Raw genomic sequence first — 72,089 nt, 5'->3', positions numbered from 1 at the left:
TATGCTCTGACGATCAACATCGAGAACAATGTTTTGCGGAAGTTCCACATTCTAATAACCTACTTCATACCTCTAATTGCCACCATCATCTGTTACGTCTTCATCTACGTGAAGGTCAGTAGTTTAGAGCTATTTAAAGATGAAAGCACAGTATAATAAAAGTGAATTGTTGCAACAGAGGTCTTGTGATGCCATATTTCCTCCTAGTATTTAGCCTCCAGAAGTTAGACTAAGCCCTGGGACTATCTCTTATACCAGGGGGTTCTTAAGCTATGGGAGTGGGGGTATACCCATATTCTTTGAGGGTATTGTAACCAAATAATGAGGGCTTGGGACACGATCTCTGAGCAATTTAGGAAAGTTGTTAGATTAGAATTACCTGTCACCGTAACGGTGCCTCGATTCCACCTTTGTAACTCCATAAAGAGATCATCAAGACTCTCACCAGTTACCTGTAGTGTGCACTCAGGTGGTTTTTTGTTTTTGCATATATATAAAATACTTATACTTTTCTTTCAGCTGTTCTGTTCCTAGCTATCCACAAGTAAAGGAAAATAAAGCTATTAACAGCTTTTGAAGACGTGTGACAATGAAGATTTTTACAGATTTGTGAAGGAAGTGTCGAAACATATTGGGCTCTGTAATCGTAAAATAAGTTAAGAATCCCTGTCTTGTACTGAAGTCCCTCGTCTCCATAATCTGTTCTCCTCCTAGCTGGCCTCCTCTCATGTCTTATGGTGACCAAACCACACATAATAAGATGAAGGAATGTTTCGGTCCATCCTGGACCATTATCAAGTGGTGTGTTTATGTCAACATCAACACACTACGTGATGATGGTCCAGGACGGACCGAAACGTCGTCGTTGTGGTCTGGTCATCATATCGTCAGCCACGTTACTGTGACTCGTCTGCGTAATGTCTTCTGTTTCCGTCTGTATCTGCATTTATACTGCCTGTACTTGACGAAAATTTATTCTTATGTAAATATCTTTATACATCTATATAATGTGTTGTGTTTGGTTAATGTTGACTATTTTGATGTATTATCAGCTGCGCCAGAGAAGGACAGGCATGAGTGAACTGCAGACTAGAGAAGGGAACATGGCATCTGCCTCAGGCGAGGCGTCTGCCTCAGGCGAGGCGTCTGCCTCAGGCGAGGCGTCTGCCTCAGGCGAGGGGACTCTCTCAGCAAGCGAGGCCGCCACAGCTGAGACGGTGGGATCCTGTCGCAGATGGGAAGAAGAAGCCTCCAGGAGCGTCTTCATCATCTTTATCATTTTAGTTGTGTGCAGTTTGCCACACACCATCATCCACTTCGTCTGTTATTGTGTTCAGCCAATGAGCTGTGATCAACAATTCTATGATTGTCTAGACGCCTGGCTCCTCATTCACACTCTACAATGGCTCCAATTCTGCCTGGATCCGATAGTGTTTGTTGTGGTTAGCGCGGAGTACCGCAAGGCCGTTCTTCAGTGCCTCCGGCGTTTGTCCCGAACTCTCACCTTCCGCAGTGACCAAATGAGACACCAATAACCCAACTGGTTCATAAATACCCAGCCAAATGAGGCGAATTTACTCTCCTACCTCATTCGTCTACGGTAAGAACTAGGGTAAGGACCGGTCCATGGATGCATTCACTCCTCGACACTTATGACCCTTGAACTATGAGAGGTCAAACTCAACCTTGCTGGGCAACTATCCTGAACAAGATACAGAAATAAGACACAATTAGGCGGCTGAAACCAACCAACACCCAGACGAAGAGGAAAGATATTGACGATGTTTTGCCTTTATCAAGTCGCAACTAGGATGAGAGGGACAGTACTAGGATGAGAGGGACAGAACTAGGATGAGAGGGACAGAACTAGGAGGAGAGGGACAGAATTAGGATGAGAGGGACAGAACTAGGATGAGAGGGGACAGTACTAGGATGAGAGGGACAGAACTAGGATGAGAGGGACAGAACTAGTATGAGAGGGACAGAACTAGGATGAGAGGGACAGAACTAGGATGAGAGGAACAGAACTAGGATGAGAGGGACAGAACTAGGATGAGAGGGACAGAACTAGGATGAGAGGGACAGAACTAGTATGAGAGGGACAGAACTAGGATGAGAGGGACAGAACTAGGATGAGAGGAACAGAACTAGGATGAGAGGGACAGAACTAGGATGAGAGGGACAGAACTAGGATGAGAGGGACAGAACTAGTATGAGAGGGACAGAACAAGGATGAGAGGGACAGAACTAGGATGAGAGGAACAGAACTAGGATGAGAGGGACAGAACTAGGATGAGAGGAACAGAACTAGGATGAGAGGGGACAGTACTAGGATGAGAGGGACAGAACTAGGATGAGAGGGACAGAACTAGTATGAGAGGGACAGAACTAGGATGAGAGGGACAGAACTAGGATGAGAGGAACAGAACTAGGATGAGAGGGACAGAACTAGGATGAGAGGGACAGAACTAGGATGAGAGGGACAGAACTAGTATGAGAGGGACAGAACTAGGATGAGAGGGACAGAACTAGGATGAGAGGAACAGAACTAGGATGAGAGGGACAGAACTAGGATGAGAGGGACAGAACTAGGATGAGAGGGACAGAACTAGTATGAGAGGGACAGAACTAGGATGAGAGGGACAGAACTAGGATGAGAGGAACAGAACTAGGATGAGAGGGACAGAACTAGGATGAGAGGGACAGAACTAGGATGAGAGGGACAGAACTAGTATGAGAGGGACAGAACTAGGATGAGAGGGACAGAGCTAGGATGAGAGGGACAGTACTAGGATGAGAGGGACAGAACTAGGATGAGAGGGACAGAACTAGGATGAGAGGGACAGAGCTAGGATGAGAGGCACAGAAAGAGTTACTCAAGATTTTGTGAAATGTAAAATGTCTTGAAGATCGTGTATAAGTTTGTATAAAAACACAACAACTCCAGAACTTAGACCATTATGCTATCTACTCGAGGTCTTTCTCAGAGTACGAGTGATTTATATTCATTAATCAAAGGCATATTTCATGAATAATAATTATGATTAATTTATACCTTGCTAATCACTAGTCCTACCACTTGGGCTGGATGGTAGAGCGACGGTTTCACTTCATGCAGGTCGGCGTTCAATCCCAGACCGTCCAAGTGGTTGGGCACCATTCCTTTTCCCCGTCCCATCCCAAATTCTAATCCTGACCCGTTCCAAGTGCTATATAGTCGTAATGGCTTGGCGCTTTCTCAATGATACTTCATTCATTCCTTCCTTCCTTGCTAATCACTACCCAGTCTTGATAAGGCCGGTTGTATTGCTGATAATAAACCCGTGTTGTATTTGCTGTATTAAAATTGTATCTATTTTAAAATGTGTTTTTGAGTGATTATAAATATGTTCATATTTAGCATAGAATTAATTACATCATAATTAATATGTAAAACCTTTTCTCTTAAAATGCAAATTAATATTTCGTGAGCCAAATCACAAATCACAAATTCACGAAAGGCCATTTCGTGAAGTCAAATCAAAGCAAATCACAAATTTCGTGAAGCCAGAGCAACACACATACGAACAACACATTCGGACTCTATTGTCTTGTGTTGATGTTCCTTTGTGTTTCAGTGTGATTGTACTCTAGGGAACAATTGCTTAAGCTGATGCATTGTAATAAACTGTGTATTGTTTGGGTTTGGTGTTGGGCTTAAGGCCTATCAACCTCTGGTGGGTTATTAAGGCCTATCAACCTCTGGTGGGTTATTAAGACCTATCAACCTCTGGTGGGTTATTAAGGCCTATCAGTCTCCGGTGGGTTATTAAGGCCTATCAACCTCTGGTGGGTTATTAAGGCCTATCAACCTCTGGTGGGTTATTAAGGCCTATCAACCTCTGGTGGGTTATTAAGGCCTATCAACTTATGATGGGTTATTAAGGCCTATCAACCTATGGCGGATTATTAAGGCCTATCAATCTATGGTGGGTTATTAAGGCCTATCAATCTATGGTGGGTTATTAAGGCCTATCAACCTCTGGCGGATTATTAAGGCCTATCAATCTATGGTGGGTCATTAAGGACTATAAAATTCTGAAGGGCGATTAAGGTAATTACAAGAACTTACTAACCAAACCAGCAAGTATGCCTTAGTCCCGATCACACTTAGTATGACACTGAAGTAAACTCTGTGACCATACACAGAAAATTCGGGTATACCTCTCGGTCAAAACCCGAGAGGTATACCTTATACCGCTACACAACTATACACCTTGGTCGTGTATTCTTTTTAGGATGATTAAAAGTTATGTAATACCCTGTCAAGGGGACCGGGTATTCTTGCCTTGTATGAGTTTACCTGGTATCCGTATACCTTAAGAGGCTCCCAATAGAAATAAAAGCGCTTGGCCCACACACACAGACGAAGATAACATCTTAAATTATTAAACCAACATGAAGATGAGAGCAAAAAAGATCTTTTGTAGTGTGTTACTTTTATGCAGGAAAATGATACGTGGACGCCAACAAAAGGGAGAGTAAGCTTATATGGATGTACAAATTCCCGCCAAAAAGTAATTAGATATTCCTGGTATATATATATATATATATATATATATATATATATATATATATATATATATATATATATATATATATATATATATATATATATATATATATATATATATATATATGTCGTACCTAGTAGCCAGAACGCACTTCTCAGCCTACAATGCAAGGCCCGATTTGCCTAATAAGCCAAGTTTTCATGAATTAATTATTTTTCGACTACCTAACCTACCTAACCTAACCTAACTTTTTCGGCTACCTAACCTAACCTAACCTATAAAGATAGGTTAGGTTAGGTTAGGTAGGGTTGGTTAGGTTCGGTCATATATCTACGTTAATTTTAACTCCAATAAAAAAAATTGATCTCATACATAATGAAATGGGTAGCTTTATCATTTCATAAGAAAAAAACTTGAGAAAATATATTAATTCAGGGAAACTTGGCGTATTAGGCAAATCGGGCCTTGCATAGTAGGCTGAGAAGTGCGTTCTGGCTACTAGGTACGACATATATATATATATATATATATATATATATATATATATATATATATATATATATATATATGTCGTACCTAATAGCCAGAACGCACTTCTCAGCCTACTATGCAAGGCCCGATTTGCCTAACAAGCCAAGTTTTCATGAATTAATATATTTTCTCTAATTTTTTTCCTATGAAATGATAAAGCTACCCATTTCATTATGTATGAGGTCAATTTTTTTTATTGGAGTTAAAATTAACGTAGATATATGACCAAACCTAACCAACCCTACCTAACCTAACCTAACCTATCTTTATAGGTTAGGTTAGGTTAAGTAGCCGAAAGTTAGATTAGGTTAAGTTAGGAAGGTTTGGTAGTCGAAAAAAGATTAATTCATTAAAACTTGGCTTATTAGGCAAATCGGGCCTTGCATAGTAGGCTGAGAAGTGCGTTCTGGCTGCTAGGTACGACATATATATATATATATATATATATATATATATATATATATATATATATATATATATATATATATATATATATACATATATATATATATATATATGTGTATATATATATATATATATATATATGTGTATATATATATATATATATATATATATATATATATATATATATATATATATATATATATATATATATATGACAACTGAAAACTCACATCCCAGAACTAGGATGGAACTCAGGAACTGACCAGGAACTCAGTCGCATATAGTCCTGGGGACCATTCAGGCTTGTTCGCATATATATATATATATATATATATATATATATATATATATATATATATATATATATATATATATATAGGTGTTGTGTTAGTTGTATCTTCAGAGGTTGCATGGTGTTTCACTTTCCTTCTTGCAACCTCTGAAGAGACAACTAACACAACACCTGTAGCCCCTATTAGACTATTTTACAGGAACTTCTTTTCCACAGCTCATAAAACGGAGGAAAGGGTCCTGAAAGATATTGTTAATAGAAACGTTATCCCTACAGACAAAAATCAGAAGATACAACTGACGATTTACTATAAAACCAAGAAAACGGCCAGCCTACTCATGAGAAACTCTCCAGACACAAAGCAGAACGCTTTAAAAGAGACCACCGTCGTCTATGCCTTCAAATGCCCTCTTGGGGACTGTAAGCCTCAAAAAACTCAGTATATAGGCAAGACAACATCTCTTTCCAGGCGTTTAACGAAGTATATAGGCAAGACAACAACATCTCTTTCCAGGCGTTTAACGATGCATAAGCAGCAGGGCTCCATTAAGGAACATATAATCTCTTCCCACAACCAAACCATCACCAGAGAAATCTTAGCAAACAACACAGAAATCATCGATAGATACAGCGATAGCAGGCGGCTTGACATCTGCGAGGCACTACACATCAAGAAGTCAACACCAGCAATCAACAGCCAATTAATGCACAACTATATTCTACCCACTTCAAGACTCCGCTCCAATATAGAAGCATCAAGAAATATGGGCCAATAGGCCCTCTGCAATTACTTCCATTCAATACCCATTGTTTCGTGTTCTGGCTTGTGCTGAAAGTTTGTTTTCACCTCATCCAAAACTGTTGTAACATATCACCTCACCCAAATGCAGATATAAAAAAATCAAAGATGTTTAAGCTCTATTCAGTTATAGTTGTGTGTGTGTGTAAACTAAAGTCTTTGAAAATGTAATAAGTTTTACGAAACGCGCTCAAGTGTCGCGTCAGACTAGAAATAAAAATGAATTTTGGAGAATTGATTTTTCAATTACCATCAACAGTGAAAAGAAACATAAGAATGATCGAGAAAATTCTTGTTAGAATTATTAATCTTACTTTTTCGGTCATATTTAATAATATATGTCTACAGGAAAGAAGGAAAGAATGCTACCAAAATATACTAATATATATATATATATATATATATATATATATATATATATATATATATATATATATATATATATATATATATATATATATATATAGAAGGGGTACCACCTCTGGTGCAAGTGTAGGGACCCATAGCCTCTGAGAAGAAAATAAAGAGTACTCAGAGAAGACCTTGTGGATCCTCACTGAACACTTTGATATTTTCTTCTCCTACCACCCCTATTCTTTTGTTAAGTGTGTATATTTATCTAACTTTATTTGAAAATGTCATTACACAAAAAAAGTTACAATATTGATTACATGCAGGGTACAAGGCTGCTTGTCACAAGTTGAAAAGCTCCTCCAGCTCCTCAGATGGCGGGCAGGAACCGTGGATGCAGTGAGCATTTCCTCTCTGGATGGCCACACTAAGGCGCTGAAAAAGAAAACTGGCAGCTCTAGGGTCTCTAGTTGTTTCGATTAGCTTAGACCCCAACTCCTTCAAAAAGCTAGCAGCACTTTTACCCCAGGCACCAAGTGTCTCTGAGGCGATGGGGACAAAATTGTAGTGGTGCTCAAGGTCTCTGTATTTGCGTGACTTGGCCGCTTCCCGGTGATTGGCAGCTCCTCCTGCTTGTGTAGCACTGAAGTCAACATAGGTATTGGCTAAAGTTGAAACGCAAGTGTAGTCCCACACCAACTGTCTACCATTCTTCCAGGGGTTCACCGTGATTCCGTCTGGGCGACCGACAGGCTCATCAGAGTTGCGGGACATTAGGTAACGGGGCTCTCTCTCTGCTGGACAACCGGCTGTGGTAAGGCTTCTCTTAATAATGTCATTAACCTCGCCGTGTCTTGCATGCCATCCTCCCGTCCTTTGGCAAAGAAGGCCATGCCGTCCATATCTGTCGGCCTCTGCCTCGCCGCAAATACACCTGTATTCGGTGTGGATTGGGGCAGCTAGGCGGAGAGCCACGGCAATTCGGAGGGCCTGCGGTGTGAGACGGGTGCCGGTTGCTGACATTGGGGTTGCTAATAGGAAATCACCTGCATGGGGAGCTGCTACAGCTCTAAGTCGGGCAGTGTCATGTGGTGTTGTCGCAGCTTCTAGTAAAGTTGCAGCTTCTTGGTCGGCAATGGGGCGATCCCAGCTGGATTGCTTATGGGCTTCAGAAGGCGGTGGTTGGGGTGCTGGTCCTGCGAGAGAGACCCATTTGGTTGTGCAGTCTGTGAAGCTGGGATCATGCACCCCTGCCTGTTGAACTAGGTGCTCAGGTAGGATTTCCTTCACCAAGTTGTCAGACCCCACTGAAGAGGACAGGAACGCTGGTACAGCAATTTGTGTTGCTGTGCGCACGCCAAGGCCCCCGAGTCTGACAGGAAGGGAGGCCTGTTTCCACTGTGAGTCGCTGAGGGAAAGATTGAGGGCTTTTTCTAGTGTTGATTTCAGCAAGCTGTCATACTCTTCTAATTTAATATAACCTATACCTATATATATATATATATATATATATATATATATATATATATATATTGTTGATTGCTGGCGTTGACTTTTTGATGTGCAATCAACAGCCAATTAATGCACAACTATATTCTACCCACTACAAAACTCCGAACCAATATAGAAGCATCAAGAGGAAGTGTTGATTCTATGGGCCAATAGGCCTTCTGCAGTTACTTCCATTCTTATGTTTATACCAATTGGTTTGTGTTCTATATTGTGTAAATGTCAATCACCTCACCCAAAACTTTTGTACCATATCACCTCACCCAAATGCGTGTATAAGTATGGATGTGTGGTTTACAGGTTACACTTACGGGCTCACCATAGCCCGTGCTACATGGACACTTCATTCTGAGTAGCTAAATCTAAAACAACAACAACATTACAGGTTACAGTTGTGTGTGTGCAAACTAAAGTCACCGGACACCGTCATCCCGCCGGAAAACACAGCCAGAAAACGCTCAAACTCTACCAAGAATCCCGTTACTCAGGGCGATATGTGCGCCAGGCGTCGCAACAATCCCGGCCGTTGCATAGAGACGCCAAACGACTGTATCATAATCCAATACCGCGAAACAGAACGTGATCCGGCGGCCCCCCAGGCGGAGGAGGAAGCCCGTCCTCCAAACAAAGACCCAAAAGTGATTCCATACACCCGCCAAACCCCCTGTTTATGAATGAAAAACGGTTTACACACGACTCACAACTGATGACGTTCGAATACTTCCGGAACAAGTGCTTCACTGACGAATTTTGTTCCATTCACAACGCTGCAAATGCTTCACCCACGTACTACAAATACAAATAATCGCCAACAGAACCTAAACACCTAACCTAACCTATGCCTATATATGCACAATTTGCTAATATAATATTAATTTATATTTGAGAAAATTCCCGTTCTGAATGAACAGCATATAAACATTTCTGAATGCGTCTGTGGGGTCGACCGCTGGATGTAATGGACTTGAGTCGAGGACGGGTTGGAGGAGGTGTACCGACATCCGCTCGTCGTCAAGGTTGAACCAGGAGTCGTCATCCGTGAACACTCACTCGAATGAGTGAACATTCCGCCATAGCAGCTTAAGGGCCTGACGGCTGAGTGCACAGCGCTCGGTGTTCGTAGTTCTAAGGCTCTGGGTTCGATCCCCGGCGGTGGCGGAAACAAATGGGCAGAGTTTCTTTCACCCTGATGCTCCTGTGCACCTAGCAGTAAATAGGTACCTGGAAGTTAGACAGCTGCTCTGTGCTGCTTCCCGGTGATGTGTGTGTGTGTGAAAATTAAGATTAAGGACCTGCCCTAAACGCTATGGGTGCTGGTGGCTGTACAAGAATGTAAAAACTCTTGAATATATAAATAAATAAATTTACAAAATAAATAATAAAAACAATAAATAATATTTTTGAAGGATCATTTACTCTGAAAACATTCACGTTTTTTCTTGCCTGGAGAAAGGAAATCCAAAATCTATTCTGAGGCCTGCAGTCAATTCCTAATTTGACTAAGAGCAACCGTGGGCTGGAGGTAAACACCGGAGGCGTCACCCCGGACGCCATGTTTTTTGTCAAGCACAACAAAGAAAATTTTGGCAACAAAGAAAACGTCAATAAATAGAAAACGCGACTGAAAGGGGAGACTGTCGATGACGGCAGCTGGTGAAATATTACTCGAGCCTCCTGTTCACAAGGTGTCTTCTACCAGGAATAATTTTTAGTTATATTTTATCATTGGAATTTGTTCTTTTTTGGAGGACGTAGAGGCGCATTATTATGGTGCCAAGTGTTGCCATTAGTGGCTGGTGTAGACGTCTGGAAAATTGAGGTTTGCAATAAATGTCTTGTACAATTGTGGCTAGGGGCTTGACAGCTGAGTGGACACGCTTCGGATTTTTAGTCTTGAGGTTCTGGGTTCGATCCCCGCTGGGGGCAGAAACAAATGGGCAGAATTTCTTTCACCCTGATTGCTCCTCTTCACCTAGCAGTAAATAGGCACCTGGGAGTTAGACAGCTGCTGCGGGCTGCTTCCTGGGGATGTGTAACAAAAAGGAGGCCTGGTCGAGGACCGGGCCGCGAGGACGCTAAGCCCCGAAATCATCTCAAGATAACCTCAAGAATAGTATTTTTTTCGCGTTTTCCTGCGATCAGCGGTACCCCCCCCCCCTCCCCCAGTCAGGTTCAGGTATCTGATAAGCTTATCGAGGTCAGCTTAGACCAACTATTGACCTTCCCCAGGATGCAACCCACAACAGTTACCTAATTCACTAGTAACTTATTTACTGCTAGGTGTACAGAGGCATCAGGTGCTTGAAAGATTAAGTGTTGCTTTTCCATGCACAGCTCTGTGTGTGTGTGTGTGCGTACGTGCGCGTGCGTGCGTGAGGGGGAAGTATTTTCAGCCTTACGCAGCCTTTACTTACCTATCACTGCCTACGGGGGGACTGAGGCTTAACACTTTATGCCCCCCGCCTACCATCTTTGGTGTACCTGTTGCGTTATAACTGAACTATTCTGGCATTAGAATTCTTTATCGAAAATGGTCTTATAGTTATTGATGGAGGTGGCTTCCACAACTTCTTCTTTCAGTGCGTTCCACCTGTTGACTACTCGAGAACTTCCTCACATTTATCAAGTAGTCTGGGATGCTCTTGGACGCAGGTTCGAATCCTCGTCACGGCCCTTGTGGATTTGTTCCTCATATTTGTTCGAATCATTTGCATTTCCGGCTTTCATTTGTGTTCTCTTGTCCTTCTTTCTTTCACTTTAAAGAGGCTCTCATTGTCTGTTTTGTAACTTACCCCTCAGTATCTTGTACATTATGATCATGTGTCCTCTGTTTCTTCTGTCCTCCATGGTTGTGAGGTCCAGTTTCTTCAACCAATCCTCAGAGCTTAACCCTTTGAGCTCTGCCACTAATCTTGTTGTAAACCTCGATCTTTATTATATTTTAGTTATAGTTTTATGTTTAACAAGTCATGGATTCCAGACCGGTGACGCATATTCTAGCACTGGTCTAACAAACGGTGTGTAGATGTCCTTGAAAGAGTACTGATTTAGCTTCCTAAACGTTCTTTCTTTGCTAGTGTGCCATATGCCGCCGATGTCATCCTGTCTATGTGGCTTTTCCCTTATGGAGTAGACACCTTTTGGCCTTCGTTTTCACTCCCTATCCTCATTACCTTACGTTTATTAGGATTGAACTCTAGCGACCATTTGCTTTCCTACTCCTGGAGTTTGTCAAGATCTTCCTGTAACTTTCTACAGCCCTCCTCTGTTTTTACATTTCTCATTAGCTTTGCGTCGCCTGTAAAACATTGACTTGTACAAGCTCACTTCCTCGTGTAGACCATTCTTATGAATTAAGAAGAGTAGTAGCCTCAAGGCCAAGCTTTGAGAGACACAAATTCTTTTATTCCTCGGGCTCGAGACCTCATCTATGACTGTGACGTTTTGTCTTCTGCCCTTCAGGTACTCCTTTATGTTACTCAGTGCCTCCTTAATTACCCCCATCTTGCTTCTCCATCTTATATGGCAGTCTTTTGTGAGAGACAGTATCAAAGGCTTTTTAATAGTCTAGGTAAATATAATCTACCCAGCCTTCTCTTTCTTGTCGTATTTTAGTAACTTTGTCTTGGAACTCGATCATGTTTGTCAGACACGACTTTCCTCTTCTAAATCCACGCTTCCCATTTGTCACAAAGTTTATCCTCTTCAGGTGCTCCACTAGTCTTGACCTGATTACTCTCTCCGCCATTTTACGTCAAATACTTGTCAATGTCATTGGTCTGTAATTTAGTGCTTCCTATCTGTCCCCCTTTATGGATATTGGGGGACATTCGTTTGCCTTTTTTCCAGAATTCGGAGAGATTTCCTGTCTCGAATGTTTTGTTGAAAACATTAGTTAGCGGATGACAAAGTATTCCTGCAGGTTCCTTCAGCAGCCACGGTGATATTATGTCTGGCTCTATTCATTTTGTCGCATCTCATTACTCCAGGTATATTTTCACCTTTTTCACGTTGACTACTATGTCATCCAGTGTTTCCTCTAGGTTTTCATCTCTCAACTCTGGTCTCCGCCTTGATTCATTTGTAAAAACTTGATTTATTTTTTTCCTCAAATACCTCCTTAACTATGTCATCCAGTGTTTCCTCTAGCTTTTCATCTCTCAACTATGGTCTCCGTTTTGATTCATTTGTGAAAACTGGTTTTATTTTTTTCAAATACATCCTTAATGTTTTCCGTGAGAATTCCCCTTTGTCTCTTCACCCTGATCACAGATTGATCTGTCAACCTGATCACATTTGTGATTCACAGCAAACTGTATGCACCTCCGGTCTCATTTAGTGATCCAAAAATAGAAATGTGATAAAAAAAAATTTAAAAGTAATAACAAATGTACAAAACTGGAAGAACTGTCGGTCCTTCTGAAGAAAGGGAAAGATTGTATCAAGATGTTGTTTGTTATGGCGCTTCCTAACACGGCGATAATGGTGTCGCTTGTGGGGTAAGGAGGGTGATAGGGGAGGGTCTGGGTGAGGGAGGGTGAGGATGAGGGTGAGGGAGGGGAGGCTCAGGGTGAGGGAGGGAGGAAGGTCTAGGTGAGGGAGGGAAGCAAGGAGAGAATCTATTTGAGGGAGGGAGGCAGGGAGGGAACTGAGGGGTCAGAGTGCAAGAAAACACGGAGGGATAGATATTGCTACATTACATAAATAAAACAGAGGGGACATGATCCTAATATATAAGATTATAAACGTTTATAACAAAGCAGATAACGACAAAATGACCCATTGGGATTCATGAAAATATTTATTTAGCTAAAGAGTAGTGAGTGAATTAATAAAAGACTAGATGGTTAAGGCAGATAGATTTAAATAGAGTTATGACTAAAAAGTTGTGATTCGTAAGCCATTGCATTAGACGTCCGATAGTTGAAGAGGCTGAACCCAAGAGCTGACGCTTAGTCCGGTAGGCGCAATTAGGTGAGTTGAGACAAGAGGAAACTGCGACGACAGGGAAGTTGTAAAGCAATAAGTGTCGGCATCAATATTCCTGAGGCGCTATTACGAGTGTGTGTGTCGGAGGAAAACTGTGCCTCTGTGAACCACCCGACGGTCCCCAAGCTGTGAAAGGCAAGGGGGGGGGGAAGGGGGAGCTTAGTAGGGGGTTTTAAGGGGATGATAAAAGGGGAGGGAAGGGAAGAGTAGTGGCCCCTGGGAGGAGGAGGAGGAGGAGGGAGAGGTTTGATAAGGGTGAAAAAATGGACTTTTTGACGTTGGTGGAAAGTTTGTGGTGATGGCCGCCAGAGGTGAGGACGACGCCGCGCTTCTCACAGCCAGAGATTTATCCAGACTTTTACGCTCCTTTATGAAAACAATGTTGATGCATGAGTGTGATCTCCCGCTTGTCGTAGATCTACCTAGAGGAGGAGGAGAGGGACAGGAAGGGGGGTGGACAGGCGTCTGAGTGGAGAGGATAATAGAGTGAGATGTTGTTGTTGTTGTTTTAGATTTAGCTATTCAGAAGAAAATGTCCATGTAGCACGGGCTAAAGTGAGCCCGTAAATTGAGGAAGAAGAAACCGATAAGACATGGGGGGGGGAAAAAAGTGTGAGATGGTGAAATAAGGAGCAAGAAAAGGAGAGGAAGAAGAGACACGAGAAGAGAGTACATGACGATAGAGAAAAAGAGAAAGAGGTGAGAGCAACAGTGGTGAAACTGACTTATATATGAGGTCTTAGGGTCCGTATAATCTACCCGGCCTCCTTGTCTGACCTCTTGGTCACTTGTTTCTGATCATCTGACATCCTCGAATGATGCTTCGACACCCTTGTGTAATCCTCCTTATCCCCCCCTCCCCCCCTTCCCCCCCTCCCCCCCCCTCACCCCCCTCCCCCCCTCACCCCCCTCCCCCCCCCTCCCCCCCCTTCTTGTGGCTTTTCAGTCCCCACATACACCCACCTGGTCCGCTTGTATGATCTCCCCCACAAACACGGTCGCCACACACGGGGTGTATAATATACAACTGGACTACTTATCACAGAGTAGTTTCGTGAAGGATCTTGAAATCTAGCTGTGAGGATTTATGAATATAAAGTCTTCCTGCAGTGTTGATAGCAACACCGCCGCTTGTGTTGCACGCAGGAGCATCACAGGAGCAACACCTCATGACTTTCATGGAAGCTAGACCGATGACAAGCGATGGAAAAACCACATTAGGAGACTGTGTATAGACTCCACGGCCCTCAAACACTATACAACACCGAGCAACACAATGAAGGATAATCCAACACTGTCATGGGTCTTGCTCAATATTTCATTACAATGCAATACAATGCATGTTAGTGAATTAGTAACAGTTGATTGATTGACAGTTGAGAGGCGGCCCGAAAGAGCAGAGCTCAACCTCCGCAAGCACAACTAGGTGAATACAACTAAGTGAATATACACACACACACACACACACGCGCGCGCGCGTGAGATCGGTCACGTCAACAGAGCAAGATAACAGTCCACCAGGACATGAGTGTTGAAGAATGATAACGAAATCGCAAGAACGGACGCATTAATTATATCTTTCTCTGAAGGTCGAATATATTCACGAGTCTCTGGAAATATTCAGGTCATTATTCCCTAACTCATAATTACAGGTAAACAGATCTTTATGAAATTATATGATACAGGTGAGGAGAGTTGCCATTGGATATATATTTTTTTTCAGATGTGTAGGTTGGGTGTCAGATGTGTGGGTTGGGTGTCAGATGTGTGGGTTGGGTGTCAGATGTGTGGGTTGGGTGTCAGATGTGTGGGTTGGGTGTCAGATGTGTGGGTTGGGTGTCAGATGTGTGGGTTGGGTGTCAGATGTGTGGGTTGGGTGTCAGATGTGTGGGTTGGGTGTCAGATGTGTGGGTTGGGTGTTAGGTGTGTGCGTTGGGTGTCAGATATGTGGGTTGGGTGTCAGATGTGTGGGGGTTGGGTGTCAGATATGTGGGGGTTTGTTGTCATATGTGTGGGTTGGGTGTCAGATGTGTGGGTTGGGTGTCAGATGTGTCTGGGTTTGGTGTCAGATGTGAGGGCTGGGTGTCATGTGTGGGTTGGGTGTCAGATGTGTGGGTTGGATGTCAGGTGTGTGGGTTGGGTGTCAGGTGTGTGGGCTGGGTGTCAGATGTGTGGGTTGGGTGTCAGATGTGTGGGTTGGGTGTTAGATGTGTGGGTTGGGTGTCAGATGTGTGGGTTGGGTGTCAGATGTGTGGGTTGGGTGTCAGCTGTGTGGGGGTTGGGTGTCAGATGTGTGTGGGGGTTGGGTGTCAGATGTGTGGGTTGGGTTTCAGATATGTGGGTTGGGTGTCAGATGTGTGGGGGTTAGGTGTCATATGTGTGGATTGGGTGTCAGATGTGTGGGCTGGGTGTCAGATGTGTGGGTTGGGTGTCAGGTGTGTGAGGTTTGGTGTCAGGTGTGTGAGGTTTGGTGTCAGATATGTGGACTAGGTCTTCAAATAGTTTAAGCATCTGTTGCAGGTTTCGTAGTAGAGTTCGATTCATTTTCGACTCACACTCAAGGATTACTAGTTCCATTCAAGGCCGAGGCAAAAATGGTGGAGAACATTTTCCTTCACCTAATGTACCTGTTCACCTAGTAGTAAACTAGGCACCCGGGAGTTAGGTGTAACTGCCGTGGGGCTGTATCTTGGGGTGGTTCAGTAGCTCGACCTATTGTAGACCTCGATAATACAAGCCTGAAGTATACATATATATACACACAGGCTCCCTGTCCCTGACCAAACGAATTATATAGGCCTATTGAAGGGCCAAATAGTATTCATAGCTCGAGTAAGGTGCTATGAATATTCAAGTCCAAGTACCTGTATTGGTCTTGATAAGTACAGAAAACGTCCAATTTCATGAAAACTCTAATATTGCCCAATCAAACGTAACGTACAAATATGGTTTTACAATAATTGGCAAACCATTTGAGTGCAACAAAGCAAAGTACTTTTCTTAAATAATTTGGTCAAAGCATTTGGTGCAGGTTTGGTAGTGTGGTGGTCGAGATCAGTACTGTAAATGCGTTTACAAAGTGGTTGGACAAATGGTCTCCTCAAAGTGGAGAGTTTCGTTGATCGCGTCGACATTTGCGTGACTTAGCAGCCGAGTTTTGACCCAATGATTTGCTGCTCGTGCAGGCACGCTCGCACGCACGTCCGCACGCACACATGCTTAATCTGTACACCAGTTGATTGACAGTTGAGAGGCGGGACCAAAGAGCCAAAGCTCAATCCCCGCAAGCACAAATAGGTGAGTACAAATAGGTGAGTATAAATAGGTGAGTAAACACACACACACACACACACACACACACACACACACACACACACACACACACTAGCTGTACCCGGCCATGCGTTGCTGAACCACAGCAACCCTTCCCCGTCCCTTCGTCCTCCCCACCATTCCCCACTCCCGTCCTCCCCACTATTCCCTCATGAAAAATGCAGCTAAAAAAACAATGTTTTACCTGTCACAGGTGCGGCATCTATATAGTGGATGTATAAAAACACGAACGAATTCCAGTGCAACATTATGTCAAAATTTCAAAGCAATCGGTGAAGAACTTTTGGTGATTACAGTGTGTGTTGCTTTTACGACCAAGAGATGGCGCTGTTTAAACCAAAAAAAAACATGTTTTTTACCTGTCACGGGTGAGGCATTTATATAGTATGTATATAAAAACACGCTCGTATGCGAATAGAACGTTGTGTCAAAATTTCAAAACAAAGGGTGACGAATATTCAAAGATTAGCGATTTAGAACAAAACGAACATTTTCATTTGTGTATATATGTAGTAGTTTCATTCACCTAGACACTACGAGCGTTGAACCACTGACCCGAAGCACGGGAGACGGTCGCTCTATCAGCCAAGCTACAAGCGCTATCCACAATAAGGAAAGATTCCAGAAGTAACTAACTGCTGCCCAATTGTAACTTTGAGCCTCCCCCGGGCTGTCACTGGAGCACGGAGGAACTAGGTGATCCACGCCACAGTCACATCAATTATCAACCACAATAAACCTGAATTATAACATTTAATTCACTCAACGTGTTTTCAAAATGGGGAATCCTTCTAGAAAATTCTAGAAGGATTGACTATCTATCAAAAAGATAGATAGGTCTCAATCTGTCACGTGACAGATTGAATAGTCAACTTTCACGTGGCAATACGATCAGTAATCTTTTTTTAAATGAATATTCGGGTTAAGGAGTCATAACCGAAGACCTGGCAAGACCAGACTCAGTCTTACTCCAGGAGTCAAAGAGGAAGGTTAGCGCTGATAGAAGTTGTGTTGATTGTCGCCGTGGGGTCCAGCCTTTCCTGTGTGTGAAGCTGGAGCATAGTGTGTGAAGCTGGAGTATAGTATGTGAAGCTGGAGTATAGTGTGTGAAGCTGGAGTATAGTATGTGAAGCTGGAGTATAGTGTGTGAAGCTGGAGAATAGTGCGTGAAGCTGGAGTATAGTGTGTGAAGCTGGAGTATAGTGTGTGAAGCTGGATTATAGTATGTGAAGCTGGAGTATAGTGTGTGAAGCTGGAGTATAGTGTGTGAAGCTGGAGTATAGTGTGTGAAGCTGGAGTATAGTGTGTGAAGCTGGAGTATAGTGTGTGAAGCTGGAGTATAGTGTGTGAAGCTGGAGTATAGTGTGTGAAGCTGGAGTATAGTGTGTGAGGCAGGAGTATAGTGTGTGAAGCTGGAGTATAGTGTGTGAAGCTGGAGTATAGTGTGTGAAGCTGGAGTATAGTGTGTGAAGCTGGAGTATAGTGTGTGTGAAGCTGGAGTATAATGTGTGAGGCTGGAGTATAGTGAGTGTGAAGCTGGAGTATAATGTATGAAGCTGGAGTATAGTGAGTGTGAAGCTGGAGTATAAAGTATGAAGCTGGAGTATAGTGAGTGTGAAGCTGGAGTATACTGTGTGTGAAGCTGGAGTATAGTGAGTGTGAAGCTGGAGTATAGAGTGTGTGAAGCTGGAGTATAGTGTGTGTGAAGCTGGAGTATAGTGTCTGTGAAACTGGAGTATAGTGAGTGTGAAGCTGGAGTATAGTGAGTGTGAAGCTGGAGTATAGTGTGTGTGAAGCTGGAGTATAGTGTGTGTGAAGCTGGAGTATAGTGTTTGTGAAGCTGGAGTATACTGTGTGTGAAGCTGGAGTAAAGTGAGTGTGAAGCTGGAGTATAGTGTGGGTGAAGCTGGAGTATAATGAGTGTGAAGCTGGAGTATAGTGAGTGTGTGAAGCTGGTGTATAGTGAGTGTGAAGCTGGAGTATAGTGAGTGTGCGAAGCTGGAGTATAGTGAGTGTGTGAAGCTGGAGTATAGTGAGTGTGTGAAGCTGGAGTATAGTGTGTGTGAAGCTGGAGTATAGTGAGTGTGAGGCTGGAGTATAGTGAGTGTGTGAAGCTGGAGTATAGTGAGTGTGAAGCTGGAGTATAGTGAGTGTGTGAAGCTGGAGTATAGTGAGTGTGAAGCTGGAGTATAGTGAGTGTGAAGCTGGAGTATAGTGAGTGTGTGAAGCTGGAGTATACTGTGTGTGAAGCTGGAGTATACTGAGTGTGAAGGTGGAGTATAGTGTGTGTGAAGCTGGAGTATACTGAGTGTGAAGGTGGAGTATAGTGTGTGTGAAGCTGGAGTATACTGAGTGTGAAGCTGGAGTATACTGAGTGTGAAGGTGGAGTATAGTGTGTGTGAAGCTGGAGTATACTGAGTGTGAAGGTGGAGTATAGTGTGTGTGAAGCTGGAGTATACTGAGTGTGAAGGTGGAGTATAGTGTGTGTGAAGCTGGAGTATACTGAGTGTGAAGCTGGAGTATATTGAGTGTGAAGCTGGAGTATAGTGTGTGTGAAGCTGGAGTATAGTGAGTGTGAGTGAGCTAGGATGAGATGAGTGTGCTTGAATAAGGATTCAACAAATCCTGTAGTAAGCTTCGAGCAATAGGCTAGAGATGAGTTGTTCAGAGTCGTGGCCTAACCACTTTGCACATGTTGGTTACTTTTGTTACTGAGACACAGGTGTTGAAGGTGTCACCGCTGTAGTTGTTGTTGCTGGTTAATGGGTAGACATTGATGGTCCAGGATGGGAGCCCCTGGAGATGTGGTGGGTGGAACTACTAGCTCTTGTAGTTCTGATAACGTGTTTAGGTTCGGGAATATTTATCCTAGCGCCTCTGTTGTAGTTTCTGTTGTCATAACAGCCTCTAGGACGACAACTGGAGACTGTTTGCCTGTAACATCACCCAGGAAGATTATCCAGCGTATCCTTGCTGGGTGAGGTGGATGGCTAGGTAGCGTTATCCACAGGTAGAGTGGGACTCTACACACTTACCACGTTAGAGAGCTGAGACATTCTCTAATTAAGTTGCAACTTGGTACACTTTGTGGTCGATGGTTCGAGAGAATCTAGACATCTTGTTGCAGTGGCTGGATATGGGCACCGGGGCTGAAGTGGCTGGATATGGGCACCGAGGCTGAAGGGGCTGGATATGGGCACCGAGGCTGAAGGGGCTGGATATGGGCACCGAGGCTGAAGGAGCTGGATATGGGCACCGAGGCTGAAGGGGCTGGATATGGGCACCGAGGCTGAAGGAGCTGGATATGGGCACCGAGGCTGAAGGGGCTGGATATGGGCACCGGGGCTGAAGGGGCTGGATATGGGCACCGAGGCTGAAGGGGCTGGATATGGGCACCGGGGCTGAAGGGGCTGGATATGGGCACCGAGGCTGAAGGGGCTGGATATGGGCACCGGGGCTGAAGGGGCTGGATATGGGCACCGGGGCTGAAGGGGTTGGATATGGGCACCCGGGCTTAAGGGGCTGGATATGGGCACCGGGACTGAAGGGGTTGGATATGGGCACCGGGGCTGAAGGGGCTGGATATGGGCACCGGGGCTGAAGGGGCTAGATATGGGCACCGAGGCTGAAGGGGCTGGATATGGGCACCGGGGCTGAAGTGGCTGGATATGGGCACCGGGGCTGAAGGGGTTGGATATGGGCACCTGGGCTGAAGGGGCTGGATATGGGCACCGGGGCTGAAGGGGCTGGATATGGGCACCGGGGCTGAAGGGGCTGGATATGGGCACCGGGGCTGAAGGGGCTGGGTATGGGCACCGGGGCTGAAGGGGCTGGATATGGGCACCGGGGCTGAAGGGGCTGGATATGGGCACCGGGGCTGAAGGGGCTGGCTATGGCTCAAAATAATTGAATTAATAAGAGAAGTGAGGTAACTTTCCTTCAGTATATGCATTAGTTATTAATTAAATATGATGATTATATTAAATAAAAACATTAGAAGGAAAAACTTAAATGTCGAACTGGTTGATCTCCGCCTGGGAGGACGCTGTGACAGGATATCCGTATCCTGTTGTCAACTCGTTATCATAGTTAGCAAGAAACATGATATATCTGTAAGCGTCTAGTAAACAATGATGACGTTTTTCATACTAACCCTTTGATATTTACAGCTCTCCTAACATATTGAATTATAGCATAAAAAACAAACCACTTGAGTCTTACTTTAATTTACAGTCAATTTTGTTTAAGTGTGAATTTAAGGATTCCATCATGTCTCAGGCACTCCTCTGGCTCTAAGATTTACAGCTATTAACAAAATAAATTCGTTTAATCTTGCTTCATTAGAAGTTTCTAATTCCCAGAATTAAATTTGTTATCGATCCTTATGCATTTCCTAAAGAATTTATGACTATTGAATTGTGCTCAAAACTAAATTGTATTAGCACAGTTTAGAGCTATATTGTGGCCTTAATTTATAACATCCTGTATATAAATTGTAATGAAAGAAAATATATGTCAAGCATACACATTGCTTCAGATAACTGCGCTGGAAAAGTATATTTTTGATTTTATGTATCCTAGTAATGTGATGGTGTTGGGGTCCCAGCTCTGTAATGGTGTTGAAGTACCTGGGAGTTAGACAGCTGCCACGGGCTGCTTCCTGGGAGTGTGTGTGTGTGTGTGTGTGTGTGTGTGTGTGTGTGTGTGTGTGTGTGTGTGTGTGTGTGTGTGTGTGTGTGTGTGTGTGCGTGGAAAAAATAATAATAAATCAGTTGATTGATTGACTGTTGATAGACGGACCCAAAGAGCCAGAGCTCAACCCCCGCAAGCACAACTAGATGAGTACACACATACTAAAGAATTATTTCCAACGCTAAACACTAACTTTCTAAACCCCCCACAGGAGGAAGACCCAAAGTCAAAGGAAGGTAAAGTCAAGACTTAAGATACAAGCAGTGAAGGATGGCGGTGTCAGAGATCTTAGCAATGATCCCAGCTATCACATCTTCAGATGCCACCAGCCTCTTTATCTCCACATCTTCTCAAGCCACCAGCCTCAACACCTCCACATCTTCAGAAGTAAACAGCCGTTACACTCCCGGGGTCCTGTTATTTACAGCTATCTGCAACATTCTGACTTGTGTTGTGGGAACTGTGGGTGAGTAAATTGAAAGAAAATTTGCATTTGTTTCTCATTATGATAGAACTTTAAGTTTTTTTACTAAAGGAACACAAATATGACACAATGGACAGTGACTAGTAATGGGATGTAATGCTCAATGTTCACAGTATGACATAAATATGATGTAGCAGTGTATGGGTACTATGTCTGGTAAATTATTGACGAGCTATAAGCATGAAGAAAATAAGAATAAAGAAAATGTTATTGTTTGTCTATATGAGAAATTTCTTCTGCCACCACATTATTTTTTTAATTAATTTAAATAGTAGATTTGAATTACAAATTACAGTACATGATACAGTACAGAGACCGGGCCGTGGGGACGTTTATCCTCGGAATCACCTCATGGTAACCGCTAGACCTTCAACTTTGAACAGACAGACAGAGAGAAAAAGAGAGAGAGAGATTGATTGGTAAAGATTAAGCCATCCAAGCGTTCGATTGATTGATTGATGAGGATTGAGCCACCCAAAAGGTGGCACGGGCATGAATAACCCGTAAGTGGAGGCCCTTTTGAGCCATTACCAGTATCAATAGATGATACTGGAGATCTGTGGAGGTGCAACTGCACCCTGCGTGACGGGAGATGTCTCCCGTGAAGCATTAGGGACAGACACTCAAATAGTAAAGATATATAATATTTAATTACTGTGAAGAGTATTTATATATGGTATTTGCTGCCATTAGTGATATATTACACAGTACGCTGCATCTTAAATTTTAAATAATTACTAAAATGCCAATAAAATTCCTCAGTTTGACTGGTACGACGTTTTGCTTATCAAAACAGGTTTTTATTGTCAGAATTTACCGACTTTGCAATAGAGAAAAATTGGAGCCATCAACTTGTTGAGTTAAATATTAGGAGGAACGGGGTGATGTTATCCCTTCTAGGATTAAATATTTTAGTGTGTAAAAGATAACATTTCTGCACTGCTTACTAGTAGTAATCGCAAATATCGTTAAGATAGGGGAAGAACCCCCAAGATTGCTATTCCGAATAGCAAAAACATGTTTCAATAGCTGAGGTAGAGTTGAACACGCCGAGAGAAACTTGACTAACAGACAGTTCACACCTCAGCGAATGTGATGGTGGTGGTGGTGACCCTGAGCTGCAAGAAGCTACGCAGCAACCACCAGACGGCCTTCGTCGTCAACCTGACCATCTGCCTCATCCCAATGTGTTCCTTCACCTTGCCCCTGATGGTCGCTAGGGTCATCGAAATCTACATGCGCAGTAAAAACATCCCAGAAATGCTCCTTTGGGTAGCCTTCACGAGTCACGTGCTTCTCCATCAAGTCCACATGCACACCATCTGCGCCATGGCTGTCAATAGGTATTGTAATGAGTTATTCAATTTGGTCAGTGGTTTACTATCTTGTGGATATATATATAAACATGTAGGGATATAGTGCAATCACCCTCACTGCCCGTGTTTAACAAAAGTTTGGGGGATTAACTTCTGGGAGCTATCTTCCCCAAATTTGTACCCATATTAGGTCAAAATAGTATATGGGGCCCGCAGCTGCCTAGGCCCCAGGAAATAAGAGTAGGTCGGTATTGCTGTTGGTAATGTGAGGAATAATTCAGGAATAGAAAAAGTTGGAAGTGGCAAAAAGTTTTTGTTAAAATGAAGATCAATGGCGTAGGGTTATAAGAAACAATAAAATGATAACTAAAAATAAAATAAAATAAAAGATCTAAGTACAGGAAGAAATTAAAATGACAGAAAGAAGGTGTAAGCTTAACTAATTACGAAGAGTCATGGGGCAATGAATAACTTATTACAGTTCATGTTTGAAATTCTCTTTTAGTTTTCAAGCGGTGCCTCCTTCCCTTCAAGCCCGTTGTCGTGGTGAGGGAGCTTGGTGGGCGGCTGCCGGAGTGTGATGCTCCATGGGTCAGTCCTCTGTCCTTTTGAGGCCTTATGCTCCTGCTGCTGTTTACACAAATTGTGCTGGAAGTCTTTTTCTTTTCCTTATGTTTCATCTTTCTCCCCCTCTTCTTCTTGCTAATTGTCATTTCCCGCCGACCTTTTGCCAGTCGATTATTCTTTCGGGCATCTTCTGTTGTGATGCCCGGGTGTTTTGGGAGGCATGCTCTCTCACCCGTAGAACTGTGGTACCCAACGTCGCGAGCGAGGGGACGCTTTAAGGTGGCGATTTTGGGGCATATACTCATAACGCACCCCTGCGGGGGGCCCTAGCCTGTCTCCTGTTGGGTGTCCTATTCTCTAATTGTGGCTCCATGGTGGGTACGGGGGCTTATTCGTGAATGAAACATTACCTCCTCGTTTCCATGCCGCTGAATAAAGATCCTTTTATAACTCCTCAGACTCGTGGGGTGGGCGACCAAGCCGTCAAGCCAGACTGTGTTGGAAGACCGGGCTCTGTAGCCCCCACTACATTGGGCTCAAACCTAGCTCTTCCTTTGACCCTCCTGACTACTCCCCTCGGCTCCCCTCCCTCCTCTGTGGTAGGGTCGACCCCCAATCCCCCAGTTGTGACCACCTCGTCCCCTGGCACTGCTCAGTCTCTCATTGTGACTACTGCACCTTTTAACCCCTCCCTATCTGGGGGTTCTCAACGCCGTCCCTGCCACGGCCGCATTCGCACGGTCCCTTCCCATACTAATACAAACAACGCCTTGTCCTTACAACACCATCGCTCTCACCTGTGTCGTGATTTGACTTTCCCCCTCCTATAGTTCCTGTTCCCCTTCATCACCTCCCTCTTTCTGTCCAGTTGTCTCGGCTGCAACATTCTCTTTCGGTTAGTATTACTAATATTTTTCCACGTGTTGTTCCATCCTTGCCCCCCGTGGAGGGTCCCCCTTCCCAAATATTGTAAATCCTTGATCCACAGTATAAAGCTTTTACCCCTCCTACAGTTCTGAAACGCCTTTTCCCTTGAACATTATTCTTCACACTCCCGCTCCATTTCTATCTTCACGCTTAGGCCTAAGTCTGCAGACGGTGTAGGCTACTCTGTTGTTTGTCCTGACTTCACCTATATGTGTTGCCTGCCTCCGGAGACTAGCATCTTCACGGCAGAACTTTATGTTATTCTCTATGCTCTTCGGCTTTTGCTTTCCCGCTGTCAATCCTCCTTTGTTGTTGTAGTTGACTCTCGCAGTGCCCTCATGACTCTGGAGTCCTTAAATCCAGTTCATCCGGTGGTAGTCGAGATTCAACATTGGTTGTTTCTTATCTCCAGTAGATTTAAGTTGCATTTTGCTGGGTTCCCAGCCATATTGGTGTGTCTTTAAATGAGCGTGCGGACGGTGCCGCTAAGGAAGCTATCCGCACTTGTCCCATCTCCCTTACCTTGAGGTTACCTTGAGGTGCTTCCGGGGCTTAGCGTCCCCGCGGCCCGGTCGTCGACCAGGCCTCCTGGTTGCCGGACTGATCAACCAGGCTGTTGGACGCGGCTGCTCTGACGTATGAGTCACAGCCTGGTTGATCAGGTATCCTTTGGAGGTGCTTATCCAGTTCTCTCTTGAACACTGTGAGGGGTCGGCCAGTTATGCCTTAATTAAATGCCTTAATTAAAGGCATTCCTTATTCCGACTTTTACCCAGTTATTCATTCCTCCATCCTTGCCCGTTGGCAGGGTTGTTGGTCTTCTGTTACTGCTAACAAATTCCGTACTCTTAAGAGCAGTGTGTCCCTGTGGCCTTCCTCCTACCACCATAACCGGCAGTGAGAAACGGCTCTGGCAAGGTTGCATATTAACCATTTGCGCTTAACTCACGGACATTTGATGGAGCGCCGCCCTGCTCCTAATTGTCCTAACTGCATTGTCCCTCTTACAGTTGTGCATATCCTTGTTGAATGTCCTGACTTCCAGGACGAGCGTGTATCTTGCTTTCCGACCGTCCCCCACGGTCAATTGTCCCTCGATAGAATTCTTAGTGAATCGGATACTTTTGATATCGTTCACCTTATGCGTTTCTGTTCTCATATTGGCATCCTTGGTGATATTTAGCGCCCTCTGATTATCCCGCACATCTGATGGTGCTACATAGCCTTCCCGGCTTGGTGCCTTCTTTTGATAATTACTTAGAGAATAAGATTCTGACTATCCATCAGATACAGAATAGATGTAGTGTGTAATTTGAATAATAAATTGTGAATAGACCCTGAAAACGACATACTTAGTGGCAATAAATAAAGATGGTATGGTCCGTCAATAAATGAAAACAGCTGGAGTGTAAAGTACGCAAGGATCTACATTGCTAACCTATTTCTTCCCTCTCTGATGTCTTTATGCGTGAAAGTATATATGAATTCATGTATTTATGCATGTATGAATGTATATCTTTATACATATACTCTCATCTAGGATCTTGGACAGAAATGGTTCTATGACTATGTAATAAAGACAGTGTTGGTTGTGCAGGGTGGTGGCGCTGAGGTCCCCAGTGGTCTTCAGGAGGATGCTGAGGTCATCTGTAGTGGCTCTGCAGCTGGTGCTGATCTGGGTCCTCTCCGTCATCCTCTGGCTCCCTCTGGTATGCTTGCTTGGCACAACCAAAACACACCCACTTTTACGCACACATTCCCTTGTAATTCATAGACGAAGTGGAAGATCTAAGCGTTTCCTAGGTAGGGAAGTTAGGTAAGCCTAAGGCAAACGTGGGACGCATTACCATTGTAACTCTCGAGCACAGAAGAAACTCGACATGCAGCAAAGCTAAGAAATCTTGATGACTATACCATTGTTTACATATTCCCTGACCTGAGAGTAAAACAGCCAAGAACGACGAGAAACGACAAAGACCCGAGCAACACACTAAATGGGTTGAAAAACATAAATCAAAACTAGACTAACGGGAGTCCCGACAGATACATTATTCTCTTAGAAGTATCATGCGGAACGAGGGGAGAGAGAAAGGAAAGGCAGGAAGAGGATGGGGGGGAAGGAAGGGCAGGATACCTGGTTGATACCTGGTTATCTGGTTGATGGGGTTCTGGGAGTTCTTCTACTCCCCAAGCCCGGCCCGAGGCCAGACTTGACTTGTGAAAGTTTGGTCCACCAGGCGAGTGGCTCTGGACCATTCCTTTCCCCCATCCTATCCCAAATCCTTATCCTGACCCCTTCCAAGTGCTGTATAGTCGTAATGTCTTGGCACTTTCCCTGATAGATATCTTACCTCTGGTGATCAGAAAGAACTGGTGATTAAAGATCATGTAATTATCGGAGGAAAGCATTAAGCCATTACGACTAAGTAGCACGTGGAAGAGATATGAGGATTAGATAACTTTAGACTGTTAAGGATTCAGTCATTACGCAATGGGCCCCACAACAACTGGAGGACCCAAGAAAATATACTAGCAATGATATATAACCTTGTAGTAAATGGCAGAAGACCCAGACAGGAGTACAACCACATTAAATAAACGCTGGAAACTATCTGAAGAAATGAACATATGATTCGACGGATTTTCTCATTGATGCAGTCACGGATTTTCTCATTGATGCAGTCACGTTAGTGTGATTACTCTCTGTGTATTCCAAGAGGTCTTGATAGCAGAACAAGGTAAGTGCCAGAAATGATATAGTGTCAAAGCAAGCAGAATTAGAGGACTTGGGAGTTGCCATGGATGAATAGCGTCAAAGCAAGTCTGAAGTAGAGGACTTGGACGTTGCCATGGATGAATAGCGTCAAAGCAAGCAGAAATAGAGGACTTGGACGTTGTCATGGATGAATAGCGTCAAAGCAAGCAGAAATAGAGGACTTGGACGTTGCCATGGATGAATAGCGTCAAAGCAAGTCTGAAGTAGAGGACTTGGACGTTGCCATGGATGAATAGCGTCAAAGCAAGCAGAAATAGAGGACTTGGGAGTTGCCATGAATGAATAGCGTCAAAGCAAGCAGAAATAGAGGACTTGGACGTTGCCATGGATGAAGGCAGCTGCTGGAGCTGGACACATCCAATACCACAATACCAATACCGTGGCGGCGTAACTCGTTCTCGTCGGGAATGCTAAATCCTCGTGGTGATACCCTCTACGTGACCCTTTAGTCGTGCCTGGGTATCGGGAGTGAATGCATCTTAACACCATGATTATTACGGTCACACAAAGGATCTCTAAAGTTACACGAAGGGTTCCCCTAGGTCACACAAAGGGTTCCCCTAGGTCACACGAAGAGTTCCCCTAGGTCACACAAAGGGTTCCCCTAGGTCACACGAAGAGTTCCTTAGGTAACACGAAGGGTTCCTTAGGTAACACGAAGGGTTCCCCTAGGTCACACGAAGAGTTCCCCTAGGTCACACGAAGGGTTCCTTAGGTAACACGAAGGATTTCCTTATGTAACACGAAGGGTTCCCTTAGGCCACACGAAAGGTTTCCTTAGGTCATACGAATGGTTTCCCTTATATCACACGAAGGGTTCCCCCTAGGTCACACGAAGGGTTCCCTTAGGTCACACGAAGGGTTTCCTTAGGTCACACGAAGGGTTTCCTTAGGTCACACGAAGGGTTTCCTTAGGTCACACGAAGGGTTCCCCTAGGTCACACGAAGGGTTTCCTTAGATCACACGAAGGTTTCCCTTAGATCACACGAAGGGTTCTCTTAGGTCACACGAAGGGTTCCCTTAGGTCACACGAAGGGTTTCCTTAGATCACACGAAGGGTTCCCCTAGGTCACACAAAGGGTTTCCTTAGATCACACGAAGGGTTCCCCTAGGTCACACGAAGGGTGCCTTAGATCACACGAAGGGTTCCCTTAGGTCACACGAAGGATTCCCTTAGATCACACGAAGGTTTCCCTTAGATCACACGAAGGGTTTCCTTAGATCACACGAAGGGTTCCCTTAGATCACACGAAGGGTTCCCTTAGATCACACGAAGGGTTTCCTTAGATCACACGAAGGGTTCCCTTAGATCACACGAAGGGTTCCCTTAGGTCACACGAAGGATTCCCTTAGGTCACACGAAGGGTTCCCTTAGATCACACGAAGGATTCCCTTAGATCACACGAAGGATTCCCTTAGATCACACGAAGGGTTTCCTTAGATCACACGAAGGGTTCCCTTAGATCACACGAAGGGTTCCCTTAGATCACACGAAGGGTTCCCTTAGATCACACGAAGGATTCCCTTAGATCACACGAAGGTTTCCCTTAGATCACACGAAGGGTTTCCTTAGATCACACGAAGGGTTCCCTTAGATCACACGAAGGATTCCCTTAGATCACACGAAGGTTTCCCTTAGATCACACGAAGGGTTTCCTTAGATCACACGAAGGTTTCCCTTAGATCACACGAAGGGTTCTCTTAGGTCACACGAAGGGTTCCCTTAGGTCACACGAAGGGTTTCCTTAGATCACACGAAGGGTTCCCCTAGGTCACACAAAGGGTTTCCTTAGATCACACGAAGGGTTCCCCTAGGTCACACGAAGGGTGCCTTAGATCACACGAAGGGTTCCCTTAGGTCACACGAAGGATTCCCTTAGATCACACGAAGGGTTTCCTTAGATCACACGAAGGGTTCCCTTAGATCACACGAAGGGTTCCCTTAGATCACACGAAGGGTTCCCTTAGGTCACACGAAGGATTCCCTTAGATCACACGAAGGGTTTCCTTAGATCACACGAAGGGTTCCCTTAGATCACACGAAGGGTTCCCTTAGATCACACGAAGGGTTCCCTTAGGTCACACGAAGGGTTCCCTTAGATCACACGAAGGATTCCCTTAGATCACACGAAGGGTTCCCTTAGATCACACGAAGGGTTCCCTTAGATCACACGAAGGGTTCCCTTAGGTCACACGAAGGATTCCCTTAGATCACACGAAGGTTTCCCTTAGATCACACGAAGGGTTTCCTTAGATCACACGAAGGGTTCCCTTAGATCACACGAAGGATTCCCTTAGATCACACGAAGGGTTCCCTTAGGTCACACGAAGGATTCCCTTAGATCACACGAAGGATTCCCTTAGATCACACGAAGGGTTCCCTTAGGTCACACGAAGGGTTTCCTTAGATCACACGAAGGGTTCCCTTAGATCACACGAAGGGTTCCCTTAGGTCACACGAAGGTTTCCCTTAGATCACACGAAGGTTTCCCTTAGATCACACGAAGGGTTCTCTTAGGTCACACGAAGGGTTCCCCTAGGTCACACGAAGGTTTCCCTTAGATCACACGAAGGGTTCCCTTAGATCACACGAAGGGTTTCCTTAGATCACACGAAGGGTTCCCTTAGATCACACGAAGGCCTACCCTGCTGGTTGGTGACCTTAATGCCAGACACCCACACTTTGGTGCCAACTGTCATCAGCCCAATGTCAATGGACGGAAACTGTCACTCTTTGTCAGGGGAAGTGAAAACCTTAGGGTCCTGGGTGATGAACAGCCAACTCACCTCAGAGGAGGAAGATTAGATTATGCTCTCCTGCTGAATGCACAGGACACGGATGCCAGTACACACATTGTGCACAGTTTATGTAGTGACCATTGGGCACTGATTACCACCGTCGACATGAGCAAGAGAAGGAAAGAGACAAATAAAAGAAAAAGGTTATCACTCGGACCAGATATGAGGCCGCATTTCATAAACAGGATGAGTGACTGGTTCACGGAATACCAAATCCCAGAAGACATTGACACATTTGTTGATGACCTTAACCACCAAATTGAGAGCTGTCTAAGAGTTCCGCGCCGTACGCCTGGGCGAAGTAACCCTCAGAGGAAGAAAATAAAATGGTATGAGAATGATTACATAAAGATGCTTAACGCAAATGTGCGAGACATGAGTAGAGAGTACCGGAGACATCCCACTGAAAGTAACCAAGAGTTGTTTAAAACAGTGTGTCAAGTAGCCAGGGAAGAGAAGATTAAAGAGCGGGAAAGACAATGGCTTGAGTTCACTAGCTCTATTGGACGGGAAACATCTGCAAGACAAGTGTGGGCAAAAATTCAGATAGCTAAGGGGGGCAGAGCCCGGCCTGCGGCTCACAAAGACCCCCAGGGTAAGGCTGAGGAACTAATTCACAAGTGGAGTGATGCAGCATCCTCCTCCTCCCTCCCTGCAGAAATCAGCAGGGAACAGCTCCTGCGACATGATGACAGACGAATTAGGATAACAAGAGCACTGTCTAGTGATGACGAGTATGGGGAACCAATCACAGCCCAAGAAGTAAGGGGCGCTATGAAAAAGGGTAAAAGTACAGCACCTGGTGAAGATGGCGTCACCTACGACATACTCAATGCACTGTGTGAAGTGTCTGGGAATCCACTACTCCACCTGTTTAACAAGTCATTCCTAAGTGGAGTGTTGCCCACACAATGGAAACACGCAATAATTATTCCCATACCGAAGCCTAATGACCCTGGTAATTACAGACCTATCAGCCTCGTGTCATGCACTTGCAAGATGCTTGAAAGGATCATCCTAAACCGACTGTTGCACAAAATAGGCAGGTTAGGGGAGGGGGTCAATGGATTTGTTAAAGGACGGAGCACAGCAAATTGTATAGTTAATTACTTGGTTAATGACACGGCTAGGTACTCTGTATTTGTTGACATCAAAGGAGCCTTCGACAAAGCACAGGGGATTGCGATCCTGGACGAGCTTGCATGCATGGGTGTCAAGGGGAGACTCATGAAATGGGTTGAAGACTACCTCACAGGAAGGAAAGCCAAGGTTTGCTTCAATGGAGCAGTCTCCAGAACACTGAGTATGGAACTCGGGACCCCCCAAGGCGGAGTCTTAAGCCCTACACTATTCAATGTACTTATGAACGCCATTGCAAATATTGATTTTCCGGAAGGAACACAACAAGTGGGATATGCAGATGATGTCCTAATACAAGCTCCCACCTTGGGAAAAATTGAACAGTCCATTGAACTCCTCGGAAGGAAATGTATTGAGCTCGGTTTCACTCTCTCCACAAACAAGACGAAGGCATACTCCCATCACAAGCGGAGAGCAAATGAAGAACTGCAAATTAATGGTGTAACACTTGAATGGGTTGACCACTATCGGTACCTTGGCGTCACTGTCGGCTCTAACAAGGGAAAGAAAGAGGAGCTCAATCAACTCATAGGAACATGCAAAAGTCGACTCAGGGCACTGAAAGCTATGACCTGGAATGGACATGGAGCCTCTATTGCCGTGCTCAAAATGATGTACACAGCCTATGTGCGCTCCGTCATAGACTATGCCGCACCAGTACTGTGCACCTACTCCCAAAGCGATATGAAAAGGCTTGAAAGCATTCAAAATGAAGCCATGACAATCATTCTTGGAGTCCCAAGAACTGCCAAAACGTCTAATCTACGAGAGGAGTTGTCCCTTCCCAGTATTAAAAGCAGAATTCAGGAGCTGAATGCTAAGCTTGCAATTAGGATAGCCAGAGATCCCCATTACAATGATATTGCCAAGAAAAAACTGAGCTCTGTGCTAATTTCAGGGGGAAACAGGAGAAGCAAAAAATGGCATCACAGAACAGTCTGCTACCTTGAAGAGCTTCACCTGCTTGAGCAAGCCCGTGAGCTCCTGCCTGTAGAGAGGTTACCTCCCTGGGAGGATGACTCATGTAAGATCATCATCAATGAAATGGCAATGAAAAAATCCAACATGATACCACAAGAAATGAGGCACAAGTATCTCGAGGACATTTATAAAGAAGCCGGAGATGAACTAGATCAAATCTACACTGACGGGTCATCTAATCCTATCAATGGCAGGGCTGGTGCAGCATACACGGTAATCAAGGATAATACCTTCCAACGCAGAAATGAAGAAAAAGCACGTATTGAGAACTATGCCTCTTCAACGCAAGCAGAGCTAACTGCCATTGTTATGGCGTTAAGGTTTCTTGAACGGAACACTAATGGTGCAGTGATTTGCACCGATTCAAAAGCAGCACTGCAAAGCCTAAGTAAAAATCAGGCAGAAAATCTTGCAATAGTCGCTGAAATCAAGAGAGCTGTGAGAGTACTTACCAATCAGGGAAGAGTCATCAAGTTTCTGTGGATCCCCTCCCATGTTGGAATATGTGGGAATGAACGAGCAGATGTGCTGGCTGCTGAAGGCGCTGAAGGAGACCATATTGAATACTTCATACCCAAGACTCAACTACAAATTAGAGGTATTATCAGGCAACATCACCGTGACAAGGTAACTGAGGAAAGGAGGATAGAAGCACAAACCAGTGAATCTGTACGATGGTACAACATGGTTGCAGCTGGCAATCCCAATCAGTATGGCCGAAGAGGAGGACGACGAGTGAGAGAATCTGTAATAGCGAGAATCCGTCTTGGATACAAATATCCATGGAGATTTGGAATGGAAACAACAGTTGATCAGCGAAGTTGCAGAATCTGTGGTGAGAGTGATGGACACCGCCTTGACCACTATCTAAGTGAATGTGAACACCTGAGAGACATTAGGAATAACTGTAGAATAATAAACCCCACATTGTTTGAGTTAGGAAAACACTATTTGTCAAATATTGATACTGTTCTTAAAAGATTTCCCCATTTTGCACCCGCAAGATAACGTAAGCTTTTAAGGGTTGATAAATGTTAATCTTCTTGTTTGAGGAGCTGTTCACTTGAGACAGTTAAGCAAGTCCCAGCTGTGTCTGGGTACAAGTGACAGGATGAACAACCCAGCGGGTTTTCTTCCTATTGGGGAGTGTTGTACATTCTGCTATGGCGGTGTGTCCACTCACAAGATGAGTGGCGCTGCCCAATAAACTCGCCCCTCGGGGCAAAATTTAAAATAAATCACACGAAGGGTTCCCTTAGGTCACACGAAGGGTTCCCTTAGGTCACACGAAGGGTTCCCTGAGGTCACACGAAGGGTTCCCCTAGGTCACACGAAGGGTTCCCCTAGGTCACACGAAGGTTTCCCTTAGATCACACGAAGGGTTCCCTTAGATCACACGAAGGATTCCCTTAGATCACACGAAGGGTTCCCTTAGGTCACACGAAGGGTTTCCTTAGATCACACGAAGGGTTTCCTTAGATCACACGAAGGGTTCCCTTAGATCACACGAAGGGTTTCCTTAGGTCACACGAAGGGTTCCCTTAGATCACACGAAGGGTTCCCTTAGATCACACGAAGGGTTCCCTTAGATCACACGAAGGGTTTCCTTAGATCACACGAAGGGTTCCCTTAGATCACACGAAGGGTTCCCTTAGATCACACGAAGGGTTCCCTTAGATCACACGAAGGGTTTCCTTAGATCACACGAAGGGTTCCCTTAGATCACACGAAGGGTTCCCTTAGATCACACGAAGGGTTCCCTTAGATCACACGAAGGGTTCCCTTAGATCACACGAAGGGTTCCCTTAGATCACACGAAGGGTTTCCTTAGATCACACGAAGGGTTCCCTTAGATCACACGAAGGGTTCCCTTAGATCACACGAAGGATTCCCTTAGATCACACGAAGGGTTCCCTTAGATCACACGAAGGGTTCCCTTAGATCACACGAAGGGTTCCCTTAGGTCACACGAAGGGTTCCCTTAGATCACACGAAGGGTTCCCTTAGGTCACACGAAGGGTCCCAAGATTTTGTTCCCACTTGCCTAGTTTCGCTTCAACATCATCAGTAGTGAATCCCACTGTTATTTTCCAATAAGATAACATATGTTATCATCAGTGTAACAATGTCAAGAATGTATAGGATTTTCTTAGAGGAGGATTTGATCATTATAATATGACTAACCTCTCATTTCATCCATCTAAGCAATTAGGAGGGAAATAGTGCATGAAATAGTCTCATATTTTTCTATATCGAGTTCATTTTTTCGCAATAATGCAAAACAAATTTGCAGACTTTGATCCGAGATAAATTCGATCTTGATCGGCTGAGAATTGCTATGGACAGCCTGGGCCTGATGAAGCTCTACATTGCTCTCAACTACTTCCTGCCCTTATCTATCACCATCATCTGCTATCTCCTCATTTTCTTCAAGGTCAGAAGTTGAATGATATAATGTCACTTCAATTGAATACGAATGCTATTTTTTAAGTTAATTTTTCATTATATAATATATAGTGAAAACTCCATACCCCCAGAAGTGACTCGAACCCACACAACCAGGAGCACAATGCAACTGATGTACGTGGTACCTTAACCACTCGACCATCCGTGACTGTACTAAATCTGACCGTGACCATAACAGTACGGTCACGGTTGGTCGAGTGGTTAAGGTACCAAGTACACCAGTTGCATTGTGCTCCTGGCTGGCTGGGTTCGAGTCACTTCTGGGGTGTTGAATTTTCAGTCGCATATATGCTTCGAGACCATTCAAGCTTGTTTGCATATGCATATATATGTATATATAGGCTGGAAGAAGGGGGGACTCATAACCTCGGAGGAAACCACACATAACGCATTGGAGGGAATGTAGGTCCCCTCCCCCTCCTCTTCAGTGTGTGTATATATATATATATATATATATATATATATATATATATATATAATTTCTATACACAAATATATACACAAAGCTTTCTAAACATCCTAAACATCTTCAGGTTCGCTATGGAATAGCAGAAAGGGACGGAGGGCGTCCCAAATGGGAGCAAGAAGTCTCCAGGAGCATCTTCATCATCTTTATCATCCTAGTTGTGTGCAGTTTGCCGCACACCATCATCCACTTGGTAGACTGCGAGTGTGCACAGGCCTGGGTCCTCATTCACACACTTCTCTTTGTCCAGTTCTGCCTGGACCCGATAGTGTATGTTGTGGTGAGCTCGGAGTACCGCAAGAGCTTTGTAAGATGCTTAGGGCGATCTCACACCTCCAGAGATGAGCAGATGATGTTTACCAGTAACCCAAGTGTCTCATAGATATTCTGCCCTGTGTGGGAGGTGATGCTGAGAGTTATATATATGTGTATATATATATGTCGTACCTAGTAGCCAGAACGTACTTCTCAGCCTACTATGCAAGGCCCAATTTGCCTAATAAGCCAAATTTTCCTGAATTAATATATTTTCTCTAATTTTTTTCTTATGAAATGATAAAGCTACCCATTTCATTGTGTCTGAGGTTAATTTTTTTTATTGGAGTTAAAATTAACGTAGATATAGGACCGAACCTAACCAACCCTACCTAACCTAACCTAACCTATCTTTATAGGTTAGGTTAGGTTAGGTAGCCGAAAAAGTTAGGTTAGGCTAGGTTAGGTAGGTTAGGTAGTCGAAAAACAATTACTTCTTGAAAACTCGGCTTATTAGGCAAATCGGACCTTGCATAGTAGGCTGAGAAGTGCGTTCTGGCTACTAGGTACGACATATATATATATATATATATATATATATATATATATATATATATATATATATATATATATATATATATATTCATATATATATATTCATATAAGAGTCATCACCAGTGAGGACTCAATTGCCGACAGAGATGCCGCAACAGCTCAAGCCCTAAGGGAGAAACACCCACCCAGGGCTCCGCGTGAGGACGACATTGTACAAGTGGGGGCTACCGGAGCAGAACCTCTCTGGGTGGCTGAATCTGTGGTCCATAAAGCAGCCATGTCCTTCCCTACAGGATCAGCAGGTGGGTTCACATGACTAAAACCCAACCACCTCAAGCAAATGCTCAACCCTGCACTGGGTGACATTGCGAAGAACCTCTTGGTGGAACTAACCAGATTCACCAACACATGTCTAGCTGGCAACATACCATCGTCCATAAGACCTATCTTTTTTGGAGCATCTCTCTGTGCTCTAAAGAAAAAGGATGGAGGGATCAGGCCAATAGCTGTGGGCAATTCTCTCCGGCGTCTCGTCGCAAAGGCAGCTGCAAGAACAGTTAGTGATGCAGCGGCCAACATGCTGAAGCCAAAACAGCTCGGGTTTGGCATTCCACAAGGGTGTGAGGCGGCAGCCCATGCAGCTCGAGCCTTCATCGCCAACATCACAGACGAAAAGGCCCTTATCAAGCTAGATTTCAAAAATGCCTTCAATTTGGTGCGGAGGGATGCTGTACTCCGTGCGGTTCATAGTCATTTCCCGTCCCTCTACCCTTTTGTACATTCATGCTACAGTATGGATCTTAAGCTACTTTTTGGCGAACATGAAATTGACTCGCGAGAAGGCGTCCAACAGGGTGACCCCCTCGCTCCTCTCCTTTTCTGCTTAGTCATCAAACAAGTCACAGAGGTCCTGTCCAGCGAGCTTAACATCTGGTTCTTGGATGATGGTACCCTAGCTGGTTCCCAAGACTCCCTCCTGGAGGACATCAGAAAAATCCAGGAGCAAGGTGCAGTTTTAGGCCTCACCCTGAACCCTTCTAAATGTGAAATAATATGTTCCAACCAGGGCATCGTAGAGAGAATAGAGGGTCTTCTGCCAAATATCCATAAAACTAAACCTGAAGACAGTACACTCCTAGGAGCTCCCCTGGGGTTGAAAGCCATCGATGAGGTCCTTGATAAGAAAATCGCCGACCTTAAGAGGATGGATGGGAGGATTGAGGATATTGATGCTCATGATGCACTCTACCTCATCACCAGATGTCTGTCCCTCCCCAGGTTAACCTACTTTCTGAGGTGTTCACCATCTTACAGTAGCCAAAAACTAAGTGAGTATGACCGGTTACTGAAATCAATGCTAGAAAAAGCCCTTAACCTCTCTCTCGATGACCTACAGTGGAAACAAGCCTCTCTTCCCGTAAGACTTGGGGGCCTCGGAGTTCGAACAGCAACGCAAATCGCTGTTCCAGCCTTCCTGTCCTCCTTATCAGCATCCGACGACCTTGTGAAGGAAATTCTACCTGCCCACTTACATCAGCTGGCAGGTGTACATGATCCCAATTTTACACGCTGTGCCACAGAGTGGGCCTCTCGTGCAGGCCAATCACCTCGACCACCATCCCCAAAATCCCACAAGCAATCCAGCTGGGATGGTCCCATTGTAGACCAAGTTGCTGCAGAGTGCCTGGGTGCTGCAACAACACAACACGACATTGCTCGCCTCACAGCAGTAGCAGCACCACATGCAGGGGATTTCCTGTTAGCAACCCCAATGTCGGCAACTGGCACGCGTCTCACACCACACGCCCTCCGAATTGCTGTGGCCCTCCGCCTTGCTGCCCCAATCCACACCAGATATAGGTGTATTTGCGGCGAGGTGGTGGCTGACAGGTACGGTCACCATGGCCTACTCTGCCAAAGCACAGGGGGATGGCACTCGAGGCACAGTGAAGTTAACGACATCATCAAGAGGAGCCTCACCACAGCTGGATGCCCAGCTGAAAGAGAGCCCCGTTACCTAACGCCCCGTAACTCTGATGCTCTTATTGGTCGCCCGGATGGTATCACAGTGAACCCCTGGAAGAATGGCAAGCAGTTGGTATGGGACTACACGTGCGTATCAACCCTGGCTAACACCTACATTAACCTCAGTGTTGCACAACCAGGTGGCGCTGCCACCCACAGGGAAGCAGCCAAATCCCGTAAGTATAGAGAACTGGATCACCACTACAATTTTGTCCCCATTGCTTCTGAGACGCTCGGCGCCTGGGGTAAAAGTGCTACCAGTTTTTTGAAGGAACTGGGTTCTAGGCTCATCGAAACAACAAGGGACCCGAGAGCTGCAAGCTTTCTTTTCCAGCGCCTCAGTGTGGCGATACAGAGGGGAAATGCGCACTGCAACCAGGGTTCCTGCCCGCCATCTGAGGAGCTGGAGGAACTCGACAACCTATGACAACCATCTTTGTAACCCATATGTAACTCCTTTTTTGTAACAAAGTTCAAATAAAGTAAATATATATGTGTACATACAAAAGAATGGGGGTGGTAGGAGAAGATAATATTAGTGTTCAGTGAGAAACCACAAGGTCTCCTCTGAATACTTTTTATTTTCTTCTCCGAGGCTATGGGTCCCCACATTGGCACCAGAGGTGGTACCCTCACAAAATTTTATTATATATATATATAATATATATATATATATATATATATATATATATATATATATATATATATATATATATATATATATATATAAAGGGAAAAAGAAACAGGAAATTTCCTTAAGTACTTTCGTATATTAAATACATCTTCAGAAGGTCCTTCTGAAGATGTATTTAATATACGAAAGTACTTAAGGAAATTTCCTGTTTCTTTTTTCCTCCGTGGTCTGACATTGTCCTATATATATATATATATATATATATATATATATATATATATATATATATATATATATATATATATATATATATATATATATATATATAATCACTTAGAAAATGTCATAATATATATTATTTTTACTTGTTTGAGATGTGTCTTAAGCATTTTAGGTTGAAATGTTGTAGTTAACAATAAGTTAGTCTGAAGTGCTTAAATAAACCTATGAGGAAAATATTTTTGGCTGCCTCTGATTATTGAGTGTTTGTGGAGGTTTGTTTGAGCTGATATCTATCGTGGCTCTCTGTAACGAGTGATTGTGTGTGTGTGTGTGTGTGTGTGTGTGTGTGTGTGTGTGTGTGTGTGTGTGTGTGTGTGTGTGTGTGTGTGTGTGCAGCATATGTCATACCCGTGTAATGAGTGATTGATTTTCCCATTTATGTGTGAAATTTGATTGTAAGGTGAATGTTTGCTTTTTAATTGAGCGAATATGTTCATTTTTACAAGGCTTTGACTGGGTTCTGTTGGATTTATGATGTGTGTCTATTCAGTGAGCAAATGAGAATTTTATGTCTGGTTGAGGATCTATGTTTGAGTGTTGTGAGTCTGTGTGTATTGTATGAGAGTTGGGTGAAAGATATATACACTGTATTGGATGCCTGGCACCCCATATCTATCTCTGGTTCTGTATGTTTGATCAAGCTTGGAAAAGACAAGGTCAAGCTTGGTCAAGCTTACCAAAGGCAGGTCAGGCTCAGTCAAGGTTACCAAAGGCAGGTCAGGCTCAGTCAAGGTTACCAAAGGCAGGTCAGGCTCAGTCAAGGTTACCAAAGGCAGGTCAGGCTCAGTCAAGGTTACCAAAGGCAGGTCAGGCTCAGTCAAGGTTACCAAAGGCAGGTCAGGCTCAGTCAAGGTTACCAAAGGCAGGTCAGGCTCAGTCAAGGTTACCAAAGGCAGGTCAGGTTTGGTCAGGATAGATCAGATTTGATCTTATTTATACTAGCCTTATCCTTATGATAAAACGTTATCAAATTAGTGGAGATAATGAAGTGGTCCGCAACTGCTGCTGCTAATGGGCCTCTCCCCTTGTTAGTGTGCCTCATGCTTTTGGTTCTTCTGGTATTATGTATCAATTTCCACACGAATGTATTACACGAATTACACTAAATGTGTCTTATAATAATAATAATAATAATAATAATAATAATAATAATAATAATAATTATTATTATTATTATTATTATTATTATTATTATTATTATTCATAACGAAATTATTGTTGTTGTTAGTATTAATGTTGTTGATAATAGCAGCACTTAATATGTCTTCAGAGTTTGCAAAATATATACATCTTATGTGACTAAAATGCAATAAAATGTCCACATACAATGTGAGTTTTCAGTTATATGAATTTGTGTACAGTGAAAGTATGATATATTTATAATTGCGGAAATGGCGTTATCAGGGTTAGGCCAGTTGTTGGCGCCTGCGTAGTGATGGCGGGCTGGGGACGGTGTTTACCAGCGCCCCGCCAAGCTAATATTCAACCCTTCTCAGTTGTGAGAAGTAGTAGTTACAGCCCCACTCTTGTGCCAAGTAAGTCCACTCCGGGCTCACCATAGCCCGTGCTACTCGGAAGGTTTTGTTCCGAGGAGCTGGATCTAAAACAACAACAACGCGAGAAGAAGCCGCAAGAAAGAGGATAAAGAAGTGGTTAAGAAAGGATGGAGGAGAAAACTAATGCATCTACAGGAGCATCCCATCAGTACTCGTCCGAGGTCGTCGTCCTGACTTCTATTTGCAACGTCTTCACGTGTCTTATAGGAACTTTCGGTGAGAACGGTGGCAAGGTAGTTCAAATCTCGGAAACAAACCTTTGGATCAGGACGAGGATCGAAATCGAGGATCGAAATCGATCGAGGAGCGTCTAGGAGTACCCAGTACTCCCTGGGTACTCCTAGACGCGCGCCTTAACCTACAACATTTGTTCGAGCCTCGTCCTACCCCCCTGAGATTTTCTGACATGCATATCACGTTATTGCGATTTTATTGTATACACTTATAATCTCATCCCTGATCTGCAAGGCCCATAATAAAGGCATTGGTAGCGACTCGCTGACACGAAGTATTCTCTTCAGGGAATGTGATGGTGATGGTGGTGATGTTGAGCTCCAAGAAGCTCCGCAGCAACCACAACACGGCCTTCATGGTCAACCTGGCGCTTTGCCTCATCCCTATATGTTGCTACACCTTACCCTTGATGGTCGCTAAGATCATGGAAGGTCGCGTGCACGGTGGGAGCCTCACACGCAGTACCATGTGGGTCGTGTACATGTTCCAGGTCATACTCCATCAGGTCCACATTCAGAGCATCTGTATCATGGCTCTTAACAGGTACTGTTCTGGGAGTAACTATAGTGGTTGCTTTTACACTTTCTTACATGTTGTTGTTGTTGTTGTTTAAGATTCGCTCCTTGGAACAAAAAGTTCCAAGTAGCACGGGCTATGGTGAGCCCGTAGTGGACTTTTTTACTTCCTTACAGGTACTCGTATACTTAAATTAATACCTTCTTTATTCACATATATGATTAATCGTAAACTTAATGGTTGACTTTAATGTACACTGGTAATATTATTTGTTTATGGAGATTATACGTTAATTGTAACTCCTTGTTATGTTTGATTGTATTCAGCTCTCAGGGCAAAACTGTGATGTACTTGTCTGAAACTAGACATATATAATAAAATAATGATAGTCAGAATGAACCCGAAAACTCCTCACCCCTGAAGGATTCGAACTCAGACAGCCAGGGCTCCATGCACCTAAGCATATCAAGTACTTAACCCACTGACCACACTGCGGGTTAGACCACACCGACTTTACAAAAGAATTGGAAGTCGTCAGATCCTTAACCCAAATTTTCGGTTGCATATTGGCTTGGGGACCATTGAAGCTTGTTCGCATTTGTATTGCTCACGTGACCCCAACATGCGAGGTGATTCGATGAAATATCTGTCCTCAAAATTGACCACCAAGTGCTGTCGGAGATTTGGTTAAAGGTCTAACGACTTTCGATTCTTTTGAACAGTCAGTGTGGTCTAGCGGGATAAGTGCTGGATACGCTGAGGTACATTGCAAGTTGTGAATTTTGGGGTTCTTTGATGAAATTGGAAATTTCAATGAATTTGGGGGTTCATTTCCTAAGCCCAAAATGTGCCTCTGTAACCGTTTCCACCTCTGCCCACAGGATGGTTATGGGGGTCCACCACCACCCACGGGATGGGTATGGGGTCCACCACCACTCATGGGATGGGTATGGGGTCCACCACCACCACTCACAGGATGGGTATGGGATCCGCTACCACCCACGGGATGGGTATGGGGGTCCGCTACCTCCCACGGGATGGGTATGGGGTCCACCACCACTCATGGGATGGGTATGGGGTCCACCACCACCACTCACAGGATGGGTATGGGGTCCATCACCGCCCACGGGATGGGTACGGGGTCCACCACCACTCATGGGATGGGTATGGGGTCCACCACCACCACTCACAGGATGGGTATGGGGTCCATCACCGCCCACGGGATGGGTACGGGGTCCACCACCACTCATGGGATGGGTATGGGGTCCACCACCACCCACGGGATGGGTATGGGGTCCACCACCACCCACGGGATGGGTATGGGGTCCGCTACCACCCACGGGATGGGTATGGGGGTCCGCTACCTCCCACGGGATGGGTATGGGGTCCACCACCACTCATGGGATGGGTATGGGGTCCACCACCACTCATGGGATGGGTATGGGGTCCACCACCACTCATGGGATGGGTACGGGGTCCACCACCACTCATGGGATGGGTATGGGGTCCACCACCACTCACGGGATGGGTATGACATGCATAATGACTAAAATCGATCAATTTGGTTGTGGATACTGTTGTGGTTGTGCAGGGTCGTGGCGCTGAGGTCCCCAGTGGTCTTCAGGAGGATGCTGAGGTCATCTGTAGTGGCTCTGCAGCTGGTGCTGATCTGGATCTCCTCAGCCATCCTCTGGCTCCCTCTGGTATGTTTTCTTGCCTCAATGTAAACACACAAGCATACACGCGTATGTGTGAATGTTGTAATGGGTATGTAATATATGTGTTGTAATCACGACATATATATATTCACGCTTGCAAATCATAATCGTACAAATCGTACATAATTAAAATACTGATACACATACAATATATGTATGCATACTCATATACAACATCAGGAAATACATTATGAGAAAAAAAGATATAATTATTAAAATCCTATTTAATTTGTGTCAGCCATATTGAGGTACATGAAATAATCTTTGTGTATTTAGAAATTCAATAATTATTCGAATCAAATAGTCATTTAATTTTTCATAATTAATACGGTAGTTTCAAATCTCTTTCACACTGATTCAAGTACGTTTTTTACAGACTTCCATCTCTTGTGACTTCATAGCTTATACTGTGACGATTAGGATCCGAAACGCGTCCTTGAGGAAGTTCCACGTCTTGGTGACCTACTTCACCCCTCTAATTGTCACCATCATCTGTTATGTCTTCATATACGTGAAGGTTTGTTGCAACAGAAGCTTTGTGATGGGTACTACTAGTACTTGGCCTTCACAACTGAGTCAAAGTGGCAGTGCCAAGATAGATACCCATTCGCCTATCTTCCCCCCCCCCTTTCCCTCCTTTTCCAGCCTGTTGTCATCGTGAGGGAGCTTGGTGGGCGCCTGCCGGGGTGTGATGCTCCATGGGACAGTCCTTTACCTTTTTGAAGCCTTGTGCTCCTTCTGTCATCTTCACAAAGTGCGCTGGATGGCTTTTTCCTGTTCCTTATGTTATTTTTTCCTCCCCCCTCTTCTCCTTTCTGAATGTCTTTCCCGACGACCTTTTGTCATTCTTGATTATTCTGTCGGACGTCTTCTGTTTTGACGCCCGGGTGTTCGGGGAGGCACACTCTCTCATCCGTAGAATTGTGGTAGCCGAGGTTGCAAGCGAGGGGACGCTTTTATTGTCAGTCCTCTCCTTCGTTACTGAGCCCAATCTTGATGGACTGACAGTTCTTAAGGTGGCGATTGCGAGGCATATGCTAACACTGCACCCCTGTGGGGCCCTGTCTTGTCAGGTGAACTATCCTCTAATTGTGACTCCATGGTGGGTATGAGGGCTTATTCATGAATGAAATTATTACCTATTCATTTCTATGCCACTGAATGATCTAATAACTTCCCAGGCTCGTAGGGTGGGTGACCAGGCCCCCAAGTCGGACTGTGTTGGAAGACCGGGCTCTGTAGCCCCCGCTACATTGGGCCCAGACCAGGCTACTCCTTTGACCCTCCTGATTAACCCCCTCCACTCCCCTCCCTCCTCTGTGGTAGGGTTGTGCCCCAAGCCCCCAGTGGTGACCACTTCATCACCTGGAGCGGCTACTTCTCTCATTATGACTACTGCGCCTTTTACCCCCCCCCCTCTCTCTCTGGGGGTTCTCGGCTCCTCCCACCCCCTCCCCCCCCCCCCAAAGATGCAATCCCACGATTCCTTCCAGTGCTAATACGTTCAGTGCCTTGTTTGGTCCCGCTACATGGACTAAATTCTTTGATCTCAACCATCTGGATTTTACACTTCCTGACGATTTCTTCCTCCATAAACACCTCGTTGATTCGGTGGATGCCTCTGTTACTTTTAACCCCACCCATTTTGATACACTTGTCGTTGCTGTTCCTTCTCAGGATGCAGCTTGCTGCTTAGCCGCATTATCCAGCATTGGGGAGACCCCCTGTTAGGGCCTCCACAAATGCCTGGTTAAATGCCAGTATTGGCATTGTTACTCTCCCGTACGATGTTGCGACTTGTGTTAGGGGCCTGAAAGATTGTCACGAGGCATAAAACATATCCTTGAAGCCCAAGGTCATTCTGTCCTCCAGGTTGATACGTTCACTTAACCCCCCCCCCCCCCACCTTCGTGGTCATCGTCATCAGCCTCTTAGAGTTGTGAAGATCACTTTTGATGGCAGGACACTTCCACCTTCTATAATTCTTGCTGGTGCCAGATGCTCTGTTCAGGAGTACATTCCCTCTCCTAAACTTTGCAATATGTGCTGGAAATTTGGGCATGGTGCCCTTAAATACACAAGTGCGGAGTCTCTATGCTCCATGTGTGGGGACTCGAGTCACTCTAAGATGGAGTGCTCATTTTCCCAGGCTCACTGCCTCAGTTGCCGTGACACCCACCCTTCCTTCTCCCGCGCAGGTATACACTACAAATTTGAGGAAGCCATCCTTAATTTGAAGGACTGCGATCGTTTCTTTCCTGAGGCGAAACGCCAAGTCTGCCGTCTCTCCTCTGTTGTTGTTGTTTTAGATTCAGCTACTGGGAACAAACAGTTCTAAGTAGCACGGGCTATGGTGAGCCCGTGGTGAACTTACCTGGCACAGGAGCGGGGCTGTAACTGTGGTCTCTCCTCTTTCGCTAGCATATGTTATGCTCGTGTGTTGCGTTTCACCTTTCCTCGCCCTTCCCTCCTTTATCAGTCTTACAACCGTGTCCAGGCCTTAGATCCGGACATGCCCACCACCTCCTCCCCTGTTCCTTTACCTTCTAAATCAAGGGGTCCTTCTCCTGCTTGTTCCTCTGATCTTTACCTCCTTCCTTCCCAGTCTGCCAAGTCTCCTGTGTCTTCTTTTCCCTACTTCCCCCCTGTCTCTTGGCCCTCCATGCCACCCTGTCTGTCCAGGCTATTGTCCATCATCCTTATAGCAATCTTCATGTTGTTCGCTCCCATTCTCCTTCTGTTGAGACAATAGAAACTGTTGCCCAGTACGTTGTTGCTGGCACACCTGTCTCTTTACGTCAGAAACGTAAGCATGGCTCATTGCCCGGCTTAAGAAGACATCGCTTTCTTCCACACCCTCCCCCTCCGACTCTATCCCTGCGTCCACCCCCATTTCGGTGGTCGGGCCTCCTGTCCCAGCATTGAAGATTTCTTTAGCCCTCGATTCTCTCTCGGTTGCTGCCCTTTCTGAGGTGCACTCCCCTGTTTCTCTCCCCCTCTCCCCCTCCTTCCCTTGATTGCTCCTCTCCATTGTCTCCTCCTGCTCCGGACCCTGTCTATCTGCCTCTGGTCCGTCCTCGCTTCCTTAACTCCATCGTTCTTGCTAAATTTACCCATGCCCCCCTCCCCCTTCCCCTGATTTCACTGACCCTGATCTTAGTATGCTGTGTTCTTCTTTGCCTTTATTTCTTCGTTGTTCTCTGTTGCTTTTCTTTCTCCTTTTGACAATGTCTATTCTTCAATGGAATATTTGTGGGTTTTATGCCAACTTCCATGAACTCCAACTTCTGATAACACAGTTTTCACCACTTTGTGTATGTCCCCAGGAGTCGATGCTTGGTGCTCGTCCTGGTCATTTTCGTGGTTATTCCTTTCTCTCCATCCCCCCCCCCAGCTTTTGCTGGGGCCCATAATTCTACTGCTCTCTTAATTCGTACTGATATTCCCTTCGTCTCCCTAGTTTTTCAGTCGCCTATCAAATGCTCTGCAGCCCGTGTCTTTGTGAGTAAATGGTATACAATCTGTTCCATTTATCTCCCCCCAAATGTCCCACTTTCTCTTTCAGATCTTAAGCACATGTTGGACTCCTTTCCAGAGCCTGTGCTTCTGTTGGGTGATTTCAACTGTCGGCATACCCTCTGGGGTGATGTTCTGACAAACACCCGAGGCCACCTTCTTGAACCATTTGTCCTCTCTTCTTCCTTGTCTCTTCTGAATTCTGGTGAACCCACTCATGTGGACTCCCGCACTCACATCCACTCCTGTCTTGATCTCTCTCTCTGCTCGTCGTCTCTTTACTTAGATTTCCGGTGGCGGGTTCTTGATGACATCCATAAACAGTGACCATTTTTCCACCCTTGTCACCTTTTTCTCTTTTCACCCTCCCCTCTCCTTTCCTAGGTGGCAGTTTGCCAAGGGTGACTGGAACCTATTCACCCTACATGCTACTCTCTCCGACCTCTCCTCTCTGCCTCTCCCTCGAGCCCTCCTATTATTTCATGATATCATATTCATCACTCACCCTCCCGGGGCCCGCTGAAGTGTGTTCCCTGGTGGAATGCAGATGACTGTGCTCGAGCTCTCCACTGTAAGTGGGCAGCCTGAAATAAACACCGATGCCGACAGACGGCCGCTTCTTTTATTTTATTTCGGAAGGCGAGTGCGGTGGCCCGTAGGACAATCTGTACAGCTAAACGTAAGAGTTGGAAATCATGTGTCTCCACGATTACCTGCGATACTCCTCTGCCCCAGATCTGGAAGAAAATTTGCAAGATAGTGGGTAAGACATTTGTTCCAGATGTCTCGCCAGTCCTTCACCTCCGTGGTACTATTGTGGCGGATCCGGTGGCGGTCGCGACCGAACTACGTTCCCACTTTTCGACTGTTAGCTCCGGTTCTCATCTTCCTCTGTCTTTCCTTAATCATAAGCCCATTCTTGAATCTTATCCCCTAGACTTTCACACTCATCTTGAGCTTCCCTATAACAATCTCTTCTCTCTCTCCGAACTTCAGTCCACCCTGGCCCTCTGCTCAGCAGTGGGCTCAGATGACATTCATTGTCAGATGCTTCGCCATCTCCCTCCATGCGCATCTCTGTATTTACTAAATCTGTATCTGGGAGTCATCGTCAGTCCCTAAGGACTGGCTCGAGGTGGTAGTTCTTCCTATTCGGAAACCAGGAACATCACCTAAGGACTTCTGCCCCATTGTCCTCACGAGTTGCATTTGCAAACTCTTTGAACGTATGGTCAATGTCCGTGTGATGTGGTTCATGGAACACTATCACCACCTCTTCCCTTCTCTATTTAGCTTTCACAAGTACCGCAGCAGAACTGATGTCTTGGTGAACTTGGAGGTATATATTCGTACTGCTCTTGCTGCGAAGACCTCCATTAATGCTGTCCTTTTTGACTTGGAAAAGGCATACTACACCACCCGGAGATATCACATCTTGTCCCAACTCCGTTCTTTTGGCCTTCGTGGTAATCTCCTTCTCTTCCTACAAAGCTCTAGTCGCCTGACTGGGCGCCTGACAGCTGAGTATACAGCGCTTTGGGTTCGTAGTTCTGAGACTCCGGGTTCGATCCCCGGTGGAGGCGGAGATAAATGGGCAAAAAGTTTCTTTCACCCTGATGCCCCTATTACCTAGCAGTAAGTGGGTAGCTGGGAGTTAGACAGTTGCAATGGGCCGCTTCCTGGGGGTGTGTAACAAAAAGGAGGCCTGGTCGAGGACCGGGCCGCTAGGACGCTAAGCCCCGAAATCATCTCAAGATAACCTCAAGATAGTCGTCCCTTTAGAGTGAGGCTTGATGCTGCTCTCTCTGTCTCTTTTTGGCAATACGAAGACGTACCCCAGGGTAGTGTTCTCTTTTCCTTGTTGCCCTCTATGGTCTTCTTTCTTCCCTTTCCTCTGACATCTTCTCAGTGCTCTATTTATATATATATATATATATATATATATATATATATATATATATATATATATATATATATATATATATATATATATATATATATATATATATATATATATATATATATATATATATATATACAAGAGTTTCTACATTTTTGTACAGCCACTAGTATGCGTAACATTTCGAGCAAATCCTTAATCCTGTGTTCCCTGGAATACGACCCTCACGAAGAATCAATTTTACAACCAGGTACCCATTTTACTGTTGAGTTAAACAGAGGCTACAGTTAAGGATTGATGCCCAGTAAATCCTCCCCGGCCAGGATACGAACCCAGGACAAAGCGTTCGCGGAATGCCAGGCGAGCGTCTTACCACTACGCCATGGAGACTGCAAAAAAGATCATGTCGATGATCTTACCCTGTGCTGATGGGATGATGACTTGCCTTTCCTTCAATGATGGTTTCAACTTGCGAGTGATGGAGTGTCGTCACCAATTATGGCGTCTAGTTCTCTACAACTAACACTTGTGCTATGACTTTTACACGGAAGCAGGTCGTTCTTCGTCCCTCTTTGTTGCTTTATGGTCATTTCCCTTGTAGACAGAGATTCCACTAAGCTTTTGGGGTTAATCTTTGACACTCTTTTGTCTTGGTCGCCCCATGTCTCTTACCTCTGAGTTGAATGCTCTAAGGCCCTGAACCTACTTAAGGTCTTGTCCCATACTTCTTGGGGAGCGGATAGGCGCATGCTCCTCTCTTTACATTCCTCTCTCATACTGTCTAAGCTGGATTATATAGTTGCCCTGCTTACTTGTCTGCTTCTCCTTCTAATCTTCGCCATCTTGATGCTCTGCACCATAATGGGTTACGCCTCAGCTCTGGTCCCTTCATTCGACTCTTACACTAAGCCTGTATGTTGAAACCAGCATCCTGTCTCTCCAGGACCGCCGTGATTGTACTGTCTTCGCTTCCTTGTGCGGTCCTTACAACACCCTCATTCTCGCCTCTGTCGTGCTTTGACTTTTGCCCTTCCTGTGGTCCCGGTTCCCCTTCACCACCTCCCTCTTTCTGTACGGTTGTCTCGCCAGCAGTCTCGCCTCTTTCGGTTGTTACCAATATTTCTCCTTGTGTCGTTCCATCCTTGCCCCCCGTGGAGGGTCACCCTTCCTAAATTTTGTAAAACCTTGACCCATGTGACTGAAGCTTTTACCCCGACAGTTCTGAAACGTCTTTTCCATGAACACTTTTCTTTACACTCCAGCTCCATTTCCATCTTCACCAATGGGTCTAAGTCTGCAGACGGTGTAGGCTACTCTGTTATTTTTCCTGACCACACCTACATGTGTTGCCTGCCTCCAGAGACTACCATCTTCACGGCAGAACTTTAAGCAATTCTCTATGCTCCTCATCAACTGCTTTCTCGCTGTCAATCCTCCTTTGTTGTTGTAGTTAACTCTTGCAGTGCCCTCATGGCTTTGGAGTCTTTTAATCCAGTCCATCCAGTGGTAGTCGAGATTCAACAATGGCTGTTTCTTATCTCCAGTAGATTTATGACAGTGAAGTTTTTCTGGATTCCCAGCCATATTGGCGTGTCCTTAAATGAGCGTGTGGACGCTGCCGCTAAGGAAGCTATCCGCACTTGTCCCGTCTACCGTAAAGGTATTCCTTATTCTGACTTACCCAGTTATTCATTCCTCCATTCTTGCTCATTGGCAGGGATGTTCGTCTGCTGTTACTAGTATCAAACTGCATGCTCTTTAGAGTAGTGTATCCCCATGGTCTTCCTCCCACCACAGTAACCAGTGGTGGGAAACGGTTCTGGCGAGGTAACATATTGGCCATACACGTTTAACTCACAAGCACTTAATGGAGCTCTGCTCCTTATTGTCAAAACTGCATTGTCCCTCTTACAGTCTTGCATAAGAGTTGAATGTCCTGATTTCCAGGATGAACGTGTCTTGCTTCCCGATCGTCCCTCGCAGTCAACTGTCCCTCGATAGAATTCTTGGTGAATCTGATACCTTTGATATCGTTCGCCTCATGCGTTTCTGTTCTCATATTGGCATCCTTGGTGATATTTAGTGCCCTATGATTATTCCACACACTTGGTGATACATAGCCTTCCCGCCTTAGTGCTTTCTTTTGATAATTATTTACTTGGCACTATCTCTTACACTAAATTACCTTTACATGATCTCTACTGGGTCTCACCCTCACCCAGAAAGTAATCTTCTCATATCCATCTGAATCTGTATTTACAATGCCTGTACTGGAGGAAATTTAATTCATATGCAAATACCTCTATACATCTTTATAATGTGTTAGGTTAATGCAGCGTATTTTGATGTATTATCAGCTGCACCAGAGAAGGGCAGGCATAGTTGCACTGCAGACTAGAGAAGAGAACATGACGTCTGCCTCAGGCGAGGGGACTGTCTCAGACGAGGGGACTGTCTCAGGCGAGGGGACTGCCTCAGGCGAGGGGACTGCCTCAGGCGAGGGGACTGTCTCAGGCGAGGGGACTGTCTCAGGCGAGGGGACTGCCTCAGGCGAGGGGACTGTCTCAGGCGAGGGGACTGCATCAGGCGAGGGGACTCTCTCAGCAAGCAAGCCCGCCACAGCTGAGACTGTGGGATCCTGTCGCAGATGGGAAGAAGAAGCCTCCAGGAGCGTCTTCATCATCTCTATCTTCTTAGCTGTGTGCAGTTTGCCACACACCATCATCCACATAGTCAACTGTGATTGTCTAGACACCTGGCTCCTCGTGCACACTCTACACTGGCTCCAGTTCTGCCTGGACCCGATAGTGTATGTTGTGGTTAGCGCGGAGTACCGCAAGGGCTTTCTTCAGCGCCTCCGGCGTTTGTCCCGAACTCTCAGCTTTTACAGTGACCAAATGAGAAACCAGTAACCCAACTTGTTCATAAATTCCCTGTTAGGTAAGGAAGTTATATCTCCCCGCCTCTTTCAGATTTAGTCAATCTTGGTCACGTTTACCAAGCTTAGTCAGGTTTGGGAGTATTTATGAAATTATATTTTTTCTTCCCTTGATCCTGGAAATGTCGTCCTATTAGCATGATATTTACTCAGAAACAGAAATGATAAAACGTTATCAAATTAGTGGAGGTAATGAGTTGCCAGGACCAGCAAACAAACTAACAAACTAACTCTTCCCTTGTTAGTTTGCCTCATGCTTTTGTTCCATCTGGTATTATGTATCAATTTCCACACGAATGTATTACACGCACACTAAAATGCATATTGTTACTATATCTGTAAAATATTTATATGTTCATATACGTGTATATTGATATATATTTAGATAAGTTTACATATATTTATATCTACAAATGGATATGGTTATCTATCTATCCGAGGTTGTAGGCCAAATGCTTGGAGCTAGTCTCACTCAACTTTGCACCTTGATTACTATGGGGGGACATGCCTAACATGGTCTGGTCAGGGTTGACAAAATTAAAGGCTAAATATTTTGACAACAACAAAAATTTTCTTGCAATAATAGGAAACATTATTCACTGGTCTCTGGAACGTGAACGAAACTTTTGTAGTTATCATACTTTACTTCTAGCAGCATTAAAACAGACGATTCTCCCTCAGAAAAAAAAGCCATTGGGGAACCATTTTATTTGTTGTATATTTTATTTTAATTATAAAGAATTAATAGTATATGCTCTTGGTGCTATTAATAATATTGTCCCTCCCCCCCTCCCTCCATTTCCCGCCCGTTGTCGTCTTGGTGGGCGGCTGACATAGTGTGATGCTCAACAGGACAGTCCTCTGTCCTTTTGTAGCCTTTTGCTCCTGCTACTGTCTTCTAGAATTCTGATGGATATCTTTTCCGTTTCCTTATGTTTCATTTTTCTCCCCCCCCCCCCTCCTTCTTTCTAATTGTTATTTCCCGCCGACCTTTTGCCAGTCTTGATTATTCTTTTGAACATCTTCTTGAGGTTATCTTGAGATGATTTCGGGGCTTTAAGTGTCCCCGCGGCCCGGTCCTCGACCAGGCCTCCACCCCCAGGAAGCAGTCTGTGACAGCTGACTAACACCCAGGTACCTATTTTACTGCTAGGTAACAGGGGCATAGGGTGAAAGAAACTCTGCCCATTGTTTCTCGCCGGCGCCCGGGATCGAACCCGGGACCACAGGATCACAAGTACAGTGTGCTGTCCGCTCGGCCGACCGGCTCCCTCTTCTGTTTTGACGCCCGGGTGGTTGAGGAGGCGCACTCTCTCTCACCCGTACAACAGTGCTACCCAACTTGGGTAGTTGTGCTACCCAACTTGGGTAGTTGTGCTACCCAACTTGGGTAGTTGTGCTACCCAACTTGGGTAGTTGTGCTACCCAACTTGGGTAGTTGTGCTACCCAACTTGGGTAGTTGTGCTACCCAACTTGGGTAGCACAACTTGGATTCACCAAGATAGAATTCTTGGGGAATTGGATACTTTTGATATCATTCGCCTTATGCGTTTCTGTTCTCTTATTGGCATCCTCAGTAATATTTAGCGCCCTCTGATTATCCCGCACATTTGCTGCTGCTACATAGCCTTCCCGGCTTGGTGCCTTCTTTCATAATTACTTACTTACTTTCCTGCCATCAGTGAATAATATTGCATATTATTATAAGAAAAATTTATGATGTTAAGTTTTTTGTTTTCAAAATATTTACAAGGTTAGCCGGCGGGCACCGCCAGAAATTTCCTTATCTTGTGCTTCAAACTCGAACACTTTCTTGTACTGCCCACTTCCCCAATATTAGTACTTAAGACATATATACTTACCAGTGTAATGACCTCTGTCAACTTACATTGTAGGCATTTGTTGATGTAAAACCTTGCTAAAATGTACTTTTTCATCTTACCTGATATGTCAGATTAAGGACCTGCTCGAAATGATATGGCTTTGTATTAATGTAGAAATACCAGTCTTATGTAATCTTACTAACCCATTGTACCTTCTTGCAAATAACAATTATTATTATTATTATTATTATTATTATTATTATTATTATTATTATTATTATTATTATTATTAAAATTCGTCGTGGGGGTATGAATGTGACTCTGGCACGCTGTTCCCTTTTCCATTCTGGCTACCCCCAATCAGCCTATGTTCATCCCGAACCCTAGACCATTCTCCCTGCAAAGTTGGGCGAGACTTGCCCTAAGCGTCTGGCCTCCAACAGCCATTCTCTCTCATTGTCTACATATATATAATTACGTCAATGCATTATAATTCTTGAGTATAATGATTAATAATGCTTATTATTCCCTCAGTCTACTATAATGTACATTTTAATATAATCTCCATTATACCGTGGGTGTACCTCCCTGGTCCACGTGCTCTGTGAGGGTAAGTACGCTGGTTCTGGTCACCAACTGGACGGTGAACTGCCTCGTACATTGTGTATAGACCCGTTAATCCTTAAGTCCACTACTTCCCCGTCTACTATAACAACTCCATCACATTTAATTCTCATGATTGTATTAATCCAAGAGAATTGTATTAATCCCAGAACTTTTTGTTAATCCCCAGAATATGATATTAATTCTTAGAGCACCATGTTAACACCCAGAACACCATATAAATCCACGAAACACTATATAAATCCCAATTTCATTACATTAATCCCCCTGAATACTGTATTAATCCCCAGAACACTATGTTAATCTCAGGAACACTATATAAATCCTTTGCATACTATTAAATGTCCTACAATCCCCCTAAATCACTGTACTAATGCACAGTGCACTGTAATCCGCTCCTCTATTGCAATATGCCTTCTCTTGCTACAGATGAGCTGGGCTTGTAAATCCCCTCCCTCCTCCCTTCCCTCCCCTCTTGTGGCTGGCTTGTGTGTGTGGAACTCCCTAATCCCTTCATAATTAAAGGAGAGTCTGAGGGGGATGAATAGAAGCCATGCTCAGGCCAAGTGTAATCTCATTTGCATACACCTTTACATGAAAATTACATTTGGCTCGTAAGTAAGGCTCAGGCCGAGTTCGAGCGGGGGGGGGGGGTGTTGGAGGTCGTGGGAACTGGTAAAAGAATGGAAGAGGTGCATGAGGGGGAAGGAAACTGGGAGGTAGGGGGGTGGGGGGTGAAGAAGGGGGGGGGAAAGGTAGGTTGCAGAGGAGAGCAGACATGGGTTGTGTAGGGCAGGGGGGAGGTAGAAATGGGGGCAGGCCGGCTGACAAGAAGGGCAGACTGGCTGCCAGAGACGGGTGCAGACACGGAGGCAGGCCGGCAGCGGCAGACACGGTGGCAGGCCGGCAGCGGCATACACGGAGGCAGGCCGGCAGCGGCAGACACGGAGGCAGGCCGGCAGCGGCAGACACGGAGGCAGGCCGGCAGCGGCAGACACGGAGGCAGGCCGGCAGCGGCAGACACGGAGGCAGGCCGGCAGTGGCATACACGGAGGCAGGCCGGCAGCGGCAGACACGGAGGCAGGCCGGCAGCAGCAGACCGGCAGCGGTAGACACGGAGGCAGGCCGGCAGCGGCAGACACGGAGGCAGGCCGGCAGCGGCAGACACGGAGGCAGGCCGGCAGCGGCAGACACGGAGGCAGGCCGGCAGCGGCAGACACGGAGGCAGGCCGGCAGCGGCAGACACGGAGGCAGGCCGGCAGCGGCAGACACGGAGGCAGGCCGGCAGTGGCAGACACGGAGGCAGGCCGGCAGCGGCAGACACGGAGGCAGGCCGGCAGTGGCAGACACGGAGGCAGGCCGGCAGCGGCAGACACGGAGGCAGGCCGGCAGCGGCAGACACGGAGGCAGGCCGGCAGCGGCAGACACGGAGGCAGGCCAGTCGAACATATTGTATTGAAGTTGAATTGTATTTTGTTAACACGAGGCGCTCGGCGCTGCCTGATAAGGCGCGGGAACAGGTGACGGGGCGGAGGAGGGAGAATGGGAGAGGGAGACAGCATGGGAGAGCGAAGGCGTGTGAGAACAAGGGCATAGGAGAGAGAGAGGGAGAGTCTCTTCTGGAAGCCATGTTTGTTGAGAGGCCAATACGGATAGAAGAGACGACCTATGGGGAGAAGGAGGCCTATAAGGAGCATAAGATATTAATGAATCTTCGATTTGTTTTCGTTTTTATCAACGTGGGTTCTTCTGGACAGTAGTGATGTTCCTGATGAAACGACAAGCTGGACGCTGCTGTCCGACTTCAGCTCGTCTGAAGTCTAGAAACTCGTTTATTAAGTGTACCCATCGGGTAAAAACTGAATTTAATGTTAAGTTTGTGTGGAGCTGGCATGAACCAGGAGTCAACTGAATACCAGAGCCTTCATATACTCGCTCGACTTCATAGCATCAGTGTCTACGTGTTGAAGCAAGATGCTCTCACTCTCACTCGTTCCAGCTCCGGTGACAAGTGCGGCTCAGTCACCTGTTGTGGTTTGTAAATTGATTAATCCGTGAAAATCAATAATTGACGGTTAAATTGGCAATAATCCCCCACCCTACCCCCCTTCACCCAATACCCAACCTCCCTCACCGAATACCCAACGTCCCTCACCCAGTACCCTACCCTCTCTCATCGTACCCTCCATCACCCTACACTTCCCCTTCCTCTCTCCCCAACACTCTCCCTCCCTTACCATCCCTCCTCCTCCCCACTGACCGACAACACTACAAGTCACTCAGTCATCCCTAGCAGGCGTAGGCTCTGCTGCATTCCCTATTCCTCCCCCTGTTTATCTATTTATCCTTATAATTACCTATTTATGTCTCCTCCCTAAGAACTGACAGGACCGACCTCGAACTCCCCCTTCCCCCCCTTACCGACAAATTACCCCAGGCGAAGGGAAAATTCTCCAGAGACGTCGAGACAGGCAGGTCTGGGGAAAATTTGCTGGGGTATTTTTCACCTGGCGTGTGTGTGTAGGTCTCTCTCTCTCTCTGTACTCACCTAGTTGTACTTGCGGGGGTTGAGCTCTGGCTCTTTGGTCCCGCCTCTCAACCGTCAATCAACAGGTGTACAGGTTCCTGAGCCTACTGGGCTCTATCATATCTACACTTGAAACTGTGTATGGAGTCAGCCTCCACTACATCACTGCCTAATGCATTCCATTTGTCAACCACTCTGACACTAAAAAAGTTCTTTCTAACATCTCTGTGGCTCATTTGGGCACTCAGTTTCCACCTGTGTCCGCTAGTGCGTGTGTCCCTTGTGTTAAATAGCCTGTCTTTATCTACCCTATCAATTCCCTTGAGAATCTTGAATGTGGTGATCATGTCCCCCCTAACTCTTCTGTCTTCCTGCGAAGTGAGGTTTAATTCTCGTAGTCTCTCCTCGTAGCTCATACCTCTCAGCTCGGGTACTAGTCTGGTGGCAAACCTTTGAACCTTTTCCAGTTTAGTCTTATCCTTGACTAGATATGTACTCCATGCTGGGGCTGCATACTCCAAGGTTGGCCTAACATATGTGGTATACAAAGTTCTGAATGATTCCTTACACAAGTTTCTGAATGCCGTTCTTATGTTGGCCAGCCTGGCATATGCCGCTGATGTTATCCTCTTGATATGGGCTGCAGGAGACAGGTCTGGCGCGATATCAACCCCCAAGTCCTTTTCTTTCTCTGACTCTTGAAGTATTTCATCTCCCAGATGGTACCTTGTATCTGGCCTTCTGCTCCCTACACCTATCTTCATTACATTACATTTGCTTGGGTTAAACTCTAACAACCATTTGTTTGACCATTCCTGCAGCTTGTCTAGGTCTTCTTGAAGCCTCAAACAGTCCTCTTCTGTTTTAATCCTTCTCATAACTTTGGCATCGTCCGCAAACATTGAGAGAAATGAATCGATACCCTCCGGGAGATCCTTTACATATATCAGAAACAAGATAGGACCGAGTACAGAGCCCTGTGGGACTCCACTGGTGACTTCACGCCAATCGGAGGTCTCACCCCTCACCGTAACTCTCTGCTTCCTATTGCTTAGATACTCCCTTATCCACTGGAGCACCTTACCAGCTACACCTGCCTGTCTCTCCAGCTTATGTACCAGCCTCTTATGCGGTACTGTGTCAAAGGCTTTCCGACAATCCAAGAAAATGCAGTCCGCCCAGCCCTCTCTTTCTTGCTTAATCTGTGTCACCTGATCGTAGAATTCTATCAAGCCTGTAAGGCAAGATTTACCCTCCCTGAATCCATGTTGGCGATTTGTCACGAAGTCCCTTCTCTCCAGATGTGTTACCAGGTTTTTTCTCACGATCTTCTCCATCACCTTGCATGGTATACAAGTCAAGGACACTGGCCTGTAGTTCAGTGCCTCTTGTCTGTCGCCCTTTTTGTATATTGGGACCACATTCGCCGTCTTCCATATTTCTGGTAGGTCTCCCGTCTCCAGTGACTTACTATACACTATGGAGAGTGGCAAGCAAAGTGCCTCTGCACACTCTTTCAGTACCCATGGTGAGATCCTGTCTGGACCAACAGCCTTTCTAACATCCAGATCCAGCAGGTGTCTCTTGACCTCCTCTCTCGTAATTTCGAACTCTTCCAAGGCCGCCTGGTTTACCTCCCTTTCTCCTAGCACAGTGACCTCACCTTGTTCTATTGTGAAGACCTCCTGTGTGTGTGTGTGTGTGTGTGTGTGTGTGTGTGTGTGTGTGTGTGTGTGTGTGTGTGTGTGTGTGTGTGTGTGTGTACCCATATAAACATGGCAGAAGGTCCTAAGGTAACTTTACTTAAAACTGTATACTTACTGTGTCATGTTTTATTTGTGAATTTCTGAGGATAGCTTAGACTGCATAATGAGGGAGTCTAAACTAGCGGCCGGTAGTGTCCTCTCTCCAGGCAGAGATTGACGGTATATTGAGAAGTGGCTTATGATTAGGGTCACTATTACACCTGTGAAGGGACAGTCATAAAGTGGCGGACTAACACTTTGAGCTCGGATCACAATTAGGAGTAGGTAGGACCCCAAGGTAGAAGTAAGTGTAGGAGTTACACACCCTCCTAGGTAGGAGTAGGAGTTACACATTCCTAGGTAGAAGGAAGCCTTCCTGTATATACCTTTAATTACGATGGGCCACAAACTATTGTGCGGTAAATGTAGTGCCTCTATACCCGGCCGTTATGGGATTGCAGCAACGTTTCCGGACCATTGTGTCAGGGTCAGTTGGGAAGAAGAAAGACTGCGGCGCCAAGAGGAGGTCATAGAATACTAGAGGGTGACAGGAAGACCCCGCGCGGAAACACCCACACTGACATCGGGAGGAGGTTGGCGCCACGGCTTGATAAACACCCGTGTGAGAGTAGACTGCCATCCAGAATGGCTGTCCGGGTGGCGATGCCCTTTTAAGAATGGTTTAGATTGTGGCTATAACCTCCACCCACCCCCCGCGCGCGTGTGCGGGCGCGCGCACACACACACACACACACACACACACACACACACACACACACACACACACACACACACACACACACACACACACACACACACACACACACAGGGGAAACAGAGCTCAGGGGAAAGACGGCCCAAGATATGATGGATTACATCACGCAGAAGTGCAAGGACGCAGCAAACAAGTTTGTCCCAGTCCAAAAGGAAAACAGAGAAATGAAGATGAGAAACTCATGGTTTAATCAGAGATGTAGGCTAGCTAAGCAGCAAAGTAAAAGGGCATGGAGAAACTATAGGAATAACAGGACACTGGAGAGCAGAGAAAGATACCAGAATGCCAGGAATGAATATGTCAGGATGAGAAGAGAGGCAGAAAGACAATACGAAAATGACATCGCAAGCAAGGCAAAGACTCAGCCTAAATTGTTGCATAGCCACATTAGGAGAAAAAACACAGTAAAGGAACAGGTTATGAGATTAAGGATAGGGGCGGAAGGATTCACTACAAATGACAAGGAAGTGTGTGAGGAATTGAATAAGAAATTCCAGGAGGTCTTCACCTTAGAGCAAGGAGAAATTCCAGAGGTAAGTGAGGGAATAGCTAACCAGGAACCACTGGAAGAGTTTGAGATTACCAGTGGGGAAGTAAGGAAGTGTTTACTAGAGTTGGACGTGACGAAGGCTATAGGCCCAGATGGAATCTCCCCTTGGGTTCTAAAGGAAGGAGCAAGAGAACTGTGCCTACCACTCTTCATAGTGTATAACAAATCACTGGCAACAGGGGAACTGCCAGATATTTGGAAAGCAGCTAACGTAGTCCCGATATGCAAGAAAGGGGATAGACAGGAGGCACTGAACTACAGGCCAGTGTCCCTAACCTGCATACCATGCAAGCTGATGGAGAAGATTGTGCGAAAAAAACTAGTGGAGCATCTGGAGCGAAGGAACTTTGTAACACAGCATCAACATGGGTTCAGGGATGGCAGGTCCTGCCTCACAGGGTTACTTGAATTCTACGACCAGGCAACAAAAATAAGGCAAGAAAGAGAAGGGTGGGCAGACTGCATATTTTTGGATTGTCAGAAAGCCTTTGATACAGTGCCACACAAGAGGCTAGTGCGAAAGTTGGAGATGCAGGCTGGAGTGAGAGGGAAGGTACTCCGGTGGATAGAGAAGTACCTAAGCAACAGGAGACAACGAGTCTGTGTGAGGGGTGAGGTCTCAGATTGGCGAGACGTCACAAGTGGAGTCCCGCAGGGGTCAGTCCTTGGACCTATACTGTTTCTGGTATATGTAAATGATCTCCCAGAGGGTATAGATTCGTTCCTCTCAATGTTTGCCGACGATGCAAAAATTATGAGGAGGATTGAAACAGAGGATGATAGTAGGAGGCTACAAGATGACCTGGATAGACTGAGTGAATGGTCCAACAAATGGCTGTTGAAGTTCAACCCGAGTAAATGCAAAGTAATGAAACTAGGCAGTGGAAACAGGAGGCCAGGCACAGGATACAGAATAGGAGATGAAGTACTTAATGAAACAGAGAGAGAGAAAGATCTAGGAGTTGATATCACACCAAACCTGTCTCCTGAAGCCCACATAAAGAGAATAACGTCTGCGGCATATGCGAGGCTGGCTAACATCAGAACGGCGTTCAGGAACCTGTGTAAGGAATCATTCAGAATCTTGTACACCACATACGTAAGACCAATCCTGGAGTATGCTGCCCCAGCATGGAGCCCGTACCTTGTCAAGCACAAGACGAAGCTGGAAAAAGTCCAAAGGTATGCTACTAGACTAGTCCCAGAACTAAGAGGCATGAGTTATGAGGAAAGGCTGCGGGAACTGCACCTTACGACACTGGAAGACAGAAGAGTAAGGGGGACATGATCACAACCTACAAAATCCTCAAGGGAATCGACCGCGTAAACAAGGATGAACTATTCAACACTGGTGGGACGCGAACAAGGGGACACAGGTGGAAGCTGAGTACCCAAATGAGCCACAGAGACGTTAGAAAGAACTTTTTCAGTGTCAGAGTAGTTAGTAAATGGAATGCATTAGGAAGTGATGTGGTGGAGGCTGACTCCATACACAGTTTCAAATGTAGATATGATAGAGCCCAATAGGCTCAGGAATCTGTACACCAGTTGATTGACGGTTGAGAGGCGGGACCAAAGTGCCAGAGCTCAACCCCCGCAAGCACAATTAGGTGAGTACAATTAGGTGAGTACACACACACACACACACACACACACACACACACACACACACACACACACACACACACACACACACACACACACACACACACACACACACATGTCGGGGGTTGTCTGTCGGGGCCTCGACAGACACATGTCTGTCGGGGCCTCGTAGCCTGGTAGATAGCGCGCAGGATTCGTAATTCTGTGGCGCGGGTTCGATTCCCGCACGAGGCAGAAACAAATGGGCAAAGTTTCTTTCACCCTGAATGCCCCTGTTACCTAGCAGTAAATAGGTACCTGGGAGTTAGTCAGCTGTCACGGGCTGCTTCCTGGGGTGTGTGTGTGTGGTGTGAAAAAAAAAAAAAAAAAAAAAAAAAAAAAAAAGTAGTTAGTAAACAGTTGATTGACAGTTGAGAGGCGGGCCGAAAGAGCAAAGCTCAACCCCCGTAAAAACACAACTAGTAAACACAGCAACACCAGAGGGGGGGGGCCACACCACCACCCCCCTCTGCATAGAAACCCTCCCTTCCCCTCACCCTACCTGCCCCCACCCAACCCTCCCTCCCACCCCAACCCATTCTGACCCTGACACCCCTTCCCCATTCCCATCATGTCCCCCCTCCCACCTTTTTCCCCCTGTCCCCCCTCCCCCTTCATCCCATACCCTCCCTATCCCTCCTCCCCCCTCACCCCGTATCCTCCATGTCCCCCCTACTTCCTTAACCCACACCCTACCTGCCCCCCCTTCCCTTCAACCCCCACCCCCCACCCCAAAATCCTCTGAGACCCTGCAAACCACCTCACAGATCCTCTCACCCACGGAACAGCTTCCCACACCAGCAGAATGCTCGCCAAGAAAGGGACATGAAAATGAACAGAAGAAAGTGAGCTTCAAGGCGATGTACACTAACATAGATGGGATTTCAAATAAAACAAGTGAACTGGGAGAATGGGCACTAGAAGAAAACCCAGACATAATAGCACTCACAGAAACAAAGTTAACGAAAATCATAACAAACGCAGTGTTTCCACAGGGCTACTATGTAGTGAGGAAAGAGAGAGAAGGGAGAGGAGGAGGTGGGGTAGCTCTGCTACTAAGAGAAGGTTGGAGTTTCGAAGAGATGGTAATTCAGAACTGTGAAGGTTTCAGTGACTACATTTCAGGCACCATAGCAACTGGAGGACAGAAAATTATAATAGTAGTCATATATAACCCCCCACCGAATGACAGAAGACCCAGACAAGAATATGATAGAAACAACTTGGCCACCATCAATATAATAGAGAGAGCAGCTTCTGTAGCTAGCAGGAATGGATCCAGACTTCTAATCATGGGGGACTTCAACCATGGGAAGATAGATTGGGGGAACAGAGACCCACATGGAGGCCCAGACACATGGAGAGCTAAGCTGCTGGATGTGGCAACAAGAAACTTCCTAAGTCAACACGTCAAGGGACCGACAAGAATGAGAGGAGGGGATGAACCAGCCTTGCTTGATCTGATATTTACCCTAAATGAGTCGGATATAAGTGAAGTTAAGTTGGAAGCCCCCTTGGGAATGAGTGATCACAGTGTATTGAGCTTTGAGTACCTGGTTGAGCTGGGAATTATCACCCCCAAAAAAGAACTGGGAACCAAAGGGCTGGCGTACCGAAAGGGAAATTATGAGGAAATGAATAAATTCCTATGGGATATACATTGGGACACAGAACTCGGAACCAAGTCCGTACAAGACATGATGGACTATGTCACCCAAAAATGTCAGGAAGCTGTAAGCAGGATTGTCCCAGCCCGACAGGAAAAAACAGAGAAGCAAAGGAAGAATCCGTGGTTTAATAAGGAATGTATGAAAGCAAAGGAGCAAAACAAAAGGGCATGGAGGAACTTCCGTAATAACAGAACACCAGAAAGTAGAGAGATATACCAGAGAACCAGGAACGAGTATGTCAGTGTGAGAAGAGCAGCTGAGAAAAGGTATGAAAATGATATAGCTAATAAAGCCAAGACCGAACCCAAGCTACTACACAGTCACATCAGGAGGAAGACAACAGTGAAGGAACAGGTGATGAAACTTAGGGTGGGCGAGGACAAGTACACAGAGAATGACAAAGAGGTGTGTGAAGAACTCAACAAAAGGTTCCAGGAGGTCTTTACAATAGAACAGGGAGATGTCGCGGCGCTAGAAGAGGTGGCAGCAAACCAGGTGACCTTGAATAGGTTCGAAATTACAAGAGATGAGGTCAAGAAGCACCTATTGGAGCTGGATGTGAGAAAAGCTGTTGGGCCGGATGGAATCTCGCCATGGGTATTGAAAGAGTGTGCAGGAGCACTTTGCCTACCACTCTCCATAGTGTATAGTAGGTCACTGGAAACGGGGGACCTACCAGAAATATGGAAGACTGCTAATGTAGTACCAATATACAAAAAGGGTGACAGACAAGAGGCACTGAACTACAGGCCAGTGTCCTTAACTTGTATACCATGCAAGGTGATGGAGAAGATTGTGAGAAAAAACCTAGTAACACATCTGGAGAGAAGAGACTTCGTGACAACCCATCAACATGGGTTCAGGGAGGGTAAATCTTGCCTTACAGGATTGATAGAATTCTACGATCAGGTGACAAAGATTAAACAAGAAAGAGAAGGGTGGGCGGACTGCATTTTTTTGGACTGTCGGAAAGCCTTTGACACAGTACCCAATAAAAGGTTGATGCATAAGCTAGAGAAACAGGCAGGAGTAACTGGTAGGGCGCTCCAGTGGATAAGGGAGTACCTAAACAATAGAAAGCAGAGAGTTACAGTGAGGGGTGAGACCTCAGACTGGCGTGAAGTCACCAGTGGAGTCCCACAGGGCTCTGTACTTGGACCTATCCTGTTTCTGATATACGTAAATGATCTGCCAGAGGGTATAGACTCATTCCTCTCAATGTTTGCTGACGACGCCAAAATTATGAGAAGGATTAAGACAGAGGAGGACAGCTTGAGGCTTCAAGAAGACCTGGACAAGCTGCAGGAATGGTCGAACAAATGGCTGTTAGAGTTTAATCCAAGCAAATGTAATGTAATGAAGATAGGGGTAGGAAGCAGGAGACCAGATACAAGGTATCACTTGGGAGATGAAATACTTCAAGAGTCCGAGAGAGAGAAAGACCTGGGGGTTGATATCACGCCAGACCTGTCCCCTGATGCTCACATCAAGAGGATAACAGCAGCAGCATATGCCAGGTTGGCTAACATAAGAACGGCCTTTAGAAACTTGTGTAAGGAATCTTTCAGAACATTATATACCACATATGTCAGACCAATCCTGGAGTATGCGGCACCAGCATGGAGTCCATATCTAGTCAAGCATAAGACTAAAATGGAAAAGGTTCAAAGGTTTGCCACCAGACTAGTACCCGAGCTGAGAGGTATGAGCTACGAGGAGAGACTACGGGAATTAAACCTCACTTCGTTGGAAGACAGAAGAGTTAGGGGGGACATGATCACCACATTCAAGATCCTCAAGGGAATTGACAGGGTTGATAAAGACAGGCAGTTTAACACAAGGGGCACACGCACTAGGGGACACAGGTGGAAACTGAGTGCCCAAATGAGCCACAGAGATATTAGAAAGAACTTTTTTAGTGTCAGAGTGGTTGACAAATGGAATGCATTAGGAAGTGATGTGGTGGAGGCTGACTCCATACACAGTTTCAAGTATAGATATGATAGAGCCCAATAGGCTCAGGAACCTGTACACCTGTTGATTGACAGTTGAGAGGCGGGACCAAAGAGCCAGAGCTCAACCCCCGCAAGCACAACTAGGTAAGTACAACTAGGTGAGTACACACACAGTCACACACACACACACACACACACACACACACACACACACACACACACACACACACAGAGTCACACACACACACACACACACACACACACACACACACACACACACACACACACAGAGTCACACACACACACACACAGTCACACACACACACACAGTCACACACACACACACAGTCACACACACACACACAGTCACACACACACACACAGTCACACACTCATACTCACACTCTTCCCTGCATCTGTTGAGTGTGGTTTACGCAGGATGAGGTGCGTGTTTGTCGTAAATGATTGGTGAAGATTAAGTCACCCAAGAGATGGCACGGGCCCGTAAGTATTTTATTTTTTGTGGCAGGAAACATTATTGTTTATATACCCACATCCATATTGTAGGTGAGGTGATAGTTCCTGCAGTTGCTGTTTATTGTGCTTTCTGAGCAGAGTAAAGTACCGGAATGCTGGTGTTGTGTTAGTCTAATGAAACTGCTCTGTCAGTGGTAATGATTTTCATTTGAGTGAGGCTCTCACAGGTGTCATTGCCCCTCTCTTAACACCATTCCCTCCCTCCTATACAACCTTTCCAGGGTGATGGGTGTAGGGAGGGAGGGAGGGAAGCCTTTTTCGGGAAGGAGTAAGAGAGAATGTAGGGACGAATCTAAGGGGTGCAGGTAATGGTTTCAATTTTTGGGAATAGGGAGCCTATTAGGCTCATAGAGCTCCCTTTAGGCCTAGACCAACGACTGACCCTCCCCAAAAAGCAACCTATACAACAGCTTCCTAACTCCCAGGTACCTACCAATTTATTGCTAGATCAACAGAGGCATCAGGTGTAAGGAAACGTTCGCAAGCGTCTTGTTCTGTCCGAGAATCGAACCCGGCACCATTCATCTGTGAGCCACCTCAAGAGAGAGGAAGGAAGGAAGGGACCCCCCCCCCCTCCTCCATGTAGAGGGAATAGAATGGGAGGAGGAAGGAGCAGTGGTCGAGTATTGTTCAGCTATAGTGTTTTCCTCCGTCCAGATTTGTCGGGTAACAGACTCGTCGCGGGTGATGGCCAGGTGGTCAGTGTATTCGCTTCGCAAACTAAAGGTCTCAGGTTCGATTTCCGTGGCAGGGCGGAGGCTTTTACATAAGGTCAGGGTATAATAGGTATATATATATGCTGTTCAGAGCTATGATAGGTACCCTTGCAGACGACGAGTCACAGTAACGTGACTGAAGATATGATGACCAAAACCACACATCAGAAAATGAAGAAACGACGACGTTTCGGTCCATCCACGTCATGTGGATGGACCGAAACGTCCATCCGTTTAAACGTCCAGTCGTGTAAAGTCTTTACACGACTTTATAATGGTCCAGGACGGAGCGAAACGTCGTCGTTCCTTTATTTTCTGACGTATAGTTTGAACATCATAAGCACTCGTAATAGAATATGAGTAGTCTGTCCTGAAATTGAAAACGCTGTGAGATTATTCAATTATAGGTGAAATTATAGGTACATGAATATTCAATCATGCTCCATTGCTGCATCGCGAGACGGCTCTTCAACCCATACGTTCCGACCTAAATTTTCCTATAAAATTTAATTTACCGACCTAAATTTTCGACCTAAATATTTTCTATTGCTGTGGGTATTCAGTGTGAATGTTTCCTCTTTGTTACATCTCTCATGCTCTCGCTTCTATGTCTGTCTCTCTCTTACTCCGTTTCTCCCCCCCCCCTCTCTCTCTCTCTCTCTCTCTCTCTCTCTCTCTCTCTCTCTCTCTCTCTCTCTCTCTCTCGCTCTCGCTCTCGCTCTCTCTCTCGCTCTCTCTTTCTCTCTCTCTCTCTCTCTCTCTCTCTCTCTCTCTCTCTCTCTCTCTCTCTCTCTCTCTCTCTCTCTCTCTCTCTCTCTCTCTCTCTCTCTCTCTCTCTCTCTCTCTCTCTCTCTCTCTCTCTCTCTCTCTCTCTCTCTTTCTCTTTCTCTCTCTGTTTTTCCTTTCTAGCATTGTTACTTACAGATCTTTCACTCTTTCTTCATACCCCATCACACACAGTTCTGAGACTAGCCTCCGTACACGCCAGTTGTTCCTTATGTGTTGTTCTCAACGAGGCTCCGTGTTGCAGTTCCTGGAGACTGTTACCTGTTGCAGTTCCTGGAGACTGTTACCTGTTGCAGTTCCTGGAGACTGTTACCTGTTGCAGTTCCTGGAGACTGTTACCTGTTGCAGTTCCCGGGACAGTTACCTGTTGCAGTTCCCGGGACAGTTACCTGTTGCAGTTCCTGGAGACTGTTACCTGTTGCAGTTCCTGGAGACTGTTACCTGTTGCAGTTCCTGGAGACTGTTACCTGTTGCAGTTCCTGGAGACTGTACAGGTGGTTGCCGCTCTACAGCACCTTTACCTTGACCTAGTTATGTGTTTCTCGGGAATATAACTTTTGTGTTATAATTGATCACTAGGTTCTTTAGTTGGGACGTGGAGGTATTTTCCCTCCATTCTCTACCCTTCTGTCTTGTGTTATTGAGTTTGTATCACCTTGCACTTACTGGTATTTAAATCTGTTGACCATTTCTTCGTTCAACTCCTGTATGTTACTTGGATTATGCTACAGTCTCCATATGTCCCAACTGTTCTCACTAATTTGGCATTACCCGCAAATATTGACATGGAAAATGTTTTTCAACCACTGTGTGTATGTGTATGTGTGTATGCGTAGTGTGTGTGTGTATGTGTGCGTGTGCGTGTGTCACCAGCTGACCCCCCCCCCACACACCACCCAGTCGGACTTCTGCAACAATAGGTCAGCAGCCGTCATGTACCTATCATGCTCCACTGAGCAAGCGACTCTGAAGCTCACCATTACGGTCCTTCCTCTGTCTGTCTCACTGTTCCTCTCTCTCTCTCACTCCCTCTCTCACTGTCTCTCTCTCACACTGTGTGTCTCTCTCTCTCTCTCTCACTGTTTCTCTCTCTCACTGGGTATCTCTCTCGCTGTGTCTGCTTCTCTCAAGGTATAAATGCTTCTCATTTCCGTAAATATTCACCTATAGTTATACTTGCGGGGTTTGAGCTTCGGTTCTTTGGTCCCGCCTCTCAATCATCAATCAGCTGGTGTGCGGGTTCCCGTGCCTGCTGGGCTCTATCATATCTACTTTTGAAGCTGCGTATGGAGTCTACCTCCACTCCACCACTTCTCGTCCTTGTGCATAACATTAGTTAGCTGCCAATACCTCTGTGGCTCATTGGATACTAAGTTTCCACCTGTGTCCCCCTTGTCTGTATTCCATCCGGGTTAAATAGTTGATCTTTATCCATCCCTGTCAATTTCTCTTGAGAATTTTGTGGGTGATAATCATGTCTCCCCTAACTTTTCTGTCTTCCAGCGACGTGAGGTTAAATTCCAGTTGTCTTTCACACACTCCCATCTCCCTGACAAGAGAGAGCAAGCTTAGCTTAGCTGCCAACACTAACACTTGGTGTCAGCAAGGCAGACAGCCCGCCTGCTATCATAACTCACATTATATTTCCAATTTCTAAACTTTCCCTTCGCCTGTGCCTCTCCATCTTCTTTACTTCAACCTAACCTAAAAGAAAAAGTCTTTCCTCGTAGCTCATACATCTCAGCTCGGGTACTAGTCTGGTGCCACACCTCTGAACTTTCTCTAACTTCGTCTTGTGTTTGACTATATATGGACTCCACGCTGGAGCCTCATACTCCAAGATTGGTCTGACAACTGTAACTGTGGTATACAAGTTGAATTAGTTCATTTAGTCCAGTTGATTGACAGTTGAGAGGCGGGACCAAAGAGCTCAACCCCCGCAAGCAGAACTAAGTGAGTGCAAGTTTCTGAATGATTCCTTACACACGTTTCTGTAGGCGTTTCTGAAGGAAGTTCATGTGCATGTATATTTTTTTTTGTGTGTGTGTATGGCTGTTTGTGTGTGTTGATATGTGTGTTTTTCTGACTTTCTGGTAGGGTCATAAAAGTGGCCGACACAGCTATATATATTTGGTGCCTCCAGCCCACTATTGTTTTAAAAGTAGTTGGCCGCGACTCTTCATCATTCTCACGAGCGCTCTTCTACCCCTCATCCACCACCTCCTCTTCTCCGTTTTCCTCCTGTGCGATTCCATTTCTTTTCTTTCCCCCATCCTCCTCCTCTCTCTCTCCCTTCTTCCTTGTGGTGGCAGCAGAAAGGGTGCTTACCTTTGTTTACATACCTAAATGATAGGTTTAATCGTAGATAGGTAGAAAGCGTTAACCCAAAATGTCTAAATAACACATGGAAGGGATCCGAGGACGGAGGGAAGGAACGATGTCCAACCGCTTGGACCGTCAGGGATCGAACGTCGACTTGCCAAGAAGCGAGGACTTCACTGTACCGCAGATCTTCGTCCTGTTACCGCTGTGTGGCGTTGTGCACTTCTTGGGCTGCCTGAGCTGTGGCTTTATCAGGGTAGCCCCCTCCCTTTCTGGCTCGTTGTCGCCGTGAGGGGGCTTGGTGGGCGGCTGCCGGAGTGTGATGCTCCATGGGTCAGTCCTCTGTCCTTTTGTGGCCTTATGCTCCGGCTGCTGTCTTTACCAATTTTGGCCAGAACGCTTTTCCTTTTCCTTGTGTTTCGTTTTTCTCCCCCCCCCCTCTTCTCCTTTCTAATTGTCATTTCCTGCCGACCTTTTGCCTGTTTTGATTATTCTCTTGGACTTCTTCTATTTTGACGCCCGGGTGTTTGAGGAGGCATACTCTTGCACTCGTAGAACTGTGGTACCCGACGTCGAGAGCGAGGGGACCCTTTTATTGTCAATCTTCCTTTCGTCACTGAACCCGATCTCGACGGACTCATGGTTCTTAAGGTGGCGTTTGTGGGGAGTATACTCACGACGCACCCCTGGGGGGCCCCGACAAGATCGGCAATAGCTTCTTGTTGGGTGTCCTGCCTCTAATTGTAGCTCCATGGTGGGTGTGGGGGCACATTCGTGAATGAAAGTTTTTTCCTCGTTTTCATGGCTGATAATGTTGTTTTCCTTGTTCCTTCTCAGGCTGATGGGGTGGGCGACCAAGCCCCCGAGTTGGACTGTGTTGGAAGACCAGGCCCTGTAGCCCCCGCTGCACTGGGCCCCGACGACCTGACTACTCCCCTCTCTCCTCTGCGGTAGGGTCGAGTCCCCAGCCCCCAGTGGTGACCACCTCGTCCCCTGGCACGGCTCCGTCTCTCATTGTGACTACTGCGCCTTTTACCCCCTCTCTCTCTGGGGGTTCTCAACGCCGTCCTCGCCACGGCCGCACTCACACGATGCCTTCCCGTAATAGTACTTACAACGCCTTGTTTGGTCCCGCTACGTGGGCTAAATACTTTGATCTCCACCATCTGGATTCTACTCCTCCTGAGGATTTCTCCCTCCATAAACACCTTGTTGATTCAGTAGATGCCTCTGTTACTTTTAACTCTACCAGTTACGGTACGCGTGTCGTCGCTGCTCCTTCTCAGGGTGCAGCTACTCGCTTAGCCGCTTTGTCCTGCGTTGGAGAGACCCCTGTTCGGGTCTCCAAAAACGCTCCGTTAAATGCCAGTGTTGGCACTGTTCTCCTCCCACACCATGTTGCAACTGGTGTTCGGGACCTCAAAGATTGCCATGAGGATATTAAACATGTCCTCGAACCCCAAGGCCATTCAGTCCTCCAGGTGGACACGTTTACTCGACCCCGTTGTGGTCGTCGCCGTCAGCCCCTTCGAGTTGTAAAAATCACCTTTGATAGTAGGGCCCTTCCGCCCTCTATTATTCTTGCTGGTGCCAGATGTACAGGCGTACATTCCCTCTCCTAGACTTTGCAATAAGTGTTGGAAGTTCGGGCACGGTGTCCTCAAATGCACCAGTACTGTGTATCTGTGCCCCTCGTGTGGGGACGATAGTCATTCTAAGTCCGAGTGCACTTCTCCCCAGGCTCGCTGCCTCAATTGCGGTGAAGCCCACCCTATCTTCTCACGCTCGTGTATGAACTACAAACTCGAGGAAGCCGTCCTCAACTTGAAGCACCGTGATCGTCTGTCTTTTCCTGAAGCGAGACGCCAAGTTCGTCGTCTCGCTCCTTTCGCGGGCGTCTCTTACGCTCGCACAGGGTTGCCAGATCCAAATTGCTAAAAGTAGCGAGCTGACGGTCTAAAAGTAGCGAATTTGTAATAAGAGTAGCCCAATTTTTTGTTTAGTGACTGATACAGGTTTCAAAGTAATCTATTTTGATATATAGAGTACATTAAACGATTTTAATTGTTTTATTAATATTATCTCTGCATATATATATTTAACCAATATGATAATAGGATAACTTACCAATATTTACTGTTTGAAGCCTAATGGGTGTGAAGTCCTTCCACGTCTTTACAGTTAAAGATCACCAAGATCTTGATTGATTGTTGCCGCCGAAGGCGACTAGTTCTGCATCCATAACCTCGTTCTTGTGTATTGCAGACTCATATTTAAACATTGACATGAGTGGTTCAAATGACGAGAAATAAGTTACATTTTCTTCAATATATGTTTTGATTCTCAAGATTGATGTCAAAAGCTCAAGTCCCATTCTATTTATCAGTTTAGTTTTCACAGATGTTACTCTCGAAAATATCCGTTCAACCAGGGCATTACTGATTGGCAAGCTGTATATTTTCAATGCAAACTCAGCAAGGTCAATCAGTATGGGATCGCCAGCAGTGTTCTTGACAGTTATTGTCTTGGTCTAAAATGACGATTCAGATGTCGGAATTTGTCCCTTACAAATGTTGGACTAGTCAATGGTTAACGGTAAGCGCCACTGACTTTCAATTTCACTAAGCTTATAATAATAATAATAATAATAATAATAATAATTTTTATTTAGGTAAGGTACATACATAAAGAGATTTTACAAAGTTTGTTGGCTTTATAGATAGAGCTAGTACATACAATGCCTAAAGCCACTATTACGCAAAGCGTTTCGGGCAGGAAAAACATTAATGACTAAAGCTTAAAACTAATGGGTAAAAAGAATAAAATGTGTTGAGAACAAATAAAAATAGAGGTAAAAGAGGGGGGAACATTGTTGAAAAAGCAGCACAAATACAATTACAAATTATTA

At 45.5% G+C, this 72,089-nt stretch overlaps 3 protein-coding genes across 3 annotated transcripts in view; all 3 read left to right on the top strand.

Annotated features, from left to right (window-relative positions):
* The window catches only part of LOC123746908 (G-protein coupled receptor moody-like), a 9,580-nt gene extending 6,211 nt beyond the window's left edge, over positions 1–3,369 (top strand). The window contains exons 4-5 of the mRNA XM_045728818.2: positions 1–114; positions 1,053–3,369. The exon at positions 1–114 is cut by the window's left edge and continues 27 nt beyond it. Of these exons, the coding sequence (XP_045584774.2) occupies positions 1–114; positions 1,053–1,535 (597 nt within the window). The 3' untranslated portion in view covers positions 1,536–3,369. The remainder of the gene's footprint in view (positions 115–1,052) is intronic.
* Positions 3,370–21,679: 18,310 nt separating this feature from the next.
* Positions 21,680–35,759, top strand: LOC123748168 (somatostatin receptor type 5-like). The gene is made up of 5 exons (XM_045730362.2): positions 21,680–21,920; positions 23,026–23,281; positions 26,346–26,457; positions 34,739–34,879; positions 35,445–35,759. Exons 1-5 carry the CDS (start codon positions 21,725–21,727, stop codon positions 35,757–35,759), a joined length of 1,020 nt encoding a protein of 339 aa, XP_045586318.2. The 5' UTR covers positions 21,680–21,724.
* Positions 35,760–40,497: 4,738 nt separating this feature from the next.
* Positions 40,498–54,149, top strand: LOC123773445 (G-protein coupled receptor moody-like). The gene is made up of 5 exons (XM_045767227.2): positions 40,498–40,900; positions 41,206–41,461; positions 43,026–43,137; positions 43,529–43,669; positions 50,926–54,149. The coding sequence occupies exons 1-5, from the start codon at positions 40,792–40,794 to the stop codon at positions 51,478–51,480; spliced, it is 1,173 nt and encodes a 390-aa protein (XP_045623183.2). The 5' UTR covers positions 40,498–40,791; the 3' UTR covers positions 51,481–54,149.
* Positions 54,150–72,089: the final 17,940 nt, after the last annotated feature.

This window comes from Procambarus clarkii, chromosome 10 (assembly GCF_040958095.1).
Source record: "Procambarus clarkii isolate CNS0578487 chromosome 10, FALCON_Pclarkii_2.0, whole genome shotgun sequence".
NCBI classification, from domain to species: Eukaryota; Metazoa; Arthropoda; class Malacostraca; order Decapoda; family Cambaridae; genus Procambarus; species Procambarus clarkii.
The sequence above is the reverse complement of the archived record's forward strand: the minus strand, read 5'-3'. Positions and strand labels throughout refer to the sequence as shown.

Excerpts from the sequence above, each read along its gene's own strand:
- LOC123773445 (XM_045767227.2), top strand. The coding sequence starts at position 40,792 with ATGGAGGAGAAAACTAATGCATCTACAGGAGCATCCCATCAGTACTCG. Across the intron at positions 41,462-43,025 it reads TGTATCATGGCTCTTAACAG|GGTCGTGGCGCTGAGGTCCC; the intron begins GTACTGTTCTGG and ends GTGGTTGTGCAG. Across the intron at positions 43,138-43,528 it reads CCATCCTCTGGCTCCCTCTG|ACTTCCATCTCTTGTGACTT; the intron begins GTATGTTTTCTT and ends CGTTTTTTACAG.
- LOC123748168 (XM_045730362.2), top strand. The coding sequence starts at position 21,725 with ATGGCGGTGTCAGAGATCTTAGCAATGATCCCAGCTATCACATCTTCA. Across the intron at positions 21,921-23,025 it reads TTGTGTTGTGGGAACTGTGG|CGAATGTGATGGTGGTGGTG; the intron begins GTGAGTAAATTG and ends TTCACACCTCAG. Across the intron at positions 23,282-26,345 it reads TGCGCCATGGCTGTCAATAG|GGTGGTGGCGCTGAGGTCCC; the intron begins GTATTGTAATGA and ends TTGGTTGTGCAG.